Here is a 72,089-nt window from a genome sequence, read left to right as displayed (position 1 = left end):
CTGCTGGTATTGCCTGTCAGTGATATTCCTATGGCTATGACGGGCACGCCGAGTTCAATCAGACACCCAGGGAAAGGGCAGGATAATTGGTTTCCTTTAGGGTTGCAGCCGAGTTAGGTGGACACCACATCCTTTTTCGCATGAAGGAAGCTAACTCGTATTGAGCGTTACCTGTCTGGCACGTAGGAGGAACTCAATACATGTTGACAGGCTGAGTAATGTGAAGGAATGATTAATTAATTGCATAGGCCGGAATGAACTGTGCATTTTTATCGGGTACTATTTATTTTGTTATGCACAAATGGCTGATTTCCAATATTGATGCGTTTGTTGGAGCACAAAATGGCCACCTTCTCACTCTGTTCTCGTTTGGCCTTCCCTTGGGGCATGTTGGAGAGAGAACACTCTGGCCTCGGAGTCTCTTCTTAGAAGGACACTAGTCCTATTGGATCAGGGCCCCACCCTATGGCCTCATTTTACCTTATCACTCCTTATTCCAAATAGAGCCACACGGTTAGGGCTTCAACATATGAATTGGTGGGGGGCCAGGGGAGGGCACGCACACATGCAGACCACAGTGTGAGCCTCCAGGGCAGTAAGTCCTGCGAGTGAGAAACCCTGGAGACCCCTAACACAGACTGGCAAGGAAGCTGGGGCAGGGGAAGATGGGGTGAGGCTGCTAGAGGAGTGGAAATGTGGGCTGGCTGGGAAGGTGGTGTCCAGATTAGCTAGGCAGAGAGGGCGGGCGGGCCTGCCAGGCTCTGGGAACTTCCCCGGAAAGGCCTGGAGACAGGGGTGAGCTGAGCCTCAGAGGAACTGGAAACTGGCTGGCGGGGGGGGGGGGGGGGGGGGGGGGGGGGGAGGTAGTTGTTGCTGGTGCAGGGAACTGGGAAGAGGCAAGGCGGGGAGAGGTGATGGAGACCCCAATGGGTCTTGTGCCACTCGCAGGGTCGTCCGGTGCCCAAGCTAGGGTGCTGCAAGGCCAGGGGCAAAACGTGTCGTTGCCCTGGAAATAATCTGATGGGGAGAAAAATCAGCTCTTTGTAAAGTGTTATTTGTGAATTGCTTTTCCCTTTCAGTTTCAGAGATGGAGGTGGTGGCCTCCTTCCGTGGGCTTTGTCACGTTTCGGGCCTCTACAGTCTCCATGGGGCTCTGATGGTGAGCTCCTGAAGGCCAACAGGAGCTATGGAAGCGTTTACACAGGGGAGGGGGTAGTAAAAAAGAGGCCAGCTTTCTCTTTGTTTCATCTCAGGGGCGCAGGGAAGTGGGTTCAGTGAGGCTGCTGGGATGGGGGGCCCAGCCTGCAGGGAGGGAGATGGGGGAGGAATACGGGGTTTGTCTGATGATCCCAGGTGTCCCAGTCCCCTTCTCCTGCAGAGGCCTAGGCAGGCTGGGGGGGGTGGGGGTGGACAAGGGCGGTGACCAAGAGGCCAGATCCCAGGGCTGAAGCCGGCTTCCTCGGTTTCCTCGCTGGCTGCAGCCACGACCTTGGAGGGGAGCAAACCGTCTCGGGCCTCTCTGTGCCCCCTCCTCCCGTCTCTGGTTTGTGCCCAAGGCCCCGACTGATTCTTCCCTAGGCCTTTATGCAGAACCTTCGTGGACTTCCCAAGCCTGGGGACTCCAGGGCAGCTGCTGTCCCTGCAGGGCACGGAACAGAGCACCCAGGGGAGCGAGAGTGCCCCACGCCCCTCCCTGTTCCAGGCTCACCAGCGCACCCCCCTTCCCCCTTCTCCCCTGATGTCCCTCGGCCACTCTGCCTGGTCTGCGCCCTGCCCCTTTGGGTGTAGACACCCTCCCCACCCCTCTCCCCCTCCGTAGCTCAAACCCCACAAGGGGAGCGCAAGGGTCCAGGGGAAAGGAGGGATCAAATCAGGCAGTTCCCATTCTCTTGCTCCTCAGCAGACCGCCCTGAGCACTAGGGCTGGCAGCCTCACCCAGCAAGTGCAAGGCCACGGAGATGCTTCCCTGCTTTTTTGAGCCAGGTCCTGTAGGGCAGACCCAGTGAGCTGTGAAATGCCTCTCCCTCTCGTCTGTCTGCTTCCTTCCAAGTCCTGTCTGCCTGCCTCCCTTTCTCTTTTCATGATTTTCCTTGTTCCATCACACAGGGAATACACAAGCTCATTTTCATGGAAGACGTTGGAACAATACATGCTTGAGATCACAAAGCAAAATGTCAATATCAGAGTGTACCTCCATCCCTGCCCCGCACACCCCCCCCCAATTTCCCTTGCCTCCTCCCAGGTGGAATCACAGCCAGAGTCTGGGCTACACCATCTCATCCGTGTTCCTCGGGGAAGTTCCTGCATTCACACATTTTTTTTTAAGATTTTATTTATTTGAGAAAGAAAGAGAGTGAGTGAGAGAGAGCACGAGCAGGGGGAGGGAGGAGAGGGAGAAGCAGACTCCCCACCAAGCAGGGAGCCCGATGTGGAACTCGATGCCAGGACCCTGGGACCATGACCTGAGCCGAAGGCAGACGCTTAACCGACTGAGCCACCCAGGCGTCCCAGGTTCTGTTTTTTTTTAATATAATTGGGGTCATACCATAAGTGTTCTGCAAATCGCTGTTCTCATGTTATGTGTAATGTGTAATGGGGGGAGCTGTCAATCACGGAACACACCGGTCTACATGGAGCCCTATCTCATCCCAACAGCTGCCCGTTCCAATCTGCGGATTTCTCTTAGTTTTTTAACGTCTCATTATTGACATCCCTGGTGTTTCTAACTTTTATTTTGCTATTACAAACAAGGACGTGATGACTATTATATTAGTTATCTATTGCTGCCTGGCACATTACCCCAAAACTCAGTGGCTTAAAACCATATTAAATATTTATTTATTTATTTATTTTATTATTTTTTTTTTTTAAAGATTTTATTTATTTATTTGAGAGAGAGAATGAGAGACAGAGAGCATGAGAGGGAGGAGGGTCAGAGGGAGAAGCAGACTCCCTGCCGAGCAGGGAGCCCGATGCGGGACTCGATCCCGGGACTCCAGGATCATGACCTGAGCCGAAGGCAGTCACTTAACCAACTGAGCCACCCAGGTGCCCCCATATTAAATATTTATTATCACTCCCAGTTTTTGCCAGTCGGGAAGCTGGGAGCTGCTTGCCTGGGTGGCTTCTGGCTCAGCATTTTTCACGAGGCTGCAGTGACTGGGAGTTGACTGGGGCGGGAGGGAACACTCACTCACAGGGCTGGCAAGTGGGTGTTGGCCGTTGGTGGCGAGCCCCAGTTTCTCCCCCGTGTGGGCCTCTCCACAAGGCTGACTGGGTGTCCTCACCACATGGTGGCTGGTTTCCCCCAGCGGGAGTTGGTTCAGGAGGGAACCAAGCAGAAGCAACAATGCTTCTTACAACCTAAGCTCACAAGTCACACGTTGTCACTTGGGCCACGTTCTGTTCCTCAGAAACAGTCACTAAGTCCATCACTTCTGGAGGGAGGAGTGCAAAGGATTTGTGAACATATCTTAAAACCATCAGTACTGCCCTGATACATAATCTTTGTGCATTTATGTGAATGTATCCTTAGACTAGATTTCTAGAACTGGAATTACAGGATCAAGTGGTGTATGCACTTTTTTTTTTTTTTTTTTTTAAAGATTTTATTTATTTATTTGAGAGAGAAAGAGAGAAACAGCATGAGAGGGGAGAGGGTCAGAGGGAGAAGAAGGCTCCCTGCTGAGCCGGGAGCCCAATGTGGGACTCGATCCCAGGACTCCGGGATCATGACCTGAGCCGAAGGCAGTCGCTTAACCAACTGAGCCACCCAGGCGCCCCGGTGTATGCACTTTTAATTTTGATCATTCCTGTTTGTGCCAGAAACTGTTCATCGTCCCCTGCTATCCATTGTCTGTCTTTTACTGCTTCACCAGACCTCCTGGGTTTGAGCTGGCTCGGCTTGGGAACGTATTTCCCAGCATCCCTTGCAGCTACGTGGAGCCATATCACTAAGTGCTGGACAATGACAAGTATTGTGTGAAACTGGGTCATGCCCTTAGAGGAGGCTGTTGGCCTACTTCCTTCCCTATGGAGAGAGTGGGGTGATACATGGAAAGACCCCATTCCTGGGCCCCCTCAGGGAGCCACCCTTCTTCCCAGGACTTCCTACCAGCTTAGACTTCCGTATGAGAGAGAAATGGAGTTAGACTACCTGCATTCGTGTCCCATCTCTGCCACTTGACTCTGTTGACATATCCATCCTGAGCTGTTGGCAATCCCGTGAGAACCTGCTGTGTCGGGGGCTCACCTTTGGGGGGCTGAGAGGGACAACAGGCCGGGCTGGGCTACAGCCCTCACCTGGAGAGTGGGGACAACTTCCAGGGCCACTGCCAAGACTGGATGAAGTTACCCGCGTATCGGATTGTGCCCACAGCACCCGGACGCCACAGAGCCTCAGGTCGGACAGCTGGGATAACTAAAAAAAGCCATAAAAAAAATTTTCCAAACCCCCCCCCCCCATTTCCTCTCTGGTGACTTCCAGAGACTTTAATACCCATGCTTGTGTAAAAGATATTCTAAATTCTTTCTCACTGAAGGAAAATTGATTGGTGTCGTTTTGTGCCCTTCTCCTGTCACACGGACACTTTGGTGGGGGACATACTGTGTTTGACTAGACCACGGAAATGAAAAGTCTGTGAAATTTCAGGTACCAGCGAAGCTAAGTGGGGGCACTTGGCCCACTTGGAGGTGCTTCGCTGATGCTGTCGAAATCATAATTTTTAGGGAGCAGGCCCCCGACCTCCTCTCTGCTCCCCGCCCTTATGTCTCCTTCCCTTCTCTCTCTCCTGCTCCCTCTCTGTCTTTTCCTGGCCTAAACGGCCATCTGAGTCCCTGATGATTCAATGTGATTACATTTCCATAGGCAGGTGTGTGTCCTCTTTAGTCACTTTAAAAAATAAATCACAAAAATAAATAAATAAATAAAAATAAAAAAATGAATCACTTGGCCCCACAGTAGTCAATGCATCAGTCTGTTGCTCTCCTCTGCTTTCCAGGAACGGATTGCTCAAAGCGCATATGACTGCTGGGTAAGGTGAGCGGGGAAGGATGAGGTGGAGTGGACTGAGTCCTTCCGCTCGCCCTCCGTCTTCCCGCCCAATCAGACAGGGACCAGGCCATGCCCAAAATCATGCCCATCACGCAGCACGTGCTGCGTTCTTGGGGCCGGTGACAGTGAGCTGCGCAAGAAATCAGGCTTGGGGAGGAGAGGCGGGACTCGAATTTACTGACACCTGTTTTGTGCCAGGCCCTGTGCTTTCTTTTGTGTCTGTTCTCTTCTATGGGGGGATCGGGATCCTGGTGGTGGGACTCTAGGCAATTTCGCCTTTCAGGGCCTCGCTTGTTCAGACTAGGAATATTACCTCATTCTCTAGTGATTCCTTTTGCTATAATGGAAGAGTCTGGGGGTTAGACAGACCTAGCTCACCACTGTGGGCAGATTGCTTAGCCTGTTTTTTCATCTCTAAAATGGGGATGGAAATCAGGATCGAATGAGATAATGTATTTAAGACACCTTATAAATAGGCAGCTAAAAAAGGATGGTGTTTAATCTCTCCTTTATAACACACATAACATACTTCAGCATCTTAGAGATTTGATTATTTTTATAGGATGGGGTGGCAGTGTTTCAGGATGTGTGTGTGTGTGTGTGTGTGTGTGTGTCGATGAAAACAATGTCGGGGAGGAAGAACTGAGTGTTTGTGGAAATCTTGGCACTTTAGAAAACCAGACCCCTGACTCTATAAAATGCTCCTGGGCATTCAGTCAGGGGGTGGTGGGTATCAGAGATGTCCCCCAGTGAACTGGTCCTATGGTCTCACTCTGTGTGACCTCCTTCCATATCTGATCTGGGCTGGTCTGTGATTTGCTTTAACCCATAAAATGTGATGGGCACTGAGACAGTTCTGGGCCTAAGCCTTAAGAAGCCCTAGAAACTAACAATTTTGTGCTTTTGGGGGACGTGGAGCCAATATGTAAGAAATTTGGTCTTTCTGTGCTGGAGAGAGCATATTGAGAGAACACGTGGAAAAGAAGAAACTCTTAGAGTATGTCGAGAGAGAGAGAGAGAGAAGTGCAACCATCCCTGTGTCCCCCTGAGCCCAGCCTTCCTGCCACACCCGTAAGGCACCAGCCACGGGAGTGACCCATCCTGGACGCTCCAGCCCAGTCCAGCCGCACACGGTTGCGGTCCCAGGCGATACCATGTACAATGGAAGAACTGCCCAGCGGATCCCAATCACCCTCCAGTCTCATGAGAGATAATCACATGGTTGTCTTAAGCCATTAAATTTTGTGTATTATACAGCAATAGATAGTTGAAACAGCGGGATTTTCAAGTCTTCACTATGTACCAAACCATGGACGCTCGTTATGAGAGATATGCAAGCACTGCCCTTGGGAGCTTAGTATGGGCAAGGAGCTTGCACATGGGCAAGCACGGAGATTCGAGATATTTATTAATCCACACTCAAGTGCGTGCTTAGCAGCGTGAGACACAGACTATGGATGACGGGGTTGGGAGCATAAAGCAGGAATACTTCCTAGAGAAAAGGAGTTTTGAGTTGGATTTTGAAAGAAAGAGCAGATGACATTAGGTGACGTTTCAGAGAATGAGGGGTAAGACGTTGATAGCAGCATGGCAAGAAAATTAGGAGCATGGGGAGAGGGAGCTGAGAAACATAAAGTCTGGTATTAGCTGGGTATAAAAATGGGGAAGCTGAAAGGGGTCTTGCCAAGTTAGGATCTAGGCCTGTAGTGGGAACCTGAGAAAAGTCGGTCCCCTCCCCTCCGTGTTTGGTGGGGTTTTGACCTCTCCTACCTGGGAAGACCTGGGTCACGGGTGCCTCCTCAGCTCTGGGAATCAGGGCCAGAAGGTGATGGCCAACACCGAGAAACATTAACTCATCAACAATGAGCCATCCTGCCCTTCCCTTGAGGAACAAGGGGGGCGCAAGTGCAAGTTGTAGGGAGAGGGGCGGGTGGTCCCTGCTCTAAGCCCAGAAAGGCCGAAAGGGTCAGGGGCCAGGTGGTTTCTCACAGCATCTCTTTTCAAATTTCAGGGTGCCATCTGAATTTGTGGGGCCACCCATCTTACTCCATTTATAATTTTGGCCTACACTGTTACGAATTTTTTTAGGTATGGAGTGAATCGGTTAGGAATCTGTTTGGTTGTAAGGAACCCATCGCCCAACTAACAGTGCCCTAAGGGGTAAAGACATTCCCTCGATCCACAAAAAACTACTGAGAGCTGACCACGCACCAGGCACTGTTCTAGGAGCTGCGGTGAGACCTGAGAAAAGCGAACTTCTTATCCTGGAGAAGAAGCAGCTTAGGTGAGGGCAAGGACCTGACATTGCCTTGGATACCGGGGTTCCGTGCCTTTCTCCTCCGATCACTCCAGGTATTGGCTTCTGCGTCGTGGTCAGCGGATGGCTCCGGTTGTCCAGGAATCTCACTCAGTCAAGATGGGAAGCAGGAGACGGAGGTGGCACCAGACTTTCCTGTTCCCTTTCCCAGAAGAACAAAAGCTTCCCCGGAAGCCCCGGCAGATTCTTGCTTACTGTCATCCCTGGGGAGACCTGGTGTCGGTGTGTGCCTACATCAGAATTTTCATGACTCGTTAATCTGGTCGGGATTTATCATCTGGGGTTGCCCAGAACAAAGTCAGGGTTTAGTTTGCAAAGAAAAAGGGAGAAGAACACTGTGGTCAGGTGTCTTGTTCCCTCACTGTTCACGGGGTGGGCGGACACCCACTAAGGTAAACACTCCCTGGGCAAGGGTACTATCGCCAACCTTCAGTATAGAGAAATGATTTAAAAATGATGTTAGATACGATCCGAGATCAAGCAAAAAGCCTTTATGTATTTACTGCTGTTTACTAAGCTCTTTTCCAAGGGCTCTGTAGGGCACGGGAAGGGGGACGAAAGGCTCCAGCCTCAGGGACCGTTCAGACCAGCTGGAGGTGACACACACGGGCACAGGGAACAGCCTCCCCCGTGAGAGAATGAGGAGGCTCTGGTGGGATCTGAGGGCACAGACCGGAGGGAACAGAGGTTCGAGCACCGGCGATCCCTGCGTGAGCCACTCTCAGGGCCTTCCCTGCCCACACCCCTCCCGGAGACCATGGCCTGCTCACAGCGCCTGAAGGGGTAGTCCGGGGACGTCCGGGCCCATCCCCACCCCAGCCACGGCTGATGGGACCAGAGCATGGGCCCCGAGCCAAAGGCAGACAATGGCTGGCGGCCAGGACAGGAGCCCAGCCACGCAGATACTCTCTCTCAAGCATCTGGGGTCAGCGGCACAGAGACTACGGCCCCCTGCGCGAAGGGGTCTCCATACCAGAAGGGGCCGGGCGCAGGGACCTGCCAGCAGAGGAAGCCAGCAGGGAGCCGAGAGACAGAGGCCACTTCAGAAGCGAAGGGCAGCCTCACTGCTGGCTTGGGTCCATCCCCTCCCGGGACTGGAGCTTGCCTGTGCCATCCTGACCATCAACTTTCCTTTTGCTAGGGCTGGCTTGAGTGGCTTTTGTGTCTCGGCTTGAATGGTTTTGGTGTGGGCAGGCTTTGCCCTCACCCTTCACCCTTCACCCCTTCATCGCCTCTTCACTGCTGCCCAATCCATCCTCCCGGCCTCTGCCTTGGTCCCGGTCCTCTTCCCCCACCTGGGCTCCCTGCATTTGCTCTCCCACCTCCATTTCATTTACAAATGTGGACGCTGATCTTTCTTATGACCCTGTCATGCCCTTGCTTTAAATCTTGCAGTGGCTCCTCAGGGCTCTGCTTCCAGGCCCCGTTCCATCGCTGCACTGCCCCCCACCTCAGCTACCCCCCCACTCCGTTACCCTGCCCCCCGCCCTCCACCACCCAGAGATACACAGTCCCACGTCCAAGCCTCCGTGCATGCTCGGACTTGTACCCCGAAGAGCCGCTTGCCTCCGCCCCTGTTTCCCACTCCCCCTTCAAGACCAAGGCCAGGGGTCATTTCACCCCACCCTGACCTTGGCCCCCTCCTCCTTTGGCCATCACAGCACTTTATGAGGCTCTCCGCAGGCATCTGCTTCATCGTATTGGCACCACACTCGCTGTCCTCGTGCAGGAGGAGGGGGCTTTCCTTCCTGGGAGATCAGCCTCAGTCCAGCCCGGGTGGGCGGCCAGGTTCTTTTTGAGACCCTCCTACCTCCTAAAGCCCACCCCATCTCCCTGCTCGCCTGGGGACATGGGGCCAGGCTATTTGAAACTGGCCCTCTTGTCCTCAGCACTGAATTGAAACCCCCGAGAGAATTTTGCTGTTTTTCTTCTTCTGGAGAAGAAGAGCACAAAGCTAAAGAGCAGGGGCTGCGAAGTGTGGCTTAGATTTGATAAACAGGCAGGAGATTTCAGAAGCAATCCAGGGAGAAAAGAACATACATTATTCCCGGAATTCACAATGCAGCGCTAATGAGCTGGAGGAGCCATGATTTGATCTCGTCCTGCCTCCTACCGCCCAGGACGAGTGGGTTTGGGATGGGATGCCAGAGGGGCACTGCAGCAGTATGCACACGGCCTGGCCCGGGCTTCCCCCGGACGTGGTGTTTGCTGCCCCCTGGGTGCCTGGTGGTCCTCCGAAGGACAGGAGGGTGTTATTAGGCCTCCAGATATGGCTGGTCATGAAGGACCTAAAGACAAGGGACAACAGCTGTCTCCTGATGGCAGGGGCGGAACCTGGAAGAGGGTCCTCACCAGAACCCAACCAAGCTGGCACCCTGATCTTGGGCCCCCCCCCCTCAGCCTCCAGAACTGAGAGCAATAAATTGTGTTGTTTATAAGCCACCCAGTCTATGCTGTTTTGTCATAGAGGCCCAAAGAGACTAAGACAGAAATAACCAACATTTATTGAAATGTAACTACATGCATGGCACTGTTTTAAGCACCTCGCACACATTAACTCATTGAATCCCTACCATTGTCCTATCTAATAGGTTCCATTATTATTTTGTCCCCATTTTACAGATGAGTAAACTGAGAGCAGAGACCTTGACCCTTCTGTCCACGGTTGAATTCCAGCACACAGAATGGTAGGAATTCAACAAACTTGTCTGCTTCACAGCACCAAAATGCCCTCTGATGTGGAGCTTGGGGGGGGGGGGGGCAACAACCTCCCCTGGGACACGGACTGAGGCTCTCATGCCCATCCCCATCACCCTCCCTTCACCCACGATTATTTTCCAAGGCCAGCGATGTGCAACACTTTCTCATGGAGAGAGATCAGATTTAGGTTTTGTCCCCAAGTAGATTATAGTGACATAATAAGCAGGGTTAACCTATGGGTAAAAATTATGGCAAAATAGTAAGAATCACAAAGAAAAGCAAACAATGTGCTGTAATAATTTTCTCATTCTCTCCCTCAAGGAGCATTCATCGGGCTCAGCCCTGGGATGCAGGGATGAGAGTGACTTAGGCCCCCCTTCTGGTGGGAGGAGACAGTGACTGCCCCGTCCAGGGTAGCAAAGGCCTGGGTCATGCCACTGAGGAGAGCAGGCTCCTGGCCAGAGGCTTGCGCTCCCCCTACCCCCATCTCTCTCCTCTCTGCCCTGCGGGTGCTTCCACCAGAGCTGGCCTGGTCCGGAGTGCAGCCGGCAGGGCTCTGGCCTCTGCTGAGAAAAGCAGGTCGGTGGACCTTGTCCTGGGCCTTTGGGTTGGCTGACCCCTTTCAGCGCCCCTCTGGCCTCCCTCCCTCCCCCTGTGATGGCTGGTAGAGGGCCCCAGGCACCTGCTCACTCACGCAGAGCCAGCTCCAGACAGCACGGCCACTCCCCCCACCGACCGGGTGATTGACGGGGCTCCTTTGAATATTAACTTGGCAAAATCACTCTCTCTTTTTTTTTGCTCTCCCTATTTCTGATTCATTTGCTCTTTCTAAGTCATTCATCTCTTTCAAGTTACAGGAAGAGAGAGGAAGAGGAGGATGAGGTGTCACAGGTGCAAGGGACCTCGAGCCCCACCGCCGAGTCTCACAGGGCGGCTGGAGACACGAGCGCCTCTGCCTCTCGGACGTCTCTATTACACCTGACCTCCCCGCCTACCCCGTGGGAGAAAAGCCAGCGTGGCCGCTGGGGGAGGCAGGAGCCTTTCTGAAGGCAGCCACCTGCTCTACTCACAGGAAAGGTCCTGTCTGCCTGCAGGGATATTCGGATTTTCCCACCCTCGATGGGGAGCAGGAACGAAGGTAGGGAAAGGAAGGAGAGATGGGGGCTCAAGGGGGTCCTGTCAGCTTACCAACGCCTTCGCTGATCACCTGCTACGTACCAGGGGCCGAAAGACAGACAGACAGACAGTAGACTCTGTTCCTGCCCTCAAGGGGTCCCCAGGCTAGTAAATAGGTAAGTACCTGCGGAAGATGCCTGAACGGAAGTCGGTCCCGAGCCATCATACGGAGGAGGCTGTTTATTCTGTGACGAGAGGGACCAAGTGAGGCTGTCTTCACAGATGGGATGGTGATGAAATGTTCTGAAACCTCAACCTGGAGGCGGGGAAGGGTGCTCCACATGTCAGGCACCGTGGAGGCCAAGGCTTGAAGGTGCTCTGTCTGGGAGGAGCTCTGTTACGTGGTATTTTTAGAGCACGGAGAGGGAGATGGGCATTGGCAAGATGCAAGAGGTCGGGAAGGGCCAGTGATAACGTGGTTGCAGATCGTAACTGAGTGCTTAGCTTATGGGGGAGGTCTGTGTGCCCGTCTCAGGGCTTGGATGATAGCCAAGGGACAGTTATCCAACAGGAAGATGTGTGATTAGATCTGCAACAGTTGGGGAGGGGGGATTGGCTGGGAGAGGCTGGAGGCAGGGAGACCAGCCAGGAGGCTACTGCAAGAGTCCAGGCGAAAGGCAGTTGAAGGACTCAACCTGGGCAGGGCCAACTGGGGAGGGAATGGATGTGAGAAACGCATAGAATGTCATGTTGACAGAGCTTGGTGATTGGCTGGGGGAGGAGGATGGGGAAGATAGAAGAGTCGATGCTGCCTCCCGGTGCCACCAGCTGAAACAGGGACCACAGTGGCAGAAACAATCATGACATATGGCCAAGCTCCTGCCAGGTGGTAGCGTCATTCCAGTCCCAGAGACACAGAGACAAATAATTCATTTCTCTTGAACGCTCTTCAGGGGCATTTAAAGACAAGCTTAATTTATATATAAAAACTCGTATCCCACCACATTTGGGTGCATCTCAGAACTTCTTTACCAAAAAATGTGCCCTTTTCTTGCCTGCCCCACAGAAACTCACTACCTATTTTTCTTTTTTTGTTTTCTCCAGCAGGCTACCCTCACCCAACTGGGCTGATTCAAGATGGCCCCATTTGTCCGTGGGCAGGAGCAGGGAGCCCCTTTGGGGCCATTGCCACGGGGCTCTGGTAGGGAGGCTGGAAGCTGCCGGCAGAGACAAGTCTCCTTCCAGCCATCTCTGCCACTGAGCTTGAGTATTTTTCCCCCTGGGATGGATTTCCCCATAAAATAAATGTCTTGTCTGAATTAATCTTAATCTTAAGGAGAGAGTCATCATATTGTAAAGAAAGATCATAAAAAGATGCATCAATCTGTCGGGAACGCTGGTTATGATGAGTGTTTGTTTAGCAGAAACAGTGCCCCCTGGGCACCTCCCCCCCGCCCCCCCCCCCCCCCCCCCCCGGCTCCCCGGGCCCCCGGCATCTGGCCTGCGAGGCTGCGCTGTTGCTGCGCCCAGCCCGGTGCAGGCAGCTCCTCCTGCCCAGGGCCCCTGCAGTCTGTGCGCACCGGCTTTAGTCCTGAGACCGGCTAGGGCCCGCAGGTTGGCACACTGAATCCCGGCAGGCAGGGACCTCTCTTTCCAGAAGAGGCCCGGCAGCGCCCCCCGCTGGAGGGGCCGGTCCCACTGCCCAGCCGCGGCCCGGACACTTCCATTTGGGAGCTAATCGGTATTCAGGATCATAAGGACACCTCAATCTCTCCATTTTGTTTATTCTCGGAAAAAAAAAAAAAAAAACCCACAACTATATAGGCCTTAACCTAAGAACATAGATTAAGAAGTAAAACAATCACACAAGAATTCCTGAAGGCCTTAACCTAAGAACATAGATTAAGAAGTAAAACAATCGCACAAGAATTCCTGAAGAGCCGGGTGTAAAATTTCTATGCCATAATGTGAAACGTTACATGGGTGATACAGGAATGCATAAAAGAGGAAGGAGGAACGCATGAGAGTCCTCCTCTACCTCCTCCACCGTTGACCACTGCGAACGTTTGGTGTGTCGCCTGTCTTCCCACGCGTTTCTGCCGATTTAGCCCTTGCTCCATACGCATGCGCGGTTTATTTTGGGGTTACGTGAAGTTTATTTTTCTTTTACTTCACATCCTTTAAAAAAAATAAAACTATAAAACCTACAGACATTTACCATAAAAACTTCGAACTTTATGGAGGGGTAGAAGATAAAAAGAAAAAGAAACAACGACAACAAAACAACCCCCAAACAAAATCCTGTCCCTCCTGTCCCTCCATTCCCACTCCCCGAACAGGTGAAAAACATGTATTTTTTGCGTATCTTTTAAGAAAGGAGTATGCATATACTAGCACTTTAAAATACTCATCCTTAATCTGTTCATCTTATAGATGAGGAAGCGACAGCTCAGAGAGGTCCCAGGGCAGATCCAAGGTCACACAGCTCACTGCGACAGAGGCAAACGTGGAAGCCCGTGCCCTGACTTCAGAGGGCAAAGGCCTCTTTTCTGTGGGCCTGCCTTAGCCCTCTTAGACCCGCAAATGTCTAAGGAGGAAAGTCAGCCATCTTGTTGATGGTAGGATGGCCCCCATCTGGACATCCAGGCAACATCCAGATGGACAGACCACCTACGATGATAGGCGGTGGCAGAGCCCCGGGTCAGAGCCTGGACCTACAAAGTCTCCCCCAGCCAGGCCTCTTCTGATCTTACAGATGGAAACGTGGGAAGCCCCAGGACCTGGACAGTGGGTCCCAGGAAGGGAGCGGTATGGGGGGGAGGGCGTGGCAGGGAGAGGGTCTGTGTGCGCATCTGTGTGTTGGTGTTAGGGGCCGGCAGCTAGAGGAACTCTGCTCTTGAAAATTAATTCTCTCGACTTCACACATCTGCCCACGTCTGGGCCTGGAGGTGTTGCCTGGAGCTTCGGGGGGTGGTGGTGGTGGGGTGTAGTCTCTTCCCGCCTGCCTTGGATTCACTGCCACTCAGGAACCAGTCTCCTTCCCAGCAAACAAAACCTCCAAGATCTCTGATTCCGCAGCGCCCTCCAGTGGGTAACTGGAGTATGTCTGGAGAGAAAGCCTCAGGACTCACCGGGTCTTAAGTCAAACATGTGGGCCCTTAATGGATTTTAGAATTTGTAGTCTACGGCCATACCACCCTGAACGCGCCCGATCTCATCGGATTTTAGAATTTATATATATATAAAAAAAGATTTTATATTCATGTTCTTCCACCTGTTCCCGCCCTCTGCGTGATATAAAATTCTAGATGAACAGAGACCTACAGACAGAGAAGTCCTACGCTAAACAGACTCTGCTCTGCCAACTTTCCAAATGACTGGCACATTCCCATTGCATACCCCAGCCCTGAGTCAGAACACCCTCTTAGTTAACTTCTCCATTGCAAAGAGTGACAGTTTCCCCCAAAGACTTCACAAGTCTGATGAAGGAGGGAAAACCAAACCGGCAGGGGGAAATGGGTTCCAAGCCTCAGGCTGATAACGCGACTCCTCCATGTGAGCTGTGTGCCTACCCCAGGCTCGCTGGGAACAGAACCTGGCCATGTGTAGAAGGCCCCTGACACCAGGTCTCCCAGATGTGCGGGCTCCGGGCGCAGAGGGGCTCAGTGAGGCCCAGCTCCCCTCCTCCCCACCCTCTGCACCCAGCCCTTCCTCCGGCTCCTCCTGCCTCCGCTGTCCTGCCTCTGTCCCCAAGGAGCACTCCGCCCTCTCCCCCAGGGCGCCCTTGCACTCCATCGGCCACCTTCCCCTTCTCTCACTGCTGCTTTGTGAAGAGAACTTTCCCCACCGACTTTGTTTTGTTGTCACCCACAGGATGCTTCCATCGGTCCTCTCCACTCAGCCTGTGCACACCACCCCCTCATCTGTGTCCCAGCTTCCCCCTTGGATGCCCAGCTCTTTAGAAGGGGTGTCATCATCACGGCTGTCACCCAGCTTCTTCACCTGTTCTCCCTCTGGGTCTTCCAATCCGCACAAAAGAAAGGCACAACCGCAATTCCGTGGGTGCGTGCCTGATTGGAACCCCTGGAAGGCGGGTTGGGGAGGAGTGTTTTAGACTCTCACAGAGGAGAGAGAACTAGCCGGACAGGCTGCAATGTGGAGGATGCCCAGGACCTGAACAGTTCACAGGGGCTGGCGGTGCGGGGCAGGTGGGAACCCCCAGCTCAGATCCGAGGGGGCGAGGCCAGCCCTCCCTCCCCTGCCCTCCACAACGTGTCTTGTAGGAGAGCTTCGGCATTTGCTCTCTCTGCCAGGGACTCCGGCCACACGGTGACAGATGCGACAGAGGCTGCCTAGGAAGATGCTGAGACCCAGAGAGCCATGCAGGGATTGAAGATGCCTGTTCTGAGCCCTGATGCTTATGTCTCATTCTATTCTCACAACTGTGACTGGGTGATATCATCAGGGCCATTTTTCAGATGAAGAATCAGACTCGGAGAGGTGGCCAGGGCTGCACCATGGCGGTGTGGCTCAACGGAGCTTCAAGTAACCACCTGCGTGGTTTCCAGGCACTCGGCCTTTCTGTGTCCCCCTCAGATGGACACACACACACTGTCTCCCACCTATTTCTCTGATGACTCGGTGCATGGGGAGAAGGGAGAAACCAACATGTGGAGCCAGGAAAGGACACTGAGGGACATACGCAGGGGAGAGGCAGAGGGAGAGGGGCGGGGGGGGGGGAGGAAAAGGGACACACAACTAGGGGGACAGTGACATAGAGAGAAGTAGGAAATGTGCTGCTTATCTATTCCGAAGAGGATTCATTTTGAATAAAATACATCTTCCGGGTCTCCTCCCCAGGACTTCACAATCAGAATCTCTGGGAATGGGACCCAGGAGTCTGCATGTAAAGAAAGCTCCTCTGAAAGGCAAAGCGTGCTCTGAAGTGCATCACAAAAACAAGGTGCGTTGATGGACAGAGAGAGGGCTAGATGGATGAAATGCAGGAAAGCAAATATAGCAAAACGCTGACAGAGGAATCCAGCAAGTGGGTAACCCTGTCCACTATACAATTCTTTTAGCTGTCTGTAGGTTTGAAAATTTTCGTAATAAAATGTTGGGGTAAAATCCCGAATGACGTGATGATTAGGCAGGTGTGGGACCACCGCTGTAGGGGAAGGCTCCCTCAGGGGACTTTTGGAGGGGCAGTGGCCTGGGGAGCCCCCTCCGCACCCCCTTCCGGAGCCGCCGGCCTCTGGCCTGGTCAGTTTCTCGGCAATCCCAGAATGCACAGCAGCACCACGCAGGCCACCGCCCTTTCCCCTGGGTCCTGCAGGAAGTCCATCTGCCCTGGGTGTGGAGCAGGACTAGGTGGGTCCTCTGAGGCTGGCCTCTGTGGGGCCTGGGAGCAATGGGATCGAGTTGGCTGGCAGTGTGGGTTGGGCAGAACTGGGAGAGAGGAGGCTAAAAGTTCTCTTGGAAGAATTTGAAGCCGAACTGCTCACAGGGGCCCTTGAGCACCTTGGCCAGGGCTGGGGAGCCACAGAAGACCTGCACCTGGCCCTTCTTCCCAGCAGCCACTTTCTGGAGCACCTGGAGCCCACACAGGGTAGGAGAGAGCAGAGGGAGGGGAGTGAGCCTGTGGACCCGCTCAGGGACACACCCACCTAGAGCTGACAACATAATGGGTCGGCAGTGATGTCCCTCTGTCCCCATGAGGAACTCCAAGGCACAGGTGCTTAGCTTCAGAGCAGAGGGTCCAACACGCAGCCATTCTTTTGGGGGGCCATTTGCTCAACCCCCAACCTGACACAGACCCCAGGAAGGGGCTGGACCAGAAGACCCAGGCCCTCCACTCCTGGAGCACATCTGCGGGGAGACTGCAGTGTTGGGGGGCAAGGATAGGGCCCCGTGGGCACGCTGAACCCCAACTGTCCGGACATCCTGCTAATCCTCCAGCAGTCACGTGCCTCCACTGAAATGTCTCTTTCCTAAAGTCTGACTGTTCCCCCAGTGAAGACCCTTTCCCACCCCAAATTCTGCTTACGGAGGCCATTGTGGAAAGCGCTCCTTGGTGCCCAAGCACAAGTGGTGTCCTGTTCCCTCACTATCTGGGCGTGATTATCGCCCGCAGATGGAAAAGCAGTACCTTCTGGCACCTCAGACAAACTGCACTCCGACTGGTAAGTACTCAGGGGGAAAAATAATTTAAAAAGCAATCTGAGAAATAAAATAGAAAGACCGCAAACTTTTGTGCCTTTGGGCCTCAGTCTTTCCATTTGTACCGGGAAGGACAGGACCTGGTGCTTCCCCAAGACCCCGTCTACTCAGGCCTTCTGACCCCGGTTCATAGGGAGTCAGGGCTGGGGGGAGGCCTAGGAGGTCAAATTGGCTAAATTCTTCTCTGAACAGATGGGGAAACTGAGCCCAAAGTTGGAACAAGGGGAGCCAGTCATGGCGCCCGTGACCCCGGTTGGACCCTGGATGCTGGCCTCGTGCCCGCTCCCTGGCTGCTCGGCCCTAACCTCCCCAGCCACGGCCTTAGGCTCTCAGCCCCACTGGTCCCTGCAGGTGGCAGGGCTCTCGCTGGCCTTTACCGTGCTCCAGTCAGGCCGCCCAGGCAGGGTGCGCGTCTGGAGGCCCGTGATGGAGTCCTTCTCGGCCAGGAGGTCAAGGGCCATCTGCAGGCTAATGACCTTCAGGTCATGCTTGCCCAGTGCAGAGGTCATGTACATATGCAGCTCCAGGAAGGGGCCTGGGTGGTGGGAGGCAAAGGTGGCACGGAGGGGCTCACGCCCGCGATAGGCACAGGGCACAATGTCAGCCCCTTGTCCCCGGGGCTCGGAGCGAGACCACGGGTGCTCAGGACTCACACCTTCGGCCCACCAGTGCTTTAGAAAGGAAAGCTGGCCCACTGCTGGGGCGGAGTCTGCTCTGCGCCAGGCGTACACAGTAACTATATCCACTGTCTGGCCTGCACCCCACAGCTACCTCAGGACTCGAAGGGGAAAGGCATCCCAGGGCAGCATGGCAGTCCTTGGGCTCTGAAGCTCACGCCCTGTCACACCTCGTGGTGTGTGTTCAGTCTGGCTGGGCACACAGGCCCGGCACAGCCGAAAAGGTAACCGAGACCAAAGGGGCAAGGGTTGAATGACGGGGTCAGATGGCCAATGCTACCGATCTACAGAGAAGGGCTGGGGCAGACGGAGCTGCTCCCTGGGAGGGTGGGGGCTGGGACGGGTCTTGGGAGAGGGTCACAATTCCAAGCTGGGGTGGGGTGTGGGAAAGGAGGGCATCCTAAGAAGGGGGGACAGATGAGCCAAGGATGGGGGCTTGAACAGACGTGGTGTGTGTCGGGTGTGGTGTGACTGCCCGCCTAGAACGCAGGATCCTTGAATGGGAGCAACAGGAGATGGGAAATGAGACTGGGACACACACTGAGGCCGGAATGGGAAAGGCCTTGAATGCCCAGCTGGCAAATGGGGGCAGGTAGTGGGTGCTGGAGCAGAGGGTGACAGGATGAGAACAGCTTCCCAGAAGGGGAGCCAGAGGACAGGAGGGACAGGGCAGAGACTGGCCTGGCTCTGCCTGGACACAGGCCTGGATACTGGCAGGTGTCACAGCTCAGGGCCTGCAGTGGGACGGGTTTGCTGAGATCTGGATCCCTTCAGCTCTCAGGGCAACTGGAGCTCCCTGGTGGGCACCTCTGTGCTCCAGCAGCTTCCTCCGTTTTCCCTGACATGGCAGACGAATGTTACCATTTTCCACGTGGGCCACAACAGGGAAGAGGCTGGTGGGTACCACCTTCCACTTGCGCATTGGTCTAAGCCAGAAATGACGGGGCCTGATCTGGGACGTTGGGTCCACGAGCTGATGATCACTTCATCCTTCTCCTCTCCCAAGACTAAAGGATTCATGCCATCCCAGCTGGCTCTCTATTGTTTCATATGCTGCCATTAGCCCCCTTTTCCTTTGGCTTAAGGTCTCAGTCACTGTTAAAATGCACATGGCCCTAGGAGGGAGAAAACATTTTATTTCACATATCACTTAACTTGAGAGAGCCCTAACCCTTCTTCCCCTCCCTCAGAGTCCCTATCCCCAGAGAGGGGGAAGGGGAGAGTGACACCGTGGTGGGAGGGAGAAGGATGAGCTCTGGAGAATGACCTGACATGGTTTCCGTCCTCTGCAAAACTGTTGTGTTTGAGACAGCCATTCCATCTCTGGGACACTCTCTTAAGGAAATCATCCAGAGGAAGGAAATAAACTGTGCACATACATATTAATTGCAGCTTTATATATGCGAGTGGAGAATCAGAACAAGTAAAAGGTCCAGTAGCAGGAGCATGGCAGACCACTAACTGTATCATTCATTGTACAGCCATTAAATACTCCTGCTGCTGCCACTGCTGTTCTTACCGCTGCTCATATTATTGCTACGACTGCTACGGTTGCTACTATGACTTTTACTACTACTGCCACTACTACTATTGCTACTACAGGTCTTGCTACTACCACCATTACTACTACTGCTACTATTGCTACTATGACTCTTACTGCTACTGCTGCTACTACTATTGCTACTACAGGTATTACTACTACCACCATTACTACTACTGCTACTATTGCTACTATGACTCTTACTACTACTGCTGCTACTACTATTGCTACTACAGGTATTACTACTACCACCATTACTACTACTGCTATGGTTGCTACTATGACTCTTACTACTACTGCTGCTACTACTATTGCTACTACAGGTCTTGCTACTACCACTATTACTACTACTGCTACAATTGCTACTATGACTCTTACGACTACTGCTACTACAGGTATTGCTAGTACAGGTCTTGCTACTACCACTATTACTACTACTGCTACGATTGCTACTATGACTATTACTATTACTGCTACTACTACTACAACTATTGCTACTACTGCTACTACTACTATTGCTACTACAGCTACTACTACTATTGCTACTACTGCTATACTACCATTACTACTTCTCTTGCTACTACAGCTACTGTTACTACTACTATTGCTACTACTGCTATTACTACTATTACTACTACTGCTGCTACTATGATTGCTACTATAGCTACTGCTACTACTGCTACTATAGCTACTACTGCTATTGCTACTACAGGTATTACTACTACTATTACTACTACTGCTACTACTAGTATGATTGCTACTACAGCTACTACTACTATGATTGGTACTACTCCTACTTACTACTATTGCTACTACTGCTACTATTATGATTTCTACTACAGCTACTGCTACTACTGCTACTACTACTGCTACTAGAGCTACTGCTACAACTACTATTGCTACTACTACTACTGCTACTACTACTGCTACTATTACAGGTACTACTGCTAAGCTCCAGTCACTGCTCCAGGTGCTGCACAGATGAGTTCATTGAATCCTCATGACAACCCTATGAGGCGGGTACTAGTTACATCCCTATGTTTGCATAAGGAAATCGAAGCAAAGCAGTTCAATAATGTCCCCAAGTTTTGATAGCTATTATGGTATAGAATAAAGATTCAAACTCAAACAGAATGTTTGAAGCTTAAGCTGTAGAAATTAAAAGCGGGAAGCCACACATTCTTGAACTCAAACCTGTTCAAATAATTAAAGTTGAAATCAGAAGTCATGGGTTTCTGTTGCAGTTAATGAAAAACCCTGGAAGAAATTTGAGGTAATAAAGTCGTTGACTCAAGGGCCTTGAGAAGGCAAAGCACCAGGTTTGCTGTTATCCTTTGTTTACACAGATTAGGAAGAAGCAAATAGCAAATATTTATATACCAGCAACCAGGAAATTTAAATGAAATCTAAACTTCCCCCCCTAGCTTGTCATCATAAAATTGCGTTTCTAATAAATTAATATACATAAAAGCATTGAGAACGAAGTTGAGGCTCTATAAATATTTGCTATAATTGTTATTTACAAGAAAGGGCGAGGAGCTTTATTGCAACATTCTAAAGTTTACCAATTCTGTGTCAAACACTGTTGACTTGTGCTTTAGGGCTTTGAACGTTTGTTATAATAAACTACATCTGTTTGAATGTTTCTTATAAAAAACTGCATTTGAGGGGCACCTGGGTGGCTCAGTCGTTAAGCATCTGCCTTTGGCTCAGGTCCTGATCCCAGAGTCTTGATCCCCCAGTGGGATCGAGTCCCACATCGGGCTCCCCACTCTGCGGGAAGCCTGCTTCTCCCTCTCCCACTCCCCCTGCTTGTGTTCCCTCTCTCGCTGTCTCTCTCTCTGTCAAATAAATAAATAAAATCTTAAAAAAAAACAAAACGGCGTTTGATTACTTGAACTTATAAACTATTTATCATAGGAGTTTTAATTCACTCACGGCAGCCTTAGGATAATTAAACAGCCAAAGATCTGGTTCCATTGAACTCAACCAGTATAAAACCTCCCCACCAATTCTCCAAAGTTAGAAACCTATCTAAAGGGGAGGGGGATGGGAGGATGGGTTAGCCTGGTGATGGGTATTGAGGAGGGCACGTTCTGCATGGAGCACTGGGTGTTATGCACAAACAATGAATCATGGAACACTATATCTAAAACTAATGATGTAATGTATGGGGATTAACATAACAATAAAAAAATTAAAAAAAAAAAAAGAAACCTATCTAAAGATATTCCTCCTCATATTATTATTCCATAAGTAAAACAAAACAATGATTCTAACAGATTAACTTTAAAACCCAGGACAAAAACCTCAGGATTCCACAAAGATGTCTTGTGAAGACTCTGATGAACCCAGAGAAACAGGCTATCGCATAGACTAAGCCTCGGCTTAGCACAAAATGTAGGCAGCAACCCCTGGGGGGGCAGGGGGAGACTGCGGGGCTGGGCGGGGGGACATTCACAACATTCATTTTTGATGAAAGAATAAAAGAAGGGACCAAACAGGAAAATAATTCGTACATGCTAAGCTGTTTAACCTGTACCTTAGACCATTCTCTACCCTTGTTGACTGCCACCTCATCCGGAAAAATACTGAGCATTCACCCCCCAATCAATACCTATGCTTCTTCACCTGTTCATCTCTACTAGCAGATTATGTACATTAAAAATTTATGTCGGAGGGGCGCCTGGGTGGCTCAGTCAGTTGAGTGTCCAACTCTTGGTTTCGGCTCATGTCGTGATCGCAGGGTTGTGAGATCGAGCCCTGCGTCAGGCTCGGTGCTCAGCGGGGCGTCTGCTTGAGAGTCTCTCCCTCTGCCCCTTCCCCTGCTTGCACGCTTTCTCTCCCTCTCAAAAAATAAATAAATCTTAAAAAAATTATCTTGGAGGAAAAAGAGTAATATTTACTTCCTCACCTTAAACAACTAGAAAAATGGACAAAATACATGAAACAATGGCTTCCAGACTCATGTGACCAAGCAGCACAGGACTGTAGTCACTGAGGGAGGGAAACAGATGAAGTGAGCCCAGCTCACTGCCTGATGCTGGTCTCACTGCACTGAGAAGACACAAGGCAGTCAGTCACAAAACTGAGGAAAGGGAACTGCAAGGAAAAAGAGCAAGGGGAAGAAGAGAAAGAGGAAGGGAAGAGGGGAGGAAGGAAGGGAGGGAGGAAGGGAGCTCCCTAGCTCCAAAAATCTGCATAAAGTTTCTGCTAAGTCTTTGGCTGAGTGTTAACCAATACATATAGGAAAGAAAACTACCAGAAAACACTAGGCTGAACAGTACTGGGAGCTCGAACAGAGCTGGGAAGAGTTTGTGTTTCCATCAACAAGCGTGGAGAGACCTTGTAATGTTCAGGGCAGTGGGCAGAGCCCGCAGAGGTATCACCCCACACTAACACCTACTCCGCACTCACCCTAACAAAAGTTAAAAGCAAGTCTTGAAAGGATCCCAATTCCCCTAAGTAACACAGCTGTGCACCAGAACAAGGTACAGTACTGGGTAAAGAAATACCACAAAACCCAGAACACACAACATGCCGTTCACAATGCCTGACATCCAATAAAATTATCGGGCATGCAGAGAAGTAGGAGAATATGTTCCATAACTAGGAGAAAATTAGTCACTTAGAAGCAGATCAAGAAATGACAGAGATGATGGACATAGACAAACATATCACAACAAATACTAAAAGTGTGGTTGAGAGAATGTAAAAATAAAAGAGAGCAGATAGGATGAAGAGAGAAACAGAAGACATAGAAGAGACCCAAATGGAACTTCTGGAGAAGAAAAACACAACATCACAAATGAAAAATGGATAGGATTAACAGCTATTCTAGGTCTTTTGGCTTTCCAAAAGAATCAGCTTCAGTATCTATTTTTATTTATTTTTTTAAAAGATTTATTTATTTATCTGAGAGAGAGAGAGGGAGAGAACATGAGTGGAGGGAGGGGCAGGGAGAGAATCTCAAGCAGACTCCCCACTGAGCATGGAGCCTGATGCAGGATTTGATCTCACGACCCTGAGATCATGACCTGAGCAGAAATCAAGAGTTGGGTGCTTAATTGTGCCACCTAGGTGCCCCTCTCAGTATCTATTTTTAAAAACCTGCTGGGATTTTGATTAGGGAATGATAGATTAGGTGCTGCAATAGAAAAGATCAGTGAATGTGAAAACACACAGTAGAAAACTCAAAAATGAAGCAGAGATTGGGGGGGGGGGGACAAAGTCTCAGTGACCTGTGGGATATCAAACAGTCTAACTGTGTAACTGAAGTGACAGGAAGGAGAGACAGAATAAAAATATGTAGAGAAAAAAATGACTGAAATTTACTCAAATTTGATGAAAACTATGAAAACAAATCTGATGAAAACTAGTCCACACATCCCAGAAATTCAATGAATTACAAATACAAGAAACATAAAACCATTTCTCAGAAATGTTTTGTAGTTTTTAGTGTACAGACTTGCTCATATTTTGCTAAATTTATCCTTAAGTATTTCATGTTTTTAAATTTTTTATTTAAAGTTTTTCATTACTAATTATCTGTTGCTAGTAAATAGGAATACAACTGATTGTGACCTAATAGCCTATACCTTGTGGAACTCACTAGGAGACTGATTGAAATGAAGAGCTAAAACTGCAAAACTTCTAGAAGAAAATACTCATGACCTTGGGTGAGGCAAAGATTTTAGAGAGGACACAAAAGTAGGAAGAATGAAAGAAAAAAATCTGATAAACGGGACATCACTGAAATTTCAAAATGTTGTCCTTCAAAAGACAGTTTAAGAAAACGAAAAGACAAACCACAGACTGGGAGAATGTATTTGTCAAATGTGCAGCTGACAATGGACCTGTTTTCAGAATACATAAGGAACTCTTACAACTTAATAAAAAAAGAAGGCAAAAAACTAGATTTAAGGAGTAGACAAAATATTTGAACAGACGCTTTACAAATGCACAAACAGCAAATAGGAACATGAAAATATGCTCAGCATCATCAGTTGTTAGGGAAATGCAAATTAAGAGCACACTGAGATACTGCTACATACCCACTAGAACGGCTAAAACGTAAGACACGGCCAATATCAAATGTTGGCAAGGCTGCAGAGCAACTGGAACTCTCGTCCATTGCTGATGGAAACACAGAAATTGAAAAACCAGTTTGGCATCTCCTTATAAAGTTAAACTTAACACTGTGGGCATAGACAAACATATCACAACAAATACTAAAAGTGTGGTTGAGAGAATGTAAAAATAAAAGAGAGCTCCCCACCGCGCCGAAGCCCCTTCCTTTGTCCCCCTGCTTACCAGGCCTTAGGTCCCCCTGCTGTGGAGTTCCCTTGGGCCCGTAGGAGGTCAGCTCCACGGTGACGTCCCTGCCGAAGGCCACTGCTCCCTGTGCGGAGGTTCCCGAATGGATGGGCTGGCATGGCAAACTCTGTTTTAGTTTCAAAGTGGAAATTGCTTTGTTATTTAAATCATGCAATCAATACGTGTTAGTTTGTAAAGATTCCCATGTTACAGGGCTTGAAAGAATAAAGTGAAAAAGTACCCTGAATAAAGTGGAATAGCTTCTCTAAACATTTTTCGATGTCCTTCCAGACTTTTACTTACACACACAGACACACAGACACACATACACACACACTTACATAAATGAAACATACCGCTTTTTAACCTGCCTTTTCCACTTAGTACATCTGGACTAGCTTTCCATGCTAACACATATACAGTTACATAATCATTTTTCGGGACTTACTATTCCATGATAAGCGTCATTTATTTAGCTACACCCCTATTGTTGGATATTTCGAGTATTCCCATTTTCTCATTACTGTTAACCACCACCACCATATATAAAATAGCACCTTTCCTGTCTCTATCCCTCTACCCTGATTTATTTTCCTTCATAGCATTTATTTTCATTTGACACGCTATGCATGTATTTTGTTTGTTTATTGTCTATCCCTCCCTCCAGAAGTTAAGCAGAGACTGCGTCAGTTTTGCTTACTGACAGATCTCCAGCATCTAGAACCGTCCTTGGAAAACCGTAGGTGCTATGCTCAATAAATTGCTAAATGAATGAATGAACAAGGAGATTAACGCACTTCCTGTGCAACTATCCAATTAACTTCTTAGGACAAAGCCCTAAAAATGGAAATGCTGGGCCAGTGGGTCCACATATTTAAGATGCTGATGCATGTGGCCAGACTGCCTGCCAGAAAGATTGTGCCAACTTATTCTTTGGCAGTGGTGTCTAAGGTCCCAAAGAAACACAGCCTTTCATGTATCTACCCACTGATTCCTGGGGTGCAGGACTCAGCTGGTTTGGAGAGCCAGCTTCCTCCATCCCCTGAGTAAGAGCAGAGAACGCCCTGCTTGTTTCTACTACCTTTCATTTCCCAAAGCTTTAAAGCTTAGAAGAGGGATGCTTGCCTCTGGTCTGGCCTGGCAGGATTCTGCCGGGTTTTCTCCCCTGGACTTTAAATTCCACAAGGGCGTGGCAGGGCGGAGCCAGGCCCGGGACTTCTTTTCCTTTGACCCTGGGCAGGCTTTCCCATTGTTAACATGTCTCCCAGCCGAATGGTACAGTCTGCTAGCTTTGTGTCCAGGCACTTTCAGCCTCCTTTGTCTATTCTTACTGTGATCTCGCTGTATTCCTCCCAAACCTCCCAGAGCCTGTATTCATTCCAGACCCTGGCAACTTGTCAGCTTTGTGGGTTTCATCAGGGCTCAGAAGAGAACAATACCACCACCGAAGCTGCTGACGGGTATGATGAAGGGTCCACGGGGACCCTGCTGACCCGTCAGCTCAGTAGTTTACCTGCATTCATTCCATCGTCGGTCCTTAAAAGAATCGTGTGAGAAAGGGAGGCCAAGGATGGGAACCACCTCCAGGTGGTTGATGAATAAGCTAAAGCTCGGTGAGGCTAAAGGATGTGCAAGGCCGTACAGTTAGAACGTGCTGGAGCAGAGACATGGAGGTGGGTTTTTCTGATCTCAATTTCCTCTCTCTTCCATTGTCCCTCAGCTTCTAAAGGAGGACATGGGACTGGGGAGGACCGGGCGTGGTCAGGCTCTTGGATCACACAGGTCACAGCTGCCTCACTCCCTGGGCAGCAGTCTAGCCAGTGTATACAGCCATTGTTCAACGATGGATGCTCACCAGCCACCAGCACAGGGTCCCTGCTGGGTCTGTCTCCACGGTGGACCCTTCCTCCCCCGAAGCCACCTACCTGGGCCTTCCTCTGGCTCTTCCTCATCCTCAACCTTCTTGACAGCTGTTTGCAGCCACCGTCCATGGGGCATGATGTCTTGAAGGACTCATACAGCCTGTCTGTCCACTGGTCTTCGGACTGGACGTGTAGCCGGATGGTGTCTGAGCAAGAGACAGGGCAGGGGCACGGGGGCTCAGCACGGGTTCCTCCAGCGGGGAGCAGGCCTGTCTCACCTGAGGGACTGGAGCTGGGCATTAACTGTTCAAGTCCCAGACTAAATGTCCTTCCTCAGGCCCAAACCAGAGTCACAGCCCTGGGACTGGGAAATCTGATCTCTCCGGTGTGAGATCCATGAAGTCAACTTAAGCCTACAAAGTAAGGGTTCAGTCTTCTCTGCCAAGACAGGGGTCAGAGTGACCCTGAGCACCCTAGGAGCTCCCTGGGGGTGCAGGCCCTGCCTCCTCCATGAGGCCAGGGTCCCACCATGGCAAGGACCACTCCCTCCCACATTCAACCAGGTGCTTGTCCATGGCTCTGCACACTGTAGGTGTTCAGTCTGTAGTGGGACCAATGGCTTTCATTGTGCCCACTGCCTGGGACCTAACAGGTGCTTATTCAGCTTCTCTGCGGAGTGGATGACTGGTAGAAGGCGGTGTGGGGTGGCTTCTCTGCTGAAGGGTCCCAGAGAGAATCCACAACATTAGAGCAAGGAGACTCGGGGCCCAGGAGACAGGCAGATTCCAAGCTGAGACCCTGAAGAAACCCCTCAGAGAAGGGGTCCAATCGGTGACACCTCCCTACAGTGCACACAGTCATTATAATCATACTAGTATCAGCATACTGGAACACAAGGCAGCCACAGAGGGAAGTTCTTGTTTTAAAAGAACAGACACGCAAAAGCCTTCAGGACATACTGTGCACGGAGAAAAAATGGGCTGCAAAACAGCATGAACAGTGCGATTCCGTGTATGCAAAATTCTCTCTATACCTATAGAACCACGAAGAAATATTAATACAGGGGCACCTGGGTGGTTCGGTCGGTTCAGCGTCTGCCTTCGGCTCAGGTCGTTATCTCAGGGTCCTGGGATCGAGCCCCGCATCGGGCTCCCTGCTCAGCAGGGAGTCTGCTTCTCCCTTTCCCTCTGCCTGCCACTCCCCCTGCTTGTGTGCGCGTGTACGCTCTCTCTCTCTCTCTCTCTGACAAATAAATAAATAAAATCTTAAAAAATATATTAAGACAGATCACCAAAAGACTGACAATGGCTTTCTTTGGATGGAATTATTTGAGGGATTTTAATTTTCTTCTGTACATATCTCTATACTGTCTGAATTTTCTGAGAGCATATGTCTTCTTGAGAAGCAGAACAGGGAAGAAAAATAGGAAGAAAATAACATCGCCCCTCCTGCCACCACCCCCACCTTTGCCCCGCCGTACATCCGAGGCACCACTCAGGTGACTCCAGGGCAGGCGGTGAGCAGCCTCACGTGGGGAGCCCTTGCCTTGGGCCTGCACCTTGAACTCTGGGAGCTGGGGTTCCCTGGGAGGCAACCTGAGTGGAACTAAAGCTTTTAGTAGGGATGAATCAGAGAAAACAAAAAGCAGGACCCTTTGCCCCTCATGAAGTTGAGCAAGGGTCTTGCTGTCATAGGTCATGCAAGGAATTCCTGCCAGAAGTACCACTTAAGGTGGAAAGGCCGATCTCTGGCCTGGGAAGAGGGCAGAGGTCCAGGAGCTGGCTCCAACAACAGCCCAGGACCAGAAGGCAGGCACACATGGGGCTGGGGGCCAGAGGTCTGCTGAGCAGTTCTGTGGGTGCTGGGGAGCCAGAGAGAAATGGGAGTGGTCCAGGGATGGGCAAGAAGGATTCGAGGGATTCTGCTGCCTCAAGGCTCCACAGGGCTCCTGCCCACAGGGACAGGGGAAGATGCCCGGGCCTCATGTGATCCTCACGGCAGCTGGCCCAGCCCTGACCTCCCCAGTCAGGAAGTGTTCAGGCATCTGCTTCCTGGTTTCAGAGGGAGCTTTTGGAGGGCGACTTTGGGTCTCTGGTCTTGTTTACTCCCGTGTTCCCAGTTCCCAGCCTGTGCCCGACACCCGGCAGGACCCTGTAAGTACGTGCCAAGCGCATGGAGGGGTGGCCATACGTTTCTGCTCCGGAGCGCTGCTGATAGTGAAGGGCTGCCACTCATAGAGCACGATGCTGGGGATGTTCAGGTACAAGGAGTCGCCTGCTCTGTAGTGGAAGAGAGGGGGCCTCTCGATGAGGAGGTGGGTGACCTGGGGAGAGAAGAAGGTCAGGGTCATCCGTGCAGGCTTAAAGCTGCTGGGGGGCCCCCTGGGCAAGAGGGCAGAGGCCGGGCCATCCTCCTCCACCACCACCCTGGTGGGCCCCGGACGTGAGACCCTCCCGTGCCTGTGAGTGGGGCTTCCCCTGCACCCCTCTGCCAGGTGGGGGGTGGGCGGTGATCAGAGAAAGGGAGAGCTGAGATGTGTCTGAAGTGAGGCTCATGGCTTGATCCCACGTCTTAGGATGTAAACACTGCTTTTCGTGGCCCCTTCTCTGCTAAAGCCCCCTGACTGCTCTAGCCCCTGTGTGGAACTTCTGTAGCATTTGGCTGGGATTCCAACCACTCATGGGCATCTCCCCTGGGAGAACGACGTCCCCCTGGACCACAGCTTCAGTTCACTGAGCATTCACTGGGTGCCAGAGCTGTGTGAAGCACGGAAAGTGTCATCTCTGTCCTCACAGCCGTATTCTCTGAGACGGATGCCATTCGTTCTCTACTTTACAGCTGAGAAGCTAAGGCTCAGGATGGCTAAGGAGCTTGCTCAAGGCCACCAGTGAGGGAACCATGGGATGCGAATCTCATCATGGCCGTCTGAGGCCAGAGCCTCAATATAAAGCGCATCACTCTCCATGTCCTCACACTCAACTGCCCAGAGGTGAGCCCACTTGGAACTGCCTTCCCTTTCCCCACAGATGGCCCAGTCACTCAGACACCTGGGAGATGTCCTAGGCTCCCTCCTCTCTCCCACCCCCAAATGCAGCAGGTTACCTCTTGAGTCTGTCTGGGATATGCTGCCCCACCCCCACCCCACAGCCCCTGTTGAAGGTCAAGGCTGTCAGGAGCTCTCATCTGCACATGTGCAACAGCCTCGTAAATAGTCCTCACCAAGCCATCTTCCAGAGCGATTGTAGAAATCTAGCTGGAACACATCCCGCCTAATACCACTGTCCCCTTCCCCCACCCGCGCAGGGGTTCCCCGTTGCCTGCAGGGCAAGGAGCCTCCGGGCCCACCAGGCCCCGCCCACCCCTTCTCCCTGGCATCTTGGCTCCAGCTGGGCCAAATTACCCACAGTCCCCAGGTACAGTATACCCTCCCAAACTCGGTGCCTTTGCTGGTGCTGTTCCTGTTCCAGCAGTACCCTTCCTTGTCTTGTTTATCCAACAAACTCCTGCTCGTCTCTCAGAACCCTGATGTGGCACCTCCTTCCTCCTTCGGGAGCCTTCTCTGACCTCTCAAGGATAGTTTTGTACCTCCTGACATTCTACTCTCACCCGCACCGCCCTGCCCCCTAATGCAGGGGCCAAGCAGGACAGTGCCTGAGCCATCTCTGCGTCTCTGCTACCTAGCACAGGGCTTGGCAACTTGCAGGCTCTTAATATATGCTTCAGGAGCTGGTCTGTAGTGGTGTCCTGCCTACCTGTCATTCCCCTGCCTCCAGTGTCACTCCTGAAGGCCAGACCGGATCCTGGACTTTGCTCGTCTCCTCCACCGCGCAGGGGCTGTAGCTACGCTAGTCCCTATTTCCTTGTGGGTCTAACAGGGTATCCAGCCGCTGCGCCCTCCACCTTCAACTCCCCTTCGCACCTTGGAGGGGAGGAGATTGACTTCCACAATGCACAGGGCTGCCATGCGGGACACTGCTAGCCCGATGATCTTCTCCAGGAAGAACAAGATGCCAGGGACCAGCCGCCACTTCCAGAAGATGGGCCCGTGCAGAATGAGCAGAATCCACATGGGGAGGTAGGTCAAATGGGTCCAGTAGAACACCTGTGAGGGTGGAGAGGGAGGGGCTGGTAAGCTTCCAGAGCTCAAGACCTGGGGGTGGAACAGGGCCAGAGCTCAGGGCCATCCTCAAAGCCAGGGCAGCACCCAGAGCCTTGGTCATACACACCCTCTCCTGGGGACTGGGCTGGGTAAGAGGCTGGGGATGGGAAGCTTTGGGGCTTCTTTATTCTGGAGGCTTGGCCCAGGAATCACATAAGCGTTCCTGGTGCTGGCAGCAAACATCTGAAACGTCTGCCTAGGGATATTCTGGCCAGAGTGGAGTGCCCCCAAAGGGCTTATGAGCATCAGTGTCCCCATCGCATTGACCCTTTCTCAGGGGGAAGAAAAGAAAGACAGTAATTTCCTGGGCGTGGAGAAGAAAGAGCATGAATATGGGCTCTGCCCCTAGCCACAGGAGCGTGGGCTGGGAAATTACTTGTCTGAGCATCAGACTCCTCATTGGTCAAATGAGGATGCAGAGTCCCACGTCAAAGGACTGCTGCTGGGGCTCTGTATGCGTCCATCTGATGTGACCAGATCAGCCCCAGGGGCTCCAAGCCAAATCTGGGACCTCCTGCATCTTTTTTTTTTTTAAAGATTTTATTTATTTGAGAGAGAAAGAACACATGAGAGGGGAGAGGGTCAGAGGGCGAAGCAGACTCCCTGCCAAGCAGGGAGCCCGATGCGGGACTCGATCCAGGGACTCCAGGATCATGACCTGAGCTGAAGGCAGTCGCTTAACCAACTGAGCCACCCAGGCGCCCCAAGGGACCTCCTGCATCTTGAGGACACCACACAGAGGGGAGTGAAAATGGAACTAACATGTTGGGAGCATCTGTGTGCCAGGTGAAGAGGTAGCAGCTTCACATATGTTATCTCATTTAATTCCTAAAATAACTTCATAGGTAGACAACCACAGGTCCACTTTATAATCTAATCCAATTTGGGCAGGGGGCAGGCCAGCAAAAAGGCAGAATCTTCCAGAGCAAAACATTTTCCACTTGGCAGACATATACTACGACCCAACGGCAGACCCCAAAGCACACGCACATGATATGCAGATCAGCCTGGGCACCTCCTGGGCTCTGGAGGAAATGAGAGGGAAGCTGAGCCTGGGAGAGCAAAGGGGCAAGGGGCCGCCCCTCCGGACACAGGAGATGGAGCAGACAAGCCCCGGTCGGGGAGGCCGAGCCACGGACCCAGCCGATGCCAGGCCTGGCGGTGAGCAGCAGTTCCCAGAACCGGAAGGCACTAGCCTCGGACTGAGCCTGGAGCGCTGGAGATGAGCACAAGGCAAGCTTCTCCCTCTCCGCTGTTCCTTCGGGGGCCCCACCCCTCCCCGTCAGACACCCACACGGGTAGAGACTTCCATCCAGACCGCTGGCTGATACAAGACACCCCTTCCCCACCCACTGGGCCCGCAGGACACACAGGGGCTGTGCCCCATGTCCTGGGCTGGGGAAAGGCCCACCCAGGTCCTCTCCCCCAGCCCCAGGCCACTCACCGAAGCTCACAACGTGGGCCACAGTGTGCACAAGGGAGAGCCCAACCACCACGTAGCCCATGAGCTGGGGGAACTGGATGTTCTGGTCCAGCAGCAGGACCTGAGGCAGCCAGGGGGCCCGCGGCCACGTCAGGCAGCCCCCGAGCATCAGCACCTGGCTGGACACAGCAGCAGAGCCCCACCTGGCTCTCTCTTTCTCGGCCCCGTTCTCCTTTCCCCAGCAGCTGTCTCCCTGCCTCCCTCTGAGCGGGCTGTGCCTCCCCGACGGGCCCCTTCACCATCTCCCCTGCCCCCAAGCCTTCGCTGCTCCCCTAGGTCCACAGCCAAGGTGTCCAAAGCAGGGTCTCTGGAATTGAGGCAGGAAGAGAAAATGTTACAGAACGACTGCTGGTATTACTTTTACCTAAACACATGAGAAGCACAGAAGCTTTTGCTAACATTTAATATCATGTCGACACGGTGCCCTCATTTAGTCTGTATGTCAGACGGGCGCGTGTTATGTCTAGTTCTCAAGGTGTCCTGGAGGAAGACCGGGTTTTCCAAAGGGGCTTTGGACGAGGGCTCCCTCCTTGCTCATTTGCTTTCAATATATGTGTGCCCAGATACGTACACTTGCAGATGACATTGTCTGGTTTTAACCAAGTTAAACTACCTCTCAGAGAAAAGACAAGATTTCCTGTGGAGAAAGTGCTGATGGAAAGCAGGGTTAATAAAGCAAGTGACCAAGCAAATGAGTTATGGGTCTCTGACTCTTGGTATGTAGCCAGTTCTGAGGATAAAAATAAAACCCACATAAGAAGCTGACATTATCAAGAAGAGTATCTGAACTAAAGATGTACATCCCTGACCGTTCAGGATGACTCTTGCCTTATACGGTGCTATAATGATAACAGGGCATGCACATCATTATAAGTAAATGAGCACATATTGGGTCATTGGAAGGGTTTTTCATTTTCTGTTCCTGTTTTAATTATAGCAGCGCACAATCAAACACGCTTGGAGACCTCACTCCCTGGCGCGGAGTATCAGTTCTGACTCATCAGCCTGGCATTCAAGGGCTCCTACTGTGTTCTCTGTCTGCTTGGAGTCCTGCGCGGGAGCCACCCCACCTGCCCTGGGGCCACCACAGGCCGTTGTGAACATCAAATGGAAAGGGCTTAGCACCGCGAGTGTACATAGTAAGTGCACAAAATTGCCGGCTGTGTTTCACAGGCTGTGTGACTATGGACAAGTCACTGCCCCTCTCTGGGCCTCAATGTCCATCGAGTATTGATTGACGCAGCTGACGGCTGAGGTACCCTTCTGCCCTGGCACTCCGGGAGTCCACGTGTGGGTCCCTTGGGCTATGAGGAACTGCATGAGCATGCCCCCCCCACCCCCACCCGCTTCCCAGCATTGTGCCCCCGGAGTCCTACCTCGATGAAGCTACAGTCAATGTTGAGACACTGGCGCAGTCCTTGGCCACCATGACGCTGGGGCCCAGGGCCCGGTGTGCGCTGGCCGCCAGCGCGAAGAGCAGCACGTGGAGGCCCGCGTCGGCGGCCAGACAGAGCAGGTGGCTGCGGTGGTTGGAGAAGGCGGAGGTCGGAGGGCGGGCACGGCGCCAGCGCGGCTGGCGGTGGGGGGGGGCTTCAGCCAGTGCGTAGCGCTGCGAGAGAGGGGCTCTGCTCAGAGGCACGGGCCCGGCGGGCTGCGGAGGGGGCAATCCGCGCGGGGTGTGGCGGGCAGCACCCGAGTGGGAACCTAGAGACCTCACGCCCACCGTAACCCACCAACTCTCTGGAGCCCCGCGGCAAGCGGCTGGCTTCCCTTTCTAGAAGGAAACAGAGAGGTCAAGCAACTTGCTCAGAGTCACACAGCTAGGCAAGGCCGAGATGGAACTCCCATCTGTCTGATGCCATAATCACGGCTGTTTCTATTACTTCCCTTACCTACCAACTGAAGGGGGGGAAAAGGCAATCGAAAAGGGTGGAAAAACCTGAGATATGTTGTGGTAAATAACCCACAAGTAAGCTAATACACAAAAAGAATGAACTACAAAAGCGGCCCTTTTCAGAGCTTGGAGTCAGACAAACTTGGGTGTGTCGTTACACCCCGTCTATTTTATTTTCCTCCATAGCTCTGTTCAATTTAGCACTTCTCTAGTTTATGCATTTGTTTATTGGCATAAATTACTTATAAATTAACACTGCCTGCTTGACCAAGTTGAATAAACGTCTGCCTCTGCTAATTATTTGTGTGATCCTAGGTAAGTTACTTCGGGTGAGGTAACTAATTTCCTTTTGGGCGTTGCTATAAAATGCACTGGTATATTTGTAAAAATGCCCAGCCCACTGTAGGTGCTTAGTACTGTGAAGCTGATTCTGAGAAAACACTGTAAAGCGGAGACATGACCACAGCTCCCCGCAGAACGGACCTTTGTCCCCTATGAGAAAGCGGGCGGGGCCGGGGCGGGGCCGGGGGATCCCCGGAACTTACCGGCCACTCTGCACACCTGGAATCTAACCTCTACACGGGCAGTGCCCACGCCAGAGACAGGGCCGCATCTGATGGTCAGGTTCTCCATGGCCCCGGGGAAGCGCGGCAGCTCGTTCCGGATCGAAGGTGATGGCGCGGTTGCCGTCCTTGTCGGCGGACTCCAAGAGCTCCAGTAGCTGGTCCAGTTTCTCGTCTGGCCGCGAGATGGCGCTCTCGCGCACGCACGACTGCAGCACGGTGCGCAGCTCATCCACGTCCATGGAGCCGCTGCCGGTCCCAAGTGGGGATGAAGCCGAGCGGGGGCCTGCCCCGGACCCCACTCTCTACCTACAGATTCCCCCGTGCTCAACCATTGCATGAAGTGGTGAACTTTCCCTATTCGCCCCCCTCCAGTTTTCTGCCAACAAGTCCCTTTCGGGGTATAGACCAGGCAATCCAAGTACATAATATCATCCCCAGCTCAGAAACCTTCCATGGCTCCCTACTGCCCAGCTCAGTGGAGATAAACTCCTCCCCAAGCATGGAGAATCTTAGCTTTAGTACATGCCTTTCTCCAGAATCTGCAGCCTCCTCTCTAAGTACTGAGCTTCCAAGACCACCTGCACAGAAGATACACTTGCTTGGGGCACCTGGGTGGCTGTATCAGTTAAGCATCTGACTCTTGATTTTGGCTTAGGTCATGATCTTAGGATTGTGGGATCGAGCCCCTTGTTGGGCTCGCGCTGAGCTTGGAGCCTGCTTGAGATTCTCTCCCTCCTTCTCCCTCCCTCTCCCTCTGCCCCTCTCCCCACTGGAGCTCTCTCTCTCTCCAAAAAAAAAGGGGGGGAAAGCGGGAGAGAAGATACACTTGCTTAATCTGTAAGGAGCTACATGCCCAGAGCCTCAATTATCCAGAGGCAAATTGTACAGGGGTTGGTGGTGAGGGAAAGTTCCCTGTTGTTCTCTAACTTGTAGCAGATCTTGCTTTTCCATGTTGTCCTGAGAGGTCAGAGCTGAGCCCCCAAGTCCAGTCATGTGGTCTTATGTGAACATGAGTGACTAAAGGTGTGATGGGTCAAGGAAGCCAAATCTACCCAACAAGATGAGATTTGGGCCATTTTTTTCTGTATATTTTTCCACTCTGCATGAGCAGCAGGGTCCATGATTAATGAGCTCTTGGCCTGATTTGGAGGGAGACACACATGAGGTAGCTTCATGTTTCTGCCCCTTACTAACTGTGATGATGGGCTGTAAGTCCTTCGGAGCGGCGAACCTTCCTTTGCTCATCTACAAAATGGGAATAATTCCTCCCTTTCAGAACTGGTTCAAGGATAACAATTATAAAGCACTTACTGCAGTATCTGGAAGAAGGTAGCTGCATATAAATGGAAAGTCTTATTGGTATTTTGATCATCATAAAGGCCCAAGCCAAAGTCTGTAATCACATGACAGTGCAGAGTCTAATGTCCCACTCTCCAGTCACGCCTCCTGTCCTTCAGCTTTCCCAGTCAAGAGCCACCAGGCAACAGGCTTCTAACCGCATCTAGAGTCCCTCCCCTGCTGCCTTCACACCCTCTCATCCAACCAGCTTTATTCACTCCTTGGCTAGTTTCAAATCCAGGGTCCCCCTTCACTATTATTCTCATACACACATTCCTCTTCCTTGTCCTGCTGTCCTTCTATTCCAGTGACCTAAATGTATCCCATCCCTGAGTGAATCTAGCCACCTGTTCTTTCCCTTCCTGCACCAGGGCAGCTGATAGAACATTCTTGAAGAAAAGCTGTCAAGACAGCAGGAAGCTTTGATCCCCAGCCACAGCAAGGCCTTCAACTTGCCCGGCAACTTTCTCCTGCTTCTCTTGTGAGGTCACTCTCCTACTGCCTGCAAGGACCACTTCTCACCTCCATGTGCATCCACTCCCCGCCTGGCTCTCAGAGAAAACAGAAGCCACTGGAAGGGAATGCCCTCTGGTTCCTGCCATAAAACTACAAATCTCCTTCCACCTGCCCTGTCCTGCCTTCCTCCCCACCACTGCCTGCAAGGAGAGGGTGAGTGTGCTCTTTTTCCTGTCACAAACCAGCCTCTCAGGAGTGAGCAAAGCTTGGTGGTCAGGAAGCAGTCAGTAAGGACTGTCCCATGGAGACTGGGGGGGGGGGGGGGGGTGAGAAAGACAGGAAGGGGGGGGGGCCAACTGCCTGTGTACTAGGGGAAGGGGGCCAATTTGGGGAGTGGGTTCCAGGAATGAGGTCTAGCTAGATTGAGTCAGGTGGGACTGGGAGCTAAAGAAACCCCAGAGGACAGAGGGCCCTGCCCGGGAGCAGGCCTGCAGCTAGGTTGAGCTTTTCAGGATGCAAATCCAGCCCAGTGGCCTCTCTGCTCAACACTCTTCAGTGGCTCCCCGTGGTTAATTGTACTGAGACCAAACCTTGGCCACCAAGGTCTGTCCAGTCTGGCCTCACCCATCATCCCAGTCTCACTGGATGCCTCTTTCCAACTGGAGTCCTCCTTCCTCTGATGACTCCAGGGCCTCAGAGATGCTTGATGCCCCACAGTTGCCAAAGATTTAAAAGCAGGACATTCACAGCAGTGTCATTTTTAATGCAAAAGAAAAAAGAAAGAAAGGAAAAGAAAAGAACAGAAAAGAAAAGAAAAAAAAGTGGTGGGAATGGGGAGACAATGAAATTCTCCATTTTGGTAATGGGGTTTGAATAACCAGTAATAAATAACAGCTAACACTTATAAAGGTGTGCTGGGCACTGTTCTGAGTCTACATAAGCTAACTAATTTAATCCTATCAGCCTCATGAGTGTAGACTGTTATTATAACCATTATTCACATATGAGAGGTAGAGAAACTGAGGCACAAAGAAGTTAAGTGACTTGCCCGAGGCTCCGTGATTATTAATAAGTGGTGGAGCTGAACTTTGGCAGCCTGACCTCCAGGTCAGAGATCTGAACTCCTAGGCTGTGCTGCACGGGACACAGGGTCACATATGTACAAAGGGTGGAATCGGACACGGTCACAGAAAGTGATGCTGTAAACACACTGAGTTACCACTTCATACACACTAAGGTGGCTACTATTTTTTTTTTTTAAGATTTTACGTATTTATTTGAAAGAGAGAGAGAAAGCAAGAGAAAGAGCATGACCAGAGCGGGAGGGTCAGAGTGAGAAGCAGACTCCCTGCTGAGCAGGGAGCCCAATGTGGGGCTTGATCCCAGGACCCTGGGATTATGACCTGAGCCGAAGGCAGACGTTTAACCAACCGAGTAGGGGGCTACTATTAAAAAAGAGAAACAGAAATAACAAGTCTTGGCAAGGATGTGGAGAAACTGGAACCCTGTGCGTTGCTGGTGGGAAGGGAAAATGGTATAAACTTGTGGAAGAATAGGGCATTCCTCGAATGATTAAAAATAGAACTACCATATGATCTGGCAATTCCACATCTGGGTATTTACCCCGAAGAATGGAAAGCAGGGTTCCAAAGACCCACACTTGTGTTCACAGCAGCATTATCCGCAGTAGTCAGGAGGTGGAAACAACCCAAATGTCCACTGACGGATGGATAAACAAAATGTGGTATCATACAATGAAATATTGTCCAGCCTTAAAAAAGAATTAAATCTTGTCGCATGGTACGACATGGTGAACCTTAAAGACATTATGCTAAGTGAAATAAGCCAGATACAAAAGTTCAAGTATTACATGATTCCACTCATATGAGATACCTAGAGTAGTCAAATTCTTAGAGACAGAAAGGAGAGAGTGGTTGCCAGGAGCTGGGGAGGGCAGAATAGGAGCTGGTGTTGAGAATAGGAGCTAGTGTTGAGTGGGTATAGCGTTTCAGTTTGGAAAGATGAAAAAGTTCTGTGGGTGGATGGTGGTGATGGTTGCCCAACAATGTGAATGCACTTAATGCTGTTACACTGACACTTAAAAAAACGGTTAAAGTGGTAAATTTAATGTTATGTATGTTTTGCTACAGTAAAAATGAGGTTAGAAAGCAATATAGTCTTACACGAACAAGTGTTTATATTGTTTAGCAAGAAAAGGCAGTACGTATAGTGTAATCCCATTTTAAAAAAAAGTGTGGGGCTGTGTACAGAGAAGGAGAGACAGAGAGATCAATTAGAAGGCAGTACAGAAAACTGTTATGGGTGATTTTGGCTTTCTTCTTTAAACCATTCTCTATTGTCTAAAATGTTCTCAGTAGACATATGTTATAATAAGGAAAAAAATAAAGCAATTTCTTTTTTCAAACTTTCAAAAGAAGTTCAGGCTTCTGGAGATCGAATCAAGGGCATTGGTCTCCTGGGCCAGAGTGGCCCCTTCTCCCCCGTCTCCACAGAGGGAGGCAGTGGTCAGACAGAGAGATGGTGGGGGCACACGGGGGGGGCGGAGCCATCCGCCTGGTCTGGAGAAAACCCGCACTGGGGTGGGCGGATCCCTTTGCCCCTCCCACTGAGGCCGCCCCGCCCCCCGCCCGCCCGTCCCTCTGGAGCCCTTAGCACCGACGTCGTACACCTGGAAGAGGACTTGGAGTTTGTCCATGGGGTTGCCGTGGATGAGCAGGGTCAGCGCCTCCAGCAGCTCCTGGAGGGTGATGGTGCCACCTCCGTCGGGGTCAAACAGGGTGAAGAATGTCTCGGCAAAGAAGGACTGTGGCCAGAGAAGGGCGGGAGATGGGCACAGTGTGGCCGCGGCGCCCGGGCTTTGAAGGCCTGCAGGGTGTGCGCGCATGCGCTGTGGGGTGGGGGGGCCTCATGCAGGCCCCCAGTGCTTGCGCACTGGGTGTGATGGGCCCGTTTGGCCACACCAGGGGGCGGTGTGCCCGGCCCCTCCTGCTGGCCTAGAGCAAGTTTGGGCTCCCGTGGAAGAACGGTTCAGATCCCAGCAGTGAGGCTGGGCTTGGGTCTGGGCCTCAGGCCCCCTGCTGGCCCCTCACGCTTGGTCATTTGTACAGGCTCTCTGTCCCCTACATGCCCGTCACCCCCATCAGCCTTGCAGTCCAGACCCCTTAACATGCAAAATGCAGGCTCCCCCTGCAGGCTCCTCCCAGGTCCTGTCTCATCCCCCTTGGGGTGAACACAAGGGACAAGTGAACCAGGAAGGTCTTAGAGGGTAGATGGCACTTGAGCACCTGGATCGTCCCTGTACTTATTGTTTAGGGTCCCTGCGCTTACACTTCCGGCTGATTCTTAAGCTCCTATTCACTCACTCTATTCACTCGTTCACTCATTCATTCATTCATTCATCCATTCATCCATTCATTCAGCAATCATGTCCTGCACAGCCCCGCCCGACTTGCCAGGCCTGGTGTTAGGCCCCCAGCACAGAAATTAAGACAGGCGGGGTCAGTGCCCCAGATATGCCGGCCCCGGAGGCTCCCCTCGAGGCAGGGAGAGGGGCTCGCAGGGCTTCATGTCTGACCTAAAGAAACCATGAGGAGTTCACAAGCAGGAAGTGGGGGCCGAAGTCTGCTGTAGACACTCACCCCTGCCTCGGCTCCTCTTTCTTCCCTGGATCCCTGGCTAATGCCTTTATCACTCTCTACCATCCTGAGTGGTCTCTATCTTAAGGTATTTTACAGCGTCCCGTTAAGAGTGTAATGTATTGGGAGGCCTGGGTGGGTTAAGCGTCTGCCTTCAGCTCAGGTCATGATCCCTGGGTCCTGGGATCGAGCCCCGCGTTGGGCTCCCTGCTCAGCGGGAAGTCTGCTTCTCCCTCCCCCTCCATTCCCCCTGCTCGTGCTCTCTCTCTCAAATAAATAAATAAATAAAATATTTTTTTAAAAAAAGAGTGTAATGTATTGTTAGGCAGAATGTCTTTTTTCCTTCCCCATGTTTACTATGGAAGGAGGCATGGCATTTAGAGTTCTTAGCAGTTTCCCTGCTACCAGCAAGTGAGGGGCCCTCTGATCCAAATAGGGACATGCAAATGCTCATTGGCTCGCCCCTATCAAGGACACAGGCCACCACCAGATGCCAGCCCGTGAAACGTGTGGGGAGAAGTTAACATTTGCAGGCTCACTACCCCCATATCTCTGCGGATGTCTCCCCTGTTTGTGGGGCATGCAGGCTCCTCCAGGAATGGGCAGAGAACTTATGAAATGAGAGCGGGTTTGGGAATGGGGTGGGAGTTTCATGGATACAGATCACTGAGAAGCTTATTTCTTGGAAGGAGACTTACAGACATCATAGCGTCAACTCTGCCCATGAGGCTGGTGGAAAATATGAGGCCAAAAATATTTCTTAAGATCTGGCAAGCTCCTGGACGCCTGGGTGGCTCAGATGGTTAAGCGTCTGACTTCGGCTCAGGTCATGATCTCAGGGTCCTGGGATCGAGTCCCACATCGGGTTCCCTGCTCAGTGCAGAGCCTGCTTCTCCCTCTCCCTCTGCACTCCCTCTGCTTGTGCTCTTCTGTCTATCTCTCTGTCAAATAAATAAATAAAATCTTAAAAAAAAAAAAGATCTGGCAAGCTCCTGATACCCAACTTTACATGTTGTTTTGAAGACCCCAGGAGGCACGGCTACCAGAGAGATGGGAGGGCATCAGGAACAGGGACTGAAACGCTCGGATCCTGCTTAGAGGTGGGGCCGGAAGCCCTGAGGACCCCCCGGGGAGCGATCTTTCCCTCCTTGTGAGGTACTGTGTCCCTGAGAGCCAGATTGCTCCTCCGTTATGAACGCAGGGCCCACTTCCGGAGTGGACACTTGCCTCGTTCACATTCAGGGCTGCTTTGAATTCTTGCAGGTTGATCTGATCTTTTCCCGCAATGGTGTCAAACTGGTGTGTCACCCACTGAATCCACTTGGCATCTTCCTCAGTACTCATGGCGCTGGAAGAAAAGGAGACTGGTTATGGGTTTGGGGTGGCCAAGGGCTCCTGGTGGTTCCAGGACGTGTCCCTTTTTCTAACCGGGGCCTCGGGCCTTCCATGGGTTGGATCAGCTTTGCCCATGGGAGAGGAGCCTCCCCAAGACTGCTTCTTCTTTACGTCCCTACCTCCCTGTCTCTTTCTTCCATCTAGCATCAGTCAGCCTGGACTCATGTCTCTTTAGGTTCTGGAATGATAGGGTCCCAGTGAGATGGAGCCCAAATTGTGGCCCTGAAGTCAGAGAGTAGCACACTCTGGGAATGCTATTAACATGATGACAATATTCCCCACCTCACATTTACACAGCTCTTCACTGTTTTCCAAATACTTCCCACCCACTACTTCGTTTGGTCTCTGTCACAACCTGGTGGGTCATGACGTTTTATAGGGAGGAAATAGATTCAGAGAAGATGAATATTTTAGCGAAATTCATTCAGCCAGTGAGAGAGAGTGTTCGAATCCAAGGCCAGTGTGTTTTCCATCATGCCCCAGAGCCTCCACCCTCTACTTGAACACTTCTAGAACAAGCCACACCAGGACTCAGACCTCGGGTCTTGACCCTCTGGGTCCAGGGCATATTCTATGATGTTCCAAGAGTATCAGCGAACTGACACCCTCCCAGACGAGCTAACTACACAATGACCTGAACAGAGGTTAGTGATAAATGAGTACACCACTCTCTGTGGCATCAGAACCCAACAAACCAAAAATGAAGCTGTGAGTGAGGATTTATAGGATCTATTACCATAAACATTTCTCTGAGAGAATGACTTTGCCTGTATCCCATGAGTTCAATAGAATGTTAAATGATTTAGCTACAATCAATCCTCATCATTTGTAGATTCCATATTCACGAATTCACCTGTTTGTTGAAACTTGTTAGTAACCCTCAATCCAATACTTGCAGCATTTTCCCAGACATTGTGGACATGAGCAAAGCAGTGATCAATTTGAGTTGCCTGATGTACAGGTTCCCAGCTGAGGTTGAATAAGGGGACCCTCTGCCTTCTTGTTTCAGCTTTCATACTGAGAACGAGTGTCCTTTGCATGATCTACTGAGTGCTGCAAGTTTTGAATTTTTGTGCTTTTTGTTGGTTGTTTTGCTCTTTATTTTTTTCATTCTTAAAAAAAATTTTTTTTTTTGAGTGTGGTTGACACACAATGTTATGTCAGTTTCAGGTGCATCTCTAGTTAAGCTGTGCTCATTGCAAGTGTAGCTACCATCTGTTACCAGGCAACACTGTTACCATATCATTGATTATAGTCCCCATGCTGTACCAGTGATTTTGCTGTTTAAAATGGCCCCAAGAGTGGTGTTGAAATGCTGACTAGTGTTCCTAAGCACAAAAAGGCTGCAATATGCCTTACAGGAAAAATATGTGTATTAGGTAAGCTTTGTTCAGACATGAGTCCTAGTGCTGTTGACCATGAGTTCTATGTTAACAAATCAACAATTTATATTTTTAAAGGAGTCTTTAAAAGAATCACACATAAAACAAGATTATATATTGATTGTTTGATAAAAAACACTTTGTGACTAGATGTTGGCAGGAACCTAACCCTGTATTTTCCTGAGGAGCAAAGGCTCAGAAGTCCCTAATTCGTGGTTTGCGATGAATTTAGAGGACATAATTGCCATGAATAATGAGAATCAACTGTGTTTATACATAAAAATTAAGAATAAACAAGCTAACTTCCACTTAAGAAACCAGGAAAAAATAATAAAATATACACGTCTATCTAAAGATAGACCATTAAATATAAAATCCGAAATTCAGGAACTAGAAAACTAAAAAAGGTCAAAATAATACATTTATTTTTGATTATGGCGATGGTTTCGCAGATGTATCCATATGTTAAAAACTCATCAAATTGTTCATTTTAAGTATGCAGTTTATTGTTTATCAATTATGCTTCAATACAGTGAAAAAAGAAGTTGGGTCTTTGAAAAGTGTATGTAGAAAAGCACGATTAAAGAAAACAAGTGGAAAAAATACAACATTAATATCGAGAAAGGCAATAAAAACGGAGGGGCTACAGACATATGAGTGTCTGGTGCAAATGTTTGGCGAATTCAGGGAAATGAGTTGATTTCAAGAAGACGTAACAATCTTAACGGACCAAAAATCATTTCAGAAATGAGAAAGGCAGTGAAATGTCAGCCCCAGCTTGTTTTTGTAGCTGAGTCCTATCCAATCTTCAAAGACTAGGCCCAGTGTCAGACTATCTCCGATGGTAAAAAAAATAATGGTAAGACTCCCAATTTAATTTGACCAAGCTAGCATTACCCAATCCCGATGTAGATAGCATACAAAAAAAGGAAAATTCTAGACAAATGTAACTGGTAGAGATGCAACACTCGAACTAGAATATAACCAAGTTGAATCCTGGAATTTACTTCAAAAAATAATAATCCACCTTTATCAGGAAGGACTCCTTCCAGATATACGAGGATAGTTCACTATGAAGAAATCTGTCAACCACCACCCGCTGTCCAACGGTGCAGTGCTTGGAAGACTAGCAGCCCCCAAGCTGTGATACCTGCCTGTTAGAGACAGGGAGAGCTTGCTAAGATGCCCACTCTGGCTCACCAACTTTGGGGTGGGACCCAGGAATCTGCACATTTGACGAGCACCCTGGATGTTGGCGACCCATGCCGGCTGGTCCAGGCTCTCACCTGGAAGTTAAACAGCCCCACTTACTTTATCTCTCGGGACCCACAGGAAGGCATTCCACAAAGAAGAGAGAACTCTGGGAAATAGGCTGCGTGCAAATGCTAACCCAGGGAAGGTGGGGATAGGGTATCTGGTGTGCACTTCCCTCTTCTGGGAAATGTTAGTGTTTCAGGCCTGCAGAAGGAGAAGAAATTCTGGGAAGCTGGTGGAGAAGAGGCTGGAACAGCTGGCAGGAAGAAGGGAGGGTGGGATGGGCGGGAAAAAGAAGGTAGCTCCGAAGGAGAGAGAACTCCTCGACGAGGAGCTAGGAATCTTCAGATTTCAGAGCTCTGGGGGAACAATGTGCTCAGCAGAGGCCAGAATTTTCCTCAGGAGACCAGGAGTTTAGGTCCAGGCTTGCTTTGCCCTAACTGATCACTGGCCCCACTGCACTCTGGTTTGCTCCTCTGCAACATGCAACAAATATCCCTCCAACAGGGGTGCTGTGAGGATCACATGAGATGCTATTTGGGAAAGTGCAACTGACAAGCTCTGTACAAATGCTAGATATTGTCATTACTCCGCCTAGGCCAATTCCTGATTTTACAGATGTGAAAACGGGCCCAGAGACGTCAGGTGACTTGCCCAAGGTTGCACAGCTTGCTAGTAACCGGGCAAGAGCAGAGCTCAGGTCTCCTGACTTCTGTCCCAGGCAGACAGTCATCCTTTGTAGCTCCCCCACCAAAGGCAAAGAACCCTTGCCTTTCCCTTGTTGCTGGCATGGAAAGCTAGAGAAATGAGCAAGGGTGGGGCAAGGATTTCACGGGAAAGATGTTGGCTGTCTTCCGTCCAGCTGGATACCTTCCCCTTCCATTTCCCCTCCTTCAAGGAGACCAGCAGGTAGGAAACCTAGAAATAGACCGTGAAAAAAAAATCACCATCAAGTCGGAGCAGGCTCTGCTCAGCCCTTAATGAGCCAAGTGAAACTTCATCAATCCCAATAACATTGATTACCAACAGAAATGTTGAAGCACTTACTCTGAGCCATGCACTGTGTTAAGGACTTTACACAGAGTGTTCAATTAAATACAAAACACAGCCCTGTTTGGTGGGTATTATTATCATCACTGCACCAAAGGTGAAAGAGGGGCTCTGAAAGGTGACTAAAATGTCCAGATGGCTTGGCAGGCATTCAGCCATGTTGGGCTGACTTTGGAGACTGTGCATTTAACGACACGGGGAGCAAAGCTCCATCCCAACAAATTGAGTAACATATATTGGACCGGTCCTGTGAAGAGTTTCCCAGTTCAAGGGACCTGGGGAGGGAGGGAGGTCAGTGAGCACTACTGGCCAAAAATCTAAGAGAAATTATACAGATGCTTAGATAAGGTCGCATTGCAACTAAAATTCAAAGTGCTTTTTACTTTTTGTCCTGCCTGGCAAGACATCAGCTGAGGCTGATAACCCTGGACGTCTGTTGCAGATTCGGACCCCCAACGGGTGATTTTAGATGTCTCTTGCTAATTTCCAAAATGAGGGAAATAGTAACTGTTTTGTTTTGTGTTAAAGCAGGCAAGTTGGTAGAAGAAATTTCTTCGATTATGTGGCCCCTGGTGGGGTACTTTCAAGGGCTCCTTGGATTGTAGTTCTGTCTGGACTCCAGAGTCATCAGGGGCTCACCTGATGCCCTTTTGCAGTCACCTATACTCCTCTGCCCACAGGCTCAGCCAGTTCTCACTGAGCGAGTCCCAAGGCAATGTAAGATCTGCAGAACCAGGGTGATCTGGTGATCTCTGAAAATTCTCCATTCTGACTTGGCAAGAGACATAATTCACTGGGTCCAGATGATTTAAGACAGCGTCAGAGATGATAAAGAACATCTGTTTCTCTTTCAAGGGTGACTATCCCAGAGTTTGTGCTGTGATGATAGCATTTAAGAAATTCAGCCCCATGATCTTGGTTTAGGTTTGACGTGTTTTCCTTAAAATCAGGACTGGAAAGAACTTCAAGGTCATAGAGTTCAACCAACCTTTCTTTTAGCTTAAGTCCCTCCTCCACCCTACCCCAACCAGACCTGGTGGTCGGCAACCTTGACTTGCACACCCCCAGTCATGGGGTGTTCACTTGCTTGGGAAGCAGCAATTTGGGGGCTACCTTGACTATTCGGAGAGTGTTCCTCATGCTAGAGGGAAGAGAGAAATAGAAACTTCTGTTAAGTGACTCCAGAAACTACATGTAGGAAATGGAAAATTCTTTGGAAGAAATAAGCAAAGAAAAGATGAATTATGCTTTCAGGTTGTGACCAGTTAAGGAAGAGAAGGAAGAAGGAGAAGAGGTGAGGCAGAGTTGCGTGTGTCCTCTTGTCATTGTGGTGATCTGTGCACGATTCTCTGTCTACCCCACTGGACTGTGAGCTCCGAAAGGCAAGGTGTCTGCCTCATTAATCTTGAATCCCAGAAAACTAGCACGGTGCTCAGTACATAGGGAACACTCCATACACATTTGTGGAATGAATAAACCTGCCTCCATTTGACAAGTATTCATGAAACACCATGTGCCATGCACAGTCAGGGTATACAGAGATGAGTAAAATAATCCAGCGTGATCCAGGCAGATACAGAAGAGAGCATCAGGAGGATTTCCCAGTGGAGGTGACTGATCTGAGATGGGTTTTAGAGTGTGGATAGGAGTTTGCCAGGTAGAAAGCAGAAAGGACATTGGGAGCAACGAGAAGATCAAACACAAAGGCATGGAGATGGGAATGCATTCTGCGTTCAGGAAGCTATGAGTAGTTCAGGTCTAACTAAACAATGACATGGGGAAGGACAAGCTTGAAAGCAGAACTGGAACCAGGAGCAGGAGGGTCTAGTATGAGGTGAGCTAAAGAGCGAGGCCCCCGCCCCGATTGCTGGGGAGCCAGTAAAACATATAAAGCAATGGAGCAACGTGATCAAGTACTTGCCAAAGTTCTGACAGATGAAAGTCCAGTTTATCTCCTAGTATATGGACAAAATGCGAATTTTTAGAAGGAGGATGATAAACACTGTGAATACGCATTTTTGAACATGGCTTTCTCCTAACCAACATTTGGGAAGTATACTTTTTCCCCCATCAACATTTTTGCATGATTACAAAACTTATAAACATTAATTATAGGAAAATATATAAAAGCACAAAAAAGATTTTAAAAATCACTGCAATCCACCCATCCAGATAAAATCTCTGCTACAATGAAGTGTTCCTTTCTAGTCACATGCAGAAGGTGGCCCAGCATGGGATTCGGAGGGGAGTAGTTTCTGATGAACCTGTTGGCATGAGCTGGTTTGCCTTTTGAAAGGTAAAATGGAATGGTTTCACTTATGTCAAGGGGTTTCACCTACGTCTCCTCTCATGGAGCTGGGAGGCCATAAAGAAGCTGGGCCTCCTGGACATTTCAACAGGTGGAACCATGAACTTCTGAACCTGGCCAAACTGCAAATATTCTGAGGATTCCACCTGAACACCTACAACTTGCTACAGTAAGAGACTTAGCTTAGTGAGAGCCTTAGCAACCAATTATACTCAGCCAAGGCTTGTTTTCTGCCCCCTAAACCAATCAAAATTCTTTGTAAACAACATATAAAAGCATTCCCTTTTGTCTTTAAAAATTTCTTGACTTTTGTTCCCTGGGAGGGCAGTTTGGGTTGCTGCCTACATCTGTTTCCCCAGAATTCTCAGTTCTGAGAACACAAATAAATGCTTTTGTCTTTATTTTAGCTCAGCCTCTTTTCTGGGTCAACAGCCTTGCAGAAAAGGCTTGGGATGGCCCCTGGAAAGAGGAGGAGGAAAATATGGGACTGTTCTCCAGCTCTACCCTTGAACTCTGGTCTGAGCTCTCTGAAAAGACAGGAGACGTTCTCTCCACTTTTGCAGGGAATTCGGGTGGTTCTGATACCATCTGGGCTCAGGGGTCTTGAATTTTTGGAGGACATCAGCTGCTGAGCAGTGAGAGGAGTTGTCCTTAAATGGCTGCCACGTGGTTAAACATCTCCGGGAGCACCTGGATTTGAGTGGCTGGATTTGAGCAGGCTGGCTTGTGAGCACATGTGATACCAAATGCCCACTGGGAGAAATTCCTGGGGAAAACTGAAAATGGAGTAGGGAGGCCAAGATCCACAATCAGAAAAAGGTGGGTATGAATGCTAATGTTACTTCCTTCATACCCACAAGCCAGAGTCAGAAAAGTAAGAAGCTGCAATTTGGTGCTTCTGGTTAAGATGGCCTGAAGTTCACTCTTTGAGGACCCCTCGTCTGTACCACACACAAAGCAATGAAAGATAAAATACTTTTAAAGATTTAAGGCAGTGCTCTGGTGAAGGAAGGTGGAGACCCGGGAGTAGACAGCACGGTCTGAGGATCCTCTGCGTCACATGGAGAGAGGCAGTTCCTCTGCTTGGAGTGCATTTGGGAGAGGGGGGCTCAACCTCTCCAGGGGTGAGGGACCTGGCGGGGGCCATTGAGCTGCCACATTCACTAGCATAGGACTCGAGGCCAATTTCTGGGACAAACCGGTAGGTGGCCCCAGTGCAGCAAGACCTCCCCCAAGGGATCGGTGCTTGCACAGATCTCTAAAATTTGGAGTTTTGGAACCCAGTCATGCCTGAGATAGAACACAGGAGTGTTGGCTGCCTGGCAGGCAGACAGCTCAGACACAGGCAGGGTGAAGGCAGGGATCTGACGGAAGCCGGGGACACAGAAGAGGTGATTGTGTGCTCTTCTATGAGGGCTTTCTGAAGGGTGGTGAGTGCAAACTCCTCACTACGGGAGGAGAGGGCCTGGGTACCACCATATTTATCCCGCCCCTCAGCACTGATGGACTTCAGCGGGCAACACAGCACCAGCCAATGGAGGCCTGAGCCGCTTACACCAAGCCACGCCCTCCTGCACTGTGCAGGCACTGGTGCAAGTCCACCTGAGATTTAGCACAACAGACCCCGCCCCCAGACGACCAGCACAACCCCTTGCCCACCCCAAGTCTGCCAAACGCAGAGTGCTGCAAAGCCTCAGCTCTAGAGCCAATAGGATCTAGCTTCCTTTTTATTTTTATTATTATTTTAAATTTAATTTAATTAATTTATTTTGTATTTTAATATCTTTTGGATTTAGCTTCTTTAACAAGCAGACTAAAACACCACCTATGATCTAGCTTTCTTTCTTTTTTAAAAAAATATTTTTTATTTTCTTTAATTTTTAAAAATTTTTTATTTTTTGGATTTAGCTTCTTTTAATGAGCAGATCAAAACACCACCTACGATTTAAATTCTTTCTTTCTTCCTTCCTTTTTTCTTTTTCTTTCTTTCTTTCTTTCTTTCTATCTATCTATCTTTCTTTCTATCTATCTTTCTTTCTTTCTTTCCTTCTCCTGGACAAAATGACAAGATGGAGGAATTCACCCCAAAAGAAAGAACAGGAAGAAGTAACAGCTAGGGATTTAATCAATAGAGATATAAGTAAGATGTCTCAATTAGAATTGAAAACAACAATTATAAGGATACTAGCTGGGCTTGAGAAAAGCAAAGAAGACACTAGAGAATCCAATCTAGTCAAGCCAAAATTTAAAATGCTATAACTGAGATGCAAATCCAAATGGATGCCATGACAATGAGGATGGATGAAGCAGAGGAACACTTTAGTGATATAGAAGATAAAATTATGGAAAATGATAAAGCTGAGAAGAGGGAAAGAAAACTATTGGATCATGAATGTAGACTTAGGGAACTCAGAGACTACTTAAGGCATATTAACAATCATATCATAGGAGGCCCAGAAGATGAAGAGAGAGAAAAAGGGGCAGAAGGTTCATTTGAACAAATTATAGCTGAAAACTTCCCTAATCTGGGGAAGGAAATGGGCATTAAAATGCAAAGGTACAGAGAAGTCCCATTAAATTAAACAAAAGCCAGCCATCACCAAGACATATCATAGCCAAATTCACAAAATACACAGAAATGAAAGAATCCTGAAAGCTGTGAGGGGAAAAAAAGTCCTTAACCTATAAGGGAAGACAGATCAGGTTCACAGCAGATCTGTCCACAGAAATTTGGCCAGCTGCTGGAAGAGAGTGGCATGGTATATTCACTGTGCTGAATGGGAAAAATATGCAGCCAAGAATACTTTATTCAGCAAGGCTGTCATTCAGAATAGAAGGAGAGATAAAGAGTTTCCCAGACAAACGAAATTAAAGGAGTTCATGACCACTAAACCAGCCCTGCAAGAAATACTAAAGGCGATTCTGACTGGGGTAAAAAGACCAAAAGCAACAAAGACTAGAAAGGAACAGAGAACACCACCAGAAACACCAACCCTACAGATAACACAATGGCGCTAAATTCATATCTTTCAATAAGCACTCTGAATGTAAATGGACTAAATCCTCCAATCAAAAGACATAGGGTATCCGAATGGATAAAAAAAACAAGACCTATTTATATGCTGCCTGCAAGAGACTAATTTTAGACCTAAAGACAACTGCAGATTGAAAGTGAGGAAATGGAGAACCATCTATCATGCTAATGGATGTCAAAAGAAAGCCAGGGTAGCTATACTTATATCAGACAAGTTAGAGTTTAAACCAGACTGTAACATTGTCCTGAAGAAGGACATTATATCATAATTAAGGGTCTATCCATCAAGAAGATCTAACAATTGTAAATATTTATGCCCCCAACTTGGGAGCACCAAAATATATTAATCAATTGATAACAAACATATCGAAATTCATTGATATTATAATAATAGTAGGGGACTTTAACACCCTACTTAGAGCAATGGATAGATCATCTAAGCAGAAAATTAGCAAGGAAACAATGGATTTGAATGACACACTGGACCAGATGGACTTAACAGATATATTCAGAACATTTCATCCTAAAGCAGCAGAATACACATTCTTTTTGAGTGCACATGGAATATTCTCCAGAATAGAACACATACTAGGTCACAAATCAGACCTCAACAAGTACAAAAAGACTGAGATCATACCATGCATATTTCTGACCATAATACTATGAAACTTGAAATTAACCACAAGAAAAAAATTGGAAAGACCGCAAATCTATGGAGGTTAAAGAACATCCTACTAAAGAATGATTGGGTTACCAAGAAATTAAAGAAGAAATAAAAAAGTACATGGAAACAAATGAAAATGAAAACACAACAGTCCAGAACCTTTGGGATGCAGCAAAGGTGGTCCTAAGAGGGAAGTATATAACAATACAGGCCTACCTCAAGAAGCAAGAAAAGTCTCAAATACACAAACTAACCTTACACCTAAGGGAGCTAGGAAAGGAACAGCAAATAAAGCCTAAAGCCAGCAGAAGAAGGGAAATAATAAAGATTAGAGCAGAAATAAATGATATAGAAACAAACAAACAAAACAGTAGAACAGATCAATGAAACTAAGAGCTGGTTCTTTGAAAGGATTAATAAAACTGATAAACCCCTAGCCAGACTTATCAAAAAGAAAAGAGAAAGGACCCAAATAAATAAAATCACAAAGAGAGAGGAGAAATCACAACCAACACCACAGAAATACAAACAATTATAAGAGAATATTATGAAAAATTATATGCTAACAATCTGGGCAATCTGGAAGAAATGGACAAAGTCCTAGAAACATACAAACTACCAAAACCAAAACAGGAAGAAATAGAAAACTTGAATAGACTGATAACCAGCAAAGAAATAGAATCAATAATCAAAAATCTCCCAACAAACAAAAGTCCAGGGCCAGATGGCTTCCCAGGGGGATTTTACCAGACATTTAAAGAAGAGTTAATACCTAGTCTTCTCAAATTGTTCCAAAAAACAGAAATGGGAGGAAAGCTCCCAAACAGCATCTACAAGGCCAGCATTACTTTGATTCCAAAACCAGACAAAGACTCCACTAAAAAGGAGAATTACAGGCCTATATCCCTGATGATGTAAAAATTCTCAACCAGATACTAGCAAATTGAATCCAACAGTACATTAAAAGACTTACCATGATCAAGTGGGATTTATTCCTAGGCTGCAGGGGTGGTTCAATATTTGCAAATCAATCAACATGATACACCACATTAATAAAAGAAAGAATAAGAACCAAATGATTCTCTCAACAGATGCAGAAAAAGTGTTGGACAAAATACAGCATCCATTCTTGATAAAAACCCTCAACAAAGTAGGTATAGATAAACATACCTCAACATGGCAAAGGCCATATACGAAAGACCCACAGTTGTTGTTTTTTTTTTAAGATTTTATTTATTTATTTGAGAGAGAGAGAGCACTAGCAGGGAGGAGGGGCAGAGGGAGAGGGAGAAGAAGACTCCCCACTGAGCAGGGAGCCTGATGCAGGACTCCATCCCAGAACCTGGGATCATGACCTAAGCCAAAGGCAGATGCTTAACCGACTGAGCCACCCAGGCACCTGAAAAGACCCAAGTTAATATTTTCCTCAATGGGGAAAAACTGAGACCTTCTCCTCCAATGGTCAGGAATAAGACAGGGATGTCCACTCTCACCATTACTATTTAACATAGTACTGGAAGTCTTAGCCTCAAGAGTCAGACAACGAAAAAATAAAAAGCATCCAAATCAGCAAGAAAGAAATCAAACTTTCACTATTTACAGACAACATGATAGTATATATAGAAAACCCAAAAGACTCCACCAAAAAATTGTTAGGACTGATACATGAATTCAGCAAAGTCCCAGGATATAAAAATAAATGTACAGAAATCTGTTGCATGTCTATACACCAATAACGAAGCAGCAAAAAAAGAAATCAAGGAATCGATCTCATCTACAATTGCACCAAAAAACATAATATACTAGGAATAAACCTAACCAAAGAGGTAAAAGATCTGTACTCTGATAACTATAAAACACTGATGAACAAAATTGAAGAGGACACAAAGAAATGGAAAGACATTTCATGCTCATGGATTGGAAGAACAAATATTGTTAAAATGTCTATACTACCCAAAGCAATCTACAGATTTAAAGCAATCCCTATCAAAATACCAACAGCATTTTTCACAGAACTAGAACAAATAATCCTAAAATTTGTATGGAACCACAAAAGACCCCGAATAGCCAAAGTAATTCTGAAAAAGAAAAGCAAAGCTGGAGGCATCACATTTCTGGACTTCAAGTTATATTACAAAGCTGTAGTGATCAAGACAGTATGGTATTGGCACAAAAGCAGACATATAGATCAGTGGAACAGAATAGAAAACCCAGAAATGGACCCACAACTACATGGTCAAATAATCTTTGATGAGGCAGGAAAGAATATCCAATGGAAAAAAGACAGTCTCTTCAACAAATGGCATTGAGAAAACTGGACGGCCACATGCAGATGAAACTGGACCACTTTCTTATACTATACACACAGATAAATACAAAATAGATGAAAGACCTAAATGTGAAAGAGAAAACCATCAAGACCCTAGAGGAGAACACAGGCAGTAACCTCTTTGACCTCAGCTGTAGCAACTTCTTACTAGACATATCAATGGAGGCAAAGGAAACAAAAGCAAAATGAACTGTTGGGACTTCATCAAGATAAAAAGCTTCTGCACAGTGAGGCAATCAACAAAACTAAAAGGCAGCCTATGGAATGGGAGGAGATATTTGCAAATGACATATCTGATAAAGGGTATCCAAAATGTATAAAGAACTTATCCAACTCAACACCCAAAAAACAAATAATCCAGTTAAGAAATGGGCAGAAGACAGGAATACACATTTTTCCAAAGAAGACATCCAGATGGCTAACAGACACATGAAAAGATGCTTAACATCGCTCATCATTAGGAAAATACAAATCAAAACCACAATGAGATACCACTTCACATATGTCAGAATGGCTAAAATTGACAACACAGGAAACAACAGGTGTTGGTGAGGATGCAGAGAAAGGGGAACCTTCAAGCACTGTTGGTGGGAATGCAAACTGGTGCAGCCACTCTGAAAAACAGTATGGAGGTTCCTCAAAAAGTTACATATAGAACTACCTTATAATCCAGCAATTACACTACTAGGTATTTACCCAAAGGATACGAAAATACAGATTTGAAGGAGTACATACACCCTGATGTTTATAGAAGCATTACCAAAAATAGTCAAACTATGGAAAGAGCCCAAATTCCATTGACTGATGAATAGATAAAGAAGAGGTGGTATATATATACAATGGAATATTACTCAGCCATTAAAAAGAATGAAATCTTGCCATTTGCAATAATGTGGTTGGAGCTAGAGGGTATGATGCTAAGCGAAGTAAGTCAGTCAGAGAAAGACAAATACCAGATGATTTCACTCATATGTGGAATTTAAGAAACAAAACAGATAAACATATGGGAGGGGGGGGAAGAGAGAGGGAGAGAAACAAACCATAAGAGACTCTTAACAATAGAGAACAAACTGAGGTTGATGGAGGGAGGTGGGCGGGGGATGGACTAGATGGGTGATGGGTGTTATATGTAAGTGATGAACCATTGAATTCTCCAGAAACCAATATTGCACTGCGTGTTAACTAACTAGTATTTAAATAAAAATTTGAAAAAAAGTAAATACATAAAGATAAAAATTTAAAAGACCAGCTGCTATCAAAAATAAGATAAACATCTCTGTTGACCAGTGATGAAACAGAAGCACACAGTGCCTGTCGAATGGAAGCTCTAGTCCTGCTCAGCTCTGGGTGCAGCTTCTAAGAACTGTGCTCCTGGGAAAGGATGTGAGCCTTGGGCTGAGGGAGCCCTGATTATGGGACAGGGCTGAAAAAAGCCTGGGACTGACTTATATTTTGTACGTAGGAGAAAAAGAGGAGTTGACATAACCTCCTCACCCAGGGCTGGACCAGGCCAACTGCAGTTTGGGGACTGCACTCACAATGTCCTCAGATCTCCATGGATGGGAGCCCCAAGCCCCCAAGACCAGCGTTGAATTGGGCGGCCCAAGAAGCTGGATGGAAGCAACCATGAAACTTTTAGAGAAAGAGCATGAACACACACACACACACACACACACACACACACACACACCATTCAAGGTGAGCCAACAAGCTGGTATGCCCCAAAACCCAAAAAGAATGAATGCTAAGCAGATAGCCAATCAAACCAATAATAGGGAGAATTCATTCTGTAAGCATATGTAGAGTCTTTAAAGAGAGAAAGGAAAGAAAAACACCCATTTAAAAAAAGAAATTGAGAAATAAAAACGGGAGGCGCCTGGGTGGCTCAGTCGTTAAGCGTCTGCCTTCAGCTCAGGTCATGATCCCAGGGTCCTGGGATCGAGCCCCACATCGGGCTCCCTGCTCCGCGGGAAGCCTGCTTCTCCCTCTCCCACTCCCCCTGCTTGTGTTCCCTCTCTTGCTGTGTCTCTCTCTGTCAAATAAATAAATAAAATCTTAAAAAAAAAAAAAAAAAAAAGAGAAATAAAAACGGGCAGAAAGGAAAGGAAACCAGTTTCAGCTCGTGTGAAGAAAACCCAGTTAGAAATATGGAGAATGGGGGCGCCTGGGTGGCTCAGTCTTTAAGTGTCTGCCTTTGGCTCAGGTCATGATCCCAGGGTCCTGGGATCGAGCCCCACATCGGGCTCCCTGCTCAGTGGGAAGCCTGCTTCTCCCTCTCCCACTCCCCCTGCTGTGTTCCCTCTCTCGCTGTGTCTCTCTGTTAAATAAATAAATAAAATCTTTAAAAAAATATGGAGAATAATATGGTTATTACAATTTTAAAATAACTGAATCAATAGGTTAATTTTTAAACTAGACAGAGTTGGAGAGTGAATGCGCAATCTCTAAGATAGCATGGAATCACTCACTTGAAGTAATTCTGTAGCTTTTCCCCCCACTTACCAACATATACTAAGCATTTCTCATATTATTAAATATGAATGTGTCCGAATGTTGTAAGCTAGTGCTCTATGTCTGGACATTTGATTTTCCTACATTTATTCCATTACTGTAAACAAGTTTCTGAGAAATCTTGTGATTCAATCTTTGTCCAAACTTCCAGTGGTTTCTCTCAATTGAATTCCCAAAAGAGGAATTGCTGGGGGTAAAACGTATAAACTTTCTGAAGCCCTTTAATAAAGCCAAATTGCTTTCCCCGAATCTTGAACCAGTTTTCTCTCCCACCCATGTTTTCAGAGAATGCCTCTTTCACCAAACACTTGTGAATAGTAGGGATTATTCTTTAAAATACTTGTCCATCAGGTAAAAAAGGATACTTTGCAGTTTTGATCTGCCTTTGCCTGATTAGTGGAGAAGTGAAACGTCTTCATGGAAGGAAAATCGTGAACTCCTTTTTTCCTCCCTTCTTGAATGAATTGGGGCATATTTTCCTGTGGAGGGGACACTGAGCTTCTTTTATATAGTCATGCTCACAACTGGTTGGTTTTTTTGGGGGGGGGAGAATAAAGTTCATTTTTCTACATTCTTTCAATCAAAGGTATGACATGTTTTCACTCTATCCCTATGGCAGATTGTTTATTCCTTCTTGGCCCTGATTTTAAGTCCTGAGTCTGTAGCCCATGAATTTTCCCTGCTTGCTGGAGGAAAGGTCAGGGAAGGACACTAAGATGTGGACAAACCCCAGAGAAGACCATGGGTCACCCACCTATGCCCTGGAGCCCTACTGTCTTACCCATTTGAGGCCTCTGGCGATTGCCCAATTTCTCCTTAATTGGCAAAACTTCCTGAACAAGTTGCCTATACTCAGTCTCTACGTCTTCATTCCCATTTTTGGGGGGTGGGGGTAGGGAAACCCATGCCAATCAGACTTCTTTCCCCAAAAGAAGCCTGTCTTAATGAGATTACCAATAACCTGCTAAGCGGAGGGGTCATTCTGAGTCCTCAGCAGCATTCAGTGAAGTTGAGGGTACTCCTTCCTTCTTGCACCTCTGTCTTCATTTGACTTCCAGGATCTTGTCCTGTCCTGGTGTCCTTTCTAACTCACTGTCTTTCTCAGCATCTTGCCTTATTGATAAGAGCTGTTCTTTCATCTGACCTTTGAAAGTTGGGCTCAGTCGTCAGACATCTTTTCTTTTCTCTACAGATTAACTTCCTGTTAAGTTCATCTAACTCCCTGGTTTGCATGGGCAAGTTCTATACATGCCCTGAACTGTGGGCTAGGAGATCCAACCACCTACTTCACGTCTCCACTTGGATGTCAACATGCATCTCAAACTTAACGTGTCCCAAACTGGACTTGTGGTATCCCTAAGTCTGAGCCACCTGGTGTTCCCATCTCAGTGAATGATCCCCCCTCCATTTACCGAGCTTTTCAAACTATAGGTGGAGTAGTCATCTATTTCTTTTTTTCCTGCATACCTGACATCCAACCCACAAACAAATCCCTATTGCTTTTACACTGGAAATAGATACAGAATCTGATTACCTCTCCGCAGCCAAAGCCACCTTCACCACTCACCTGGACTACTCTGACAGCCCGACTCACCTCCCTATCTCACCCTCACCACCTTATAGTCTGTTTTCCACTCAGCTGCCCTGGAGATTCTGTTCAAATGTAAGTTAGATGCCCCAGGGCATTTGCACTGACTATTGCTTCTGGAACACTCTTCTCCCAGACATCTACCTGGCTAACTGCCTTACATCTTTCAAGCTTTTGCTTATCTCACACCTTCTCGATGGAAGTCTACCCAGAGCACCCTATTTTAAAATTAGATCTCACCTGACCCCAAACTACTAAATCCTGTTACCCTGCCCTACTCTCTTCTTTCTACAGCATGCATCATCTTCTGACACACTATATGATGAGCTTCCTTATGACATTTGTTTGTTGTTCTTTTTTTTTTGTCCACCTCCCCTAGACTAGAATGTAAACTCCAGGAGGGTGAGAACTTATGTCTGTTTTATTAGCAAATGATTCTCGAGACTCGAACAGTACCTGGGCTGTGATAGTCACTTGGTCAATATTTAGTGAATGACTGAAGCGGCCTGGCTACGTGAGCAACCCACAAAGCAATCTCCCCGCTCCAGTCAACTGTGCACAGTGCCCCTCTCTGGTTCTAAAGAGGGTCAGCAGGATCGGAGGGCCAACCAGCTCCAGGCATCTGTCAGGAGAAGGCGCTCCACCACCCCAGCCCAGCCTGCTAACTCACTGTATGGCCTGGAAAAGTCACCTCCTCTCCAGGACTGAGTCTCTCATCTGCTCCATGGAGGCTTTTTTTTTCCTCTGCTCCCTGCCTCGGGACATAGTGTAGAAGCATGCACAGGAGTGTATATTTTAAAGCCAAAAAAAAGTAGACCTCGTTCATGTTATGCAAGTCACATCTGGGAGAAAGGATCACAAGGACTTGTTTATAGGCCATTTGCTAAGGATCATTCTCCTCCTGGTGGCCTGACCCCCAGCTGGGCACCCCTGGGGTCCAAAAAAATATGCAGGAGCTCCTGGCCTGCTGGTGCAAGTAGGGTTCATTCTATTGCAACACGAAATATGGTGTATCCTCCCCAACCCCACCCCTCTAAAGTTGAAATGAACTTTCTGTGGCTGGGGGCATCACGTTGCCCGATTTCAAGCTATATTACAAAGCTGTGATCACCAAGACAGCATGGTACTGGCACAAAAACAGACATATAGACCAGAGGAACAGAAGAGAGAACCCAGATATGGACCCTCAACTCTATGGTCAAATAATCTTCGACAAAGCAGGAAAAAACATGCAATGGAAAAAAGACAGTCTCTTCAATAAATGGTGCTGGGAAAATTGGACAGCCACATGCAGAAGAATGAAACTCGACCATTCTCTACACCATACACAAAGATAAACTCAAAATGGATGAAAGACCTCAATGTGAGACAGGAATCCATCAAAATCCTAGAGGAGAACATAGGCAGTAACCTCTTTGACATCGCCCACAGCAAATTCTTTCAAGATACATCTCCAAAAGCTAGTGAAACAAAAGTAAAAATGAACTTTTGGGACTTCATCAAGATAAAAAGCTTCTGCACAGCAAAGGAAACAGTCAACAAAACAAGGAGGCAACCCACAGAATGGGAGAAGATATTTGCAAATGACACTACAGATAAAGGGCTGGTATCCAAGATCTATAAAGAACTTCTCAAACTCAACACCCAAAAAACAAATAATCAAGTCAAAAAATGGGCAGAAGATATGAAAAGACACTTCTCTGAAGAAGACATACAAATGGCTAACAGACATATGAAAAAGTGTTCATCATCATTAGCCATCAGGGAAATTCAAATTAAAACCACATTGAGATACCGCCTTACACCAGTTAGAATGGCAAAAATGGACAGGGAAAGAAACAACAAATGTTGGAGAGGTTGTGGAGAAAGGGGAACCCTCTTACATTGTTGGTGGGAATGCAAGTTGGTACAGCCACTTTGGAAAACAGTGTGGAGGTTCCTCAAAAAATTAAAAATAGAGCTACCCTATGACCCAACAATTGCACTCCTGCGTATTTACCCCAAAGACACAGATGTAGTGAAAAGAAGGGCCATATGCACCCCAATGTTCATAGCAGCAATGTCCGCAATAGCCAAACTGTGGAAAGAGCTGAGATGCCCTTCAACAGAAGGTTGTTCAAAAGAAGATGTAGTCCATATATACAATGGAATATTACTCAGCCATCAGAAAAGATGAATACCCAACTTTTACATCAACATGGAGGGAAATTCATGGGGACTGGAGGAGATTATGCTAAGTGAAATAAGTCAAGCAGAGAAAGTCAATTATCCTATGGTTTCACTTATTTGTGGAACATAAGGAATAGCATGGAGGACATTAAGAGAAGGAAGGGAAAAATGAAGGGGGGGGAAATCGGAGGGAGAGATGAACCATGAGAGACTATGGACTCTGAGAAACAAACTGAGGGTTCTAGAGGGGAGGGGGGTGGGAGGATGGGTTAGCCCAGTGATGGGTATTAAGGAGGGCACGTACTGCATGGAGCACTGGGTGTTATACGAAAACAACGGATCGTGGATCACCACATCAAAAACAAATGATGTATTGTATGGTGACTAACATAACATAATAAAATAAAAAAATAAAAAAAAGAAATGAACTTTCTGTGGAAAAGCTCGGCCGTTAAGATCACTAACAACATTTCAGCAAGTTCTGTTATCACTTTGATTGACATATAAAATTTTAGAAGATATTACATTTTCACCCGCTATCCTTATCTTCTATTTAAGCCAGGAAGGCAGGGACACGTCCTCCTCCTCTTTATCCCCTGCAGCGGCTGCAGCAGTGGTTGCTGATCTGGTCCCTGTCAGTCTGCTGGGCCTTGCCGTGCTGTCCCCCTGCTTCATGAAAACGTGGGGAGAGCCAGTACTGCTCTTGCCTGGAGTGACAGCTTTCGCAGGGAGCCCTGGGATCACGAGGAGCGTTAGCATCAGCAGAACATGTCTCTGACCACAAAATGCTTGGGCAAACAGGAAGTCACAGTAAGACCTCAGTGCAGTAAGCATTCTGAGGGGCAGAGCCTGGACCAGAATGCCCTGAGCCCCACCAGTCCTGCCCAGGCTTCCTTCCCTCTGTGGCAGAGATGCATCCTCTGCTGGCGAGCTTGAGCGTGCCTTGCTCACTTGCAACACAGAGCCCTTGCGGGAACTGCCTGTCTTCTGCGGGGCAAGCCTCTGGGACCCCTGCAAGCGGCGCTCTCAGTAGTGGGCCTGTGTCTGCTCTGCCCGCCCTTCCCCGTGCTTGGGAAGATTAGATGAAATGCCTGGCCCGGAAGAGACGCTCAGTTCATTTGCACTCACTCAGAAGGCCATATTGATTATTCTGAGCCAAGTTCCTCACAAAGAACCCTAATTAGCCTTCTTGAAGCAGAAAGAGCTGAGTGCGCATGACTTTGACTGCCAGCCCAGGGGTCATGGTCTTGATGCCCCAGCTCACCCCACCACCCACAGAACTGATGCTTGGCATCCACCCCTTGATGCCTCAGGCCGACATGCTCCCTTTCCCTGTTCCTTGCTTTCTTCACCTGTAAGAAGGGGCTCCTCAGACCTACCCCCATGAGGTTGTTGGGCTCCCCGGAGATACCACCAGTCCGCCTCCTGGCAGGTTGCGCTGGACACATGCTGGCTCCTGTCCGCCTTCACGTCTCCTCCTGGAGGGGTCTGTTCTCCAGAAAGAGCGGGGCAGGCTTCCAAAGCCGGGCAAGGACCTCTCCTCCTTGTCCACCCCCCGCCCCCAGCCCTCTTCTGCATCCTTAGCACTGGATGCGCTGACTGCCACCACCGTTCAGCTCAGGAGACAGGTGACAAGGGTGAAGCACACACTTCCTTGGTTAAAGCAGGCAATGGGCAGGAAGGGGGTGCTGTGGGGATCCGGCTGCAGAAGTCCACCTCCCTCCTCCCTGCTCTACCTCCACTTCTGAGCTTGGAGCAGTCTAGAGACTTATAGAAATTATGTATGCCTACAGCCTGGGAGATTATTGATTCCACTGGCTTCCAAACACTTAAAATTCATTTTTAGTTCCTTGGGTAATATTTTAACTGACCCCACTAAAAATATGTATCCGATTTTTTTTTCTATGAAAGATCTAATATAACCTCTCCTTTCTAGATGGGGAAGTCGAGGCCCAGCCCTCAGAGTGGTTGCGGCTTCCTGGAGAAGTAACTTGGAAGTTGCCAGGTCTGGGACTAGGGCCCTGGTACCCTAACACGGCTTTCTTTCCAGTAGTCTCCACACTGAGGAGGTTGTCTGCCAAAGTGAGGCCCGGCTCAGCGTTGAGATGGGGGGAAGAAGGCAGGGAGGATGGAGTCCTTGCAGCTTACTGACGTGCAAAGAGAATCTTGGGCTGATCCAGGAACTCTGAAGATTTATATCTTAATCCAGTTTCCTAAGAATTGGTTCTTGGAATAAGGCTAGGAGCTGTAAACTTGGACTTTTTGTTGGAAGAAATAAAAATATTATTCCTGGCTTTTGTTGTTAAAGAGGTTTTGTTAAGAGCCATCAGGCTTTGGAAATCCCAGAGGAAGGAAGTGTGAGCTCAAATGTTAGACTTTGGAGAATGTCCCTGGTTCCACCGTGAGTCATGGCCTGAGATCTTCACCAAAGCAGGCTTGCCTTGACTTCCCCTGCTTGCTCTACCTTGCCTTGTCCTTCTTTTTGTCCTTTCCCTTGTGTTCCTTTAACCGTTTCATTTGTACCCATAGGAATCACACCATGAATGGCCAGGCCCTCCTCTAGGGGACAGGGCCCAGAATGCTGGTTCCACAAGAGAAGCAGTAGAGCATCTGGGATTCAGTGTATATTGGCATATTACAGGCCCCATGCAGACCACATGTGTCCTAGCCCTCTTCTCTCTCCAGACTCTGAATGCCCCTGAACCTGCTCCTTAAATCCTGGGAATGCAGAAGGGTTGGGGTCATGGCAACATGGGATCATTCGGGAAATCTCTAGACAGAGTCAGGCCCTTGGTTTAAGCACCAAACATATAATAACTCTCCTCCTCATTTCTTTAACCTGGTAAACTCCTCTTCGACCTTCGAGGGCCACCACAAACATTCCCCTCCCCAGCCTACTCCTTCCCAAGAAAGTTAATTTAGTTGCCTCTCTAGTTCCCACTGCCCTTTTACTCTATCAGGACATACTTGAATTAAAGTAGAAGAACTTATTGAGAATACAATATATCACAATAATTCTTTGAGAAATTCATTTATGTCATTTGCTTTTGTTGACTTCACCAGGAAAGAAGACAAGCCATCTGGAGCCCGTCCCTTGGAGGATAGTCTGATTTTCCTCCTCCAGTAAACAAGGGCTTTCCTTAGAAGCCATAAACAATCCTTCCTGTTTCTGGGTGTAAGCAAGGAAGTTGAGTGGGTGATGGGGCCTGGTGTAAGAATGGGCTGCCCAAAGTCGGCCTCTGAACAAGACTTGGTGTTTAGAAAGCAATGGAGGCAGCAGATAAACCAGATTACCGCAGGGGTGGAGAAGAGGGACTTGGTGCTCCAAGGCAGAAGCTAAAGGTGTTTTTAGCATCAGCAGAACATGTCTCAGACTGCAAAATGCTTGTGCATGGAACATAGTGTCCTCCTGAAATAGCCCTGGTGGTTGGCTCACATACAAGTGTTTCTAGAGGCATCTTTGAAACACGCGGGACCCAGATTGGTGTGAGGATGCTGCTCTTCCGGCGGGGGGCTGGGGGCGGGGGTGGTGAGCCAGCCCCTTGCACGCAGGGCTGAGAAGGCCAGGCCTGTATATTGTATCACCAGGAGCAATCGCTGCCATGGCAACTTTTCAGCCTGCTAAGTCCCAAGGGGACCTTTGGCAAACCCAGGGGAGACGAGAAAGCAAGGAGATGACGATACAGAATTTCTGTTCAACCTTGCTTGAGGAGCATCCAAACAGGATTTAATTCCTTTTAATAAAAGCAAGGCATGCACATAGTGAAAACTGGAACAGCACAAGAGAGTGCACAGGGAAAAAGGAATCCCCCTTCCTCCTCAGCCCCTGGTCTCACTTTCCAGGGTTGAGAGCATTGGTGGCCTTTTGTTTGTGTACTTACACAGGACAGACGATCACAGAGCTGCCTGCAGGCACATCACATTCCTTCGACTGGCTAAAAGCATCCCATTTCCAGTCCCATTTCAATGGATTTACTTTGATTTAGACACCCTCAGGAATGTTATATTAACTGCACCCTGGATGTCATGGTATAATTTCATTTCTGTATTTATACAGGCAATTAGATTTACATATATTTACACATAATATTCCATGTATTACCAAGATTTGGAATCTGAATCTCCCTCCCTCCTGGGCTGAACCCCCCCTCCCAAAAGGCAGTGTCTGAAAGGGAAAGCAGTTTAGCTGTGGCCAAGGGTTAGGAACAGAAGGTAGGACACAACGATGAAGGGGACGCCCAGGGAGCTCCTTTGTGGTGATGGAACCCTCTGCACCTCGATTGTGGTGACAGGCAAATCTATGCATGTGATGACAGTGCACAAAACCACACACACACACACACACACACACACAGATGAATAGCCCATGTCAACACTGGTGAGATGTGAACAACGTCTGTGGGGTTGTACCAATATCAACTTCTTGGTTTTAATATTACCCTGTGGTCTTACTTATAATGTTACTAGTGGGGGAAACTGGGTGAAGGATACACGGGACCTTTGGCGACTTCCTGGGAATCTAGAATTATTTCAAGGAAAAAAGTGATAATGACCAAGGTCGGAGTCTCCTGCACCCTTGCCCTCTATTCCTAGCTCTAGTTCAAGCCCCGGCACAGAGATGTGCTCAGTAAATGTAAGCTGAAGAAGCAAGAGGCCTCACCTTTCTGGGCCTCAGTTTCCCCATCTGTAAAATGAGGCCATGGACTGAATGATCTCCAGCAGCCACACATCCCACACACTCCTAGTCCCCACACTCAGTTCTGTTTGCGCAGCATGGGCTCCCGCCTGTGGAACCAGTCAGCTGACTCTCCTCCTAAGTGCTGATCTCCCCACACACTCCCCCCACCCTCTCACCTGCAGGCCCCACAGGCCTGACACCCCCTACGTTTCCAGCAGAATATAGTAGTAGTGTGATGAAATCACTAGCCAAATGAAAATGGAAGTCGTGCCACTTCTTGAAAAATTATCTTTCTGAAAGTCTGTGCTGTGAAGAGCAAAAGAATTTGTCAGATATGTCAGGGAGGCCTGCTTTACTCTGTGGACAGAAAGAACGCAGCCAAGTGAAAGAATCATGTAATGGTGAAGATGGGGGTCTCTGGGCTCCAAGCCCCAACTTGCCTCCAAATGAGGTTGCCTTTCCATTGTCTCTCTCCACCAAGCCCTGGGCTTGCTAGGATTTGAGGAGACGCTGGCTTATAGTGGATAGTGCTGGTGCTCCATGCACATTGCTTTTCAGCATTTCCGTGTCCCCATCCATATTGCACAGAGGCACCCTCACCTCTTCTGGGAAAACTGCTAAAGCCAAGAACGATGGGCTTGCTTGGGAGCCAACATCCTCCTCCTCTCCCAGTGGATGATGGGCTGGGCAGCATGACAGCCCAGCTCCCTGGCCCCGGGATGGGACATCTGAGGTGTCACTTACACTTTGGACTCCCCCTGTGGGGTTGGGTGGCATACGCAGGAGACAGGTGAGGTCTTTTGTCTCAGGCTGCTCTGACTTGGCTTCCCCCCTTCCCTGTTCTGCTTCCCAATCCACTTACCGGTGTTCCCTGCGAGCTTAATAAATGATTTGCTTACAAGTTCACATCTCAGCATCTGCTTCTGGGGAATGCATTTGAGCAATGGTATCCTCAAACAAGTTCTAGCCATTCTCTGTCTCAATGCCACTCCAGACTGAGGCTTGGAGAGCTCCTCCCAGGGGGCAATCAGGGAAGATGATTCGAAAAGGAGCTGAGAGAAAGTTTACAAGGAAACAGGGGCTTTGAATAACACACTGAACCAGATGGATTTCACAGATATATTCAGAACATTCCATCCTAAAATAGCAAAATACACATTCTTTTCAAGTGCACATGGGACAGTCTCCAGAATAGATCACATATTAGGCCACAAAACAGGCCTCAACAAATTCAAGAATATTGATATCATACCAAGCAGCTTCTCTGACCACAATGCTGAAACTAGAAGTCAACCAAGAAAAAATCTGGAAAGACCACAAATACATAGAGCTTAGATAACATGCTCTAAACAATGAGTCAATCCCTCAGGAAATCAAAGAAGAAATTAAAATTACATGAAAGCAAATGAAAATGAAAACACCATGATCCAAAACCACTGGAATGCAGCAAAAGCAGTTCTAAGAGGCAAGTATGTAGCCAGACAGGCCTTCCTCAAGAGGTAGGAAAAATCTCAAATAAACAACCTATTTTTACACCTAAAGGAGCTAGAAAAAGAACAACAAACAAAGCCTAACGCCAGCAGAAGTAGGGAAATAATAAAGATTAGAGCAGAAATAAATAATACAGAAACTAAAAAAAAAAAAAAAACCCAACAACAATAATAGAACAGATCAATCAAACCAGGAGCTGGTTCTTTGAAAAAATTAATAAAATTAACAAACCCCTAGCCAGACTTATCGAAAAGAAAAGAGAAAGGACCCGAATAAACAAAATCACAAACAATACAGAAGAAATAATAACCAACACCACGGAAATACAAACAACTATAAAAGAATGTTATGAAAAATTATATGCCAACAAGTTGGACAACCTACAAGAAATGGATAAATTCTCAGAAACATATAACCTACCAAAACCAAAACAGGAAGAAATAGAAAACCTGAACAGGCTGAGAACCAGCAAAGAAATAGAATCAATAATCAAAAATCTCCCAACAAACAAAAGTCCAGGACCAGATGTCTTCCTCGGGGAATTCACCAAACATTTAAAGAAGAGTTAATACTTATTCTCCTCAAACTATTCCAAAAAATAGAAAAGGAAGGACAACTTCCAAAGTCATTGTATGAGGCCAGCATTACCCTGATACCAAAACCAGATAAAGACACCACACAAAAAAGAGAACTACAGGCTAGTATCTCTGATGAACATTGATGCAGAAATCCTCAACAAAATACTAGCAAACCAAATCCAACAACACATTTAAAAAAAATCGTTCACAGGCAATCCCTCCTTGGGAGCTTTGTATTATCACTTTGCTATCGCTCAATAAACCCTTCTTTGCTGCCCACAAAAAAAAAAAAAAAAATTGTTCACCACGATCAACTGGGATTTATTCCTGTGTTCAATATTTACAAATCAAGCAATGTGATACACCACATTAATAAAAGAAAGGATAAGAACCATATGATCCTTTCAGCAGATGCCGAAAAAGCACTTAACAAAGTACAACATCCATTCATGATAAAAACCCTCAGCAAAAGAGGAATAGAAAGACCGTACCTCAACATGATAAAGGCTATATACAAAAAACCTACAGCTAATACCATCCTCAATGGAGAAAAATTGAGAGCTTTACCCCTACGGTCAGGAACAGGACAGGGATGTCCACTCTCACCACTGTTATTTAACATAGTACTGGAAGTCCTAGCCTCAGCAATCAGACAACAAAAAGAAATAAAAGACATTTAAATCAGCATGGAGAAGTAAAACTTTCACTATTTGCAGATGACATGATACTCTGTGTAGAAAACCTGAAAGACTGGCCAAAAACTGTTAGAACAGATACACAAATTCAGTAAAGTCACAGGATACAAAATCAATGTACAGAAATCTGTTGCATTTCTATACACCAATAATGAAACAGCAGAAAAAGAAATTAAGGAATCAATCCTACTTACAATCGCACCAAAAATAATAAGGTACCTAGGAATAAACTCCAACCAAAAAGGTGAAAGATCCGTACTCTGAAAATTATAAAACACTGATGAAAGAAATTGAAGAGGACACAAAGAAATGGAAAGACATTCCATGCTCATTGATTGAGAGGACAAATATTGTTAAAATGTCTATACTACCCAAAGCAATCTACAGATTTAAAGCAATCCTTATCAAAATACCAACTGCATTCTTCACAAAGCTAGAACAAATAATCCTAAATTCATATGGAACCACAAAAGACCCCAAATAACTGAAGCAATCTTGAAAAAGAAAAGAAAAGGGGCACCTGGGTGGCTCAGCTGGTTAAGCGTCTGCCTTTGGCTCATTTCATGATCCCAGGGTCCTGGGATCAAGCCCCACGTAGGGCTCCCTGCTCAGCGGGAGCCTGCTTCTCCCTCTCCCTGCTGCTCCCCCTGCTTGTGCTCGCTCTCTCTCAGTGTCAAATAAATAAATAAAATCTTAAAAAAAAAAAAAAAAGTAAAGCTGGAGGCATCACAATTCCAGACTTCAAGTTATATTTCAAAGCCGTAGTGATCAAGACAGTATAGTACTGGCATAAAAATAGATACATACATTAATGGAATAGAAGAGAAAGCCCAGAAATATACCCATAATTGTATGGTCAGTTAATCTTTGACAAAGCAGGAAAGAATATGCAAGGGAAAAAGACAGTTTCTTCAACAAATGATGCTACGAAAACTGGACAGCTGCATGCAAAATAATGAAACCGGACTACTTTCTTACACCATATCCAAAAATAAATTTAAAATGGATTAAAGACCTAAATATGAGACCTGAAATCAGAAAAATCCTTGAAGAAAGCACAGGATGTAATTTCTCTGACATTGGCCACAGCAACTTCTCTTTCGATATGTCTCCTGAGGCACAGGAAACAAAAGCAAAAATAAACTATTGGACTTCATCAAAATAAGAAGCTTCTGCACAGCAAAGGAAACAGTCAACAGAACTAACAGGCAACCTATGGAATAGGAGAAGATATTTGCAAGTGACATATTCAATAAAGGATTGCTATCCAAAATATATAAAGAACTTATAAAACTCAACACCCAAAAAATGAATAATCCAATTAAAAAATTGACAAAAGTCATGAATAGACATTTTTCCAAAGAAGACATACAGATGGCTAATAGACACAAGAAAAGATGCTCAACATCACTTATCATCAGGGAAATGTAAATCAAAACTACAATATCACATCACACCTGTCAGATCAACAACACAGGAAACAACAGGTGTTGGCAAGGATGTGGAGAAAGAGGAAACTTCATGCACTGTTGGTGGGAATGCAAACTGGTGCAGCCACAGTGGGAGACAATACTGAGGTTCCTCAAACTACCCTATGATCCAGAAATCACACTACTAGGTATTTACCCAAAGAACACAAAAATACTAATTCAAAGTGATACATGCCCCTCGTTGTTTATAGCAGCATTATCTACAATAGCCAAATTAGGAAGCAGCCCAAGTGTCCATCAACTGATGAATGGATAAAGAAGTGGTGTGTATATATACATATGTGTGTGTGTATAAAATGGAATACTATTCAGCCATTAAAAAGAATGAAATCTTGCCATTTGCAATGACATGGATGGATCTAGAGAGTATAATGTTAAGTGAAGTAAGTCAGTCAGGTAAAGATAAATACCATATGATTTCACTCATGTGGAATTTAAGAAACAATACAAATGAACAAAGGGGGGGAAAAGAGAGGCAAACCAAGAAAGAGATTCCTAACTCTAGAGAACAAACCAATGGTTGCAGAGGGAAGATGGGTGGGGAGGATGGGTGACATAGGTGATGAGGATTAAGGAGTACACTTGTCATGATGAGCACTGGGTGTTGTATGGAAGTTTGAATCACTATGTTGTACACCTGCAGCTAATGTTACACTAACTGGAATTTAAATGAAAACTTTAAGAAAAGAAAAAGTAGCTGAGAGCAGGAAATGGCTGGAAAGGGAAGAGGGAATGGTAGCTCTAGCAAAAGCTAGCATCATTTAACTTGCTATTAAGAAACCACAGCCTAGCAAGAGGTCCAGGAAGAAGAGTCACAGCGTGCCTCTCGGCCAATGCAGCCTGTCCCAAACATGAAGCTGAGCCTGTCTATGTTTGTCCCCCACTCTCCCTTACACCTTCCACTTCCCTTGCTGTATCCCCCAGCTCTAGGACAAACTCTCTCCAGACTGTATTATTTAAATAGTATTATTGAAGTATGATTACATGCAATAAACTACAAATATTTCAGATGTGCAATTTGATGTTCTGACATATGCATATATCCATAAAACCATCATCACAGTGGAGACAGCGAATATACTTATCACCCCTCAAAATGCTCACTCACCTGCAATCCTGAGTCAGTGTCAGAAAGACACAGCAACATGGGTGTGGAAACAGGGAGAATCCATGGACAAGGGTGCCAAGTGGTGTCCAGATCACACAGTTCCTGAAGGTGACTTTGCTGTGTTCCTATCTACCAGCTTTCCCTTGGGTGTGTGAAGACTCTGCCCCTAGCTTTTCAACTTCTCCATCAATCTGTGGACACCCCGATAGTCTAATCAAGTGTTGCTGAAGTTACTCATAACATAAAACCTCAAATGACAGATGGGCGATGGGGAATGGTTTGAAATGGGTCACTGGACAGAGAATTCTAGGCAGGTGTGTCCCAGGGCCCTTCAAATCCATCAATTTCTTTCCTTAAGCTTCATGAACCAAACTCTGCTAGCTTCAGATTTTTTTTCTGCAGCCTCCTCACCTCTCAGCCTTCATAGAACTGAAGAGAGTTAGAGCCTTATTCTGGATTAGGCTTTGGCTCAAGGGAAAGTTGTGGCTGGTTTGATCTTCTATCCAGACCACTCACACTTTCTCCATATCAGCAATAAGGCTGTTTCATTTTGTTATCACTCATATGTTCACTGGAGTAGCACTGTTAATTTCCTTCAAGAACTTTTCCTTTGCGTTCACAATTTGGCTAACTGGCACAAGAGGTCTAGCTTTCGGCCTGTCTCTGCTTTCAACGAAATGTCTTCCTCACTGAGCTTAATCATTTCTAGCTTTTGATTTAAAATGACAGACGTGTAACTCTGACTTTCACTTCAACACTTAGAAGCCATCACAGGGTTTTAATTGACCTATTTTAATTTTGTTGTGTCTCAAGGAATAGGGAAGCCCGAGGAGAGGGAGAGACATGGGGGAATGGCCGGTCTGAGAAGCAGTCAGAACACACACAATATTTATCAATTAAGTTTGCCATCTTATGTGGGTGTGGTTTGTGGAGTTCCAGAACAATTACAAGGGTAACATCAAAGATTGCTGATCACAGATCACCAAAACAGATACAATAATAATAATAATAATAATAATAATAATAATAAAGTATAAAGTAGTGCAAGAATTACCAAAATGTGACACAGAGACATGAAGTGAGCCAATGCTGTTGGAAAAATGGTGCCCAGAGACTTGGTCCATGCAAGGTTGCCACAAACCTTCAATTTGTTAAAAAAACAACAACAATATTTGCAAAGCATACTACAAAAGTGCAATAAAATGAGGGATGCCTCTCCTTGTAGATCCCCAGAAACCGGACCCATGCCATGCCTCTCAGGGCTGCATGGATCAGTCAGGAGGTGGAGGGAAGAGAGGAAGCTGTGAGCAGGAGTCTTAATTGTCATTTCCATGGGAAGGATGGGTGAAGCAAGGTAAGCAGGCTGAGGATTGGCTAGTTCGAATAATTGTAGCAGGCTCTGGGGCAGAGGGGCTGTCCCTTGTTGTCTGGTACCTGGCCCCGAGGGGAATAGTTTCCCAGAGTGCAACAGCCCTGTGGTTGCAGGTTGGGGGTTGCGGTTGCCCAGAGGCGGGTGCGGAGGTGGTTGGGGGTGTGGGCTCTGGAGTGGTTGGTTTGCATCGAAAGGTGCACTCACACTATGATCATGCCACCCTGAATGTGCCCAATCTCATCTGAAAGGTACATTCACATGGGAGTTACTTGTTATGTCTAGGAATTAGCTCACCTTGGGAGGGGCAGTTTCTACAGGGTCAGCAGGACCAAAGACGTCAAAGATTAAATTCAGAAAACACAGAGACATGGGTGATGCATGGATGTACACCTACCATGTTTGTATCACACTGACTAGACCATGCACCGTATGCCTGTAGACATGATCTTGTGCCTTTCCTCGACAGCCCTGTGAAGTGGCTTTGATCACCCCTTTTCACAGATGAAGAAACTGAGGTTCACAGAGATCAAGCCGTTTACCCAGGCCACAAACCATAAGGGACCCAGCTGGGACTGGAAACTGCCTGGCCCCAGAGCTCCGTGCTGCGTTGCATGCAGGTCCCTGAGTGAGCCCCCTGGCCT

At 47.9% G+C, this 72,089-nt stretch overlaps 1 protein-coding gene across 1 annotated transcript; it reads right to left on the bottom strand.

Moving 5' to 3' along the window:
- Positions 1–16,649: 16,649 nt before the first annotated feature.
- NOX5 (NADPH oxidase 5) lies at positions 16,650–41,696 on the bottom strand. The gene is given in 18 exon segments (XM_032417597.1): positions 16,650–16,778; positions 17,783–17,940; positions 19,602–19,995; positions 20,124–20,595; positions 24,677–24,758; positions 24,936–25,065; positions 26,864–27,006; positions 28,991–29,123; positions 30,720–30,942; positions 31,946–31,966; positions 32,052–32,175; positions 32,404–32,557; positions 33,819–33,853; positions 33,856–34,015; positions 34,916–35,003; positions 35,005–35,157; positions 39,375–39,520; positions 41,580–41,696. Coding segments are annotated over 18 exon segments (2,862 nt in total).
- Positions 41,697–72,089: the final 30,393 nt, after the last annotated feature.

This window comes from Phoca vitulina, unplaced genomic scaffold (genome assembly GCF_004348235.1).
Source record: "Phoca vitulina isolate PV1807 unplaced genomic scaffold, GSC_HSeal_1.0 scaffold20, whole genome shotgun sequence".
Lineage (NCBI taxonomy): Eukaryota > Metazoa > Chordata > Mammalia > Carnivora > Phocidae > Phoca > Phoca vitulina.
Note: the sequence above shows the minus strand (reverse complement) of the source record. Positions and strands in the feature narration are given on the sequence as shown.